At 39.3% G+C, this 63,977-nt stretch overlaps 3 protein-coding genes across 5 annotated transcripts in view; 1 reads left to right on the forward strand and 2 right to left on the reverse strand.

The window, feature by feature from the left end:
• mrps35 (mitochondrial ribosomal protein S35) overlaps positions 1-9,534 on the forward strand; it is a gene marked incomplete at its 5' end in the record, with an annotated part of 12,758 nt that extends 3,224 nt beyond the window's left edge. The window contains 5 exons of the mRNA XM_079247245.1: positions 2,142-2,202; positions 2,335-2,474; positions 4,437-4,546; positions 4,628-4,697; positions 9,071-9,534. Of these exons, the coding sequence (XP_079103371.1) occupies positions 2,142-2,202; positions 2,335-2,474; positions 4,437-4,546; positions 4,628-4,697; positions 9,071-9,337 (648 nt within the window). The 3' untranslated portion in view covers positions 9,338-9,534. The remainder of the gene's footprint in view (positions 1-2,141; positions 2,203-2,334; positions 2,475-4,436; positions 4,547-4,627; positions 4,698-9,070) is intronic.
• Positions 9,535-9,734: 200 nt separating this feature from the next.
• Positions 9,735-12,851, reverse strand: mansc4 (MANSC domain containing 4; the record flags this gene model as incomplete). The annotated part of the gene is made up of 3 exons (XM_079247235.1): positions 9,735-10,958; positions 12,398-12,532; positions 12,632-12,851. The coding sequence occupies 3 exons, from the start codon at positions 12,849-12,851 to the stop codon at positions 10,171-10,173; spliced, it is 1,143 nt and encodes a 380-aa protein (XP_079103361.1). The 3' UTR covers positions 9,735-10,170.
• A 2,124-nt stretch (positions 12,852-14,975) lies between these two features.
• Positions 14,976-57,726, reverse strand: tead4 (TEA domain transcription factor 4). 3 transcript variants are annotated; one of them, XM_079251338.1, is made up of 11 exons: positions 57,591-57,720; positions 39,875-39,939; positions 36,973-37,035; positions 33,749-33,883; positions 26,039-26,082; positions 25,693-25,754; positions 25,369-25,499; positions 23,794-23,967; positions 20,268-20,408; positions 19,190-19,342; positions 14,976-17,367 (listed from the first exon to the last, which is right to left on the reverse strand). In XM_079251338.1, the coding sequence occupies exons 1-11, from the start codon at positions 57,595-57,597 to the stop codon at positions 17,254-17,256; spliced, it is 1,089 nt and encodes a 362-aa protein (XP_079107464.1). In that variant the 5' UTR covers positions 57,598-57,720; the 3' UTR covers positions 14,976-17,253. The 3 variants fall into 3 exon arrangements, with proteins under 3 accessions (XP_079107464.1, XP_079107463.1, XP_079107465.1); XM_079251337.1 differs by having other exon boundaries at positions 36,964-37,035; XM_079251339.1 differs by having other exon boundaries at positions 14,977-17,367; positions 36,964-37,035; positions 57,596-57,726.
• Between the last annotated feature and the right edge of the window lie 6,251 nt (positions 57,727-63,977).

Consider the following 63,977-nt stretch of genomic DNA (forward strand, 5'->3'; position numbering starts at 1 on the left):
ACTTTTAAAGTCAAAACTCATAGATGTGCCAGTCTCATGTCACTAAAAAGACCTATAACAAGTTTATTTTGCTCTCAGAAATAGGATGTTTTATATAATTATGTGTCTTATATAATATTCCTTACTCAAAGGATCAAGGGATTTTATATTCACACTTTGTTCACCATGCCCTTTCAAACCAGACTATTCTGCATTCAAACAGTGCATATTTCTTTTATTTTGATCATTATAATTGATTGTGATTTGTGAGGCCTGCTCACCATGTATGTTTATTGACTCAGTTTCTAGTTTCCCATCCATTACACGGCATAATACACTGCCTGTCCAAAGAAAAAAACAAGAAAAGGGTGACACACTCTTAAAATTTTGTTGAAACATCTTTAGCTTTGAATACGATAGCATTTGCTGTGGCTTCTGTCAGGTCACAAGATTTATTTGGATCTCTGGATCTGGTAAATTTGGACTATAACCTTCTTCCATTGATCCAAACTCCAATCTTTCTGCTCCGTAGCAAATGAAAGCTTGGTTTTCTTATGGCTACACATCTGTTCAATCACAGTCCTTTTTAATGTTCTCAGGTTAGTTATGAGGGTTAAAATGTTCTTTCTTCTTCTTTTAAACATCACCAATCGCCATCATTCAGGACTTTTTTCTGACCTTATTTTATCCCAGTACATAATGAATCTCCACTATCTATCCTTCATATTTAATAATGTGTTGGATAGTTCTTAACCCAGTTTTAGTAGTTTCTGCAATCTCCTTGTTGATGTTTTCTCATCATGATCCCTGCCAATGATTTGACCCATCTTAACATCCTTTTCATGACCATGGCATGTATGTTTCTACAGGATTGTAGATTACTTGTTTAAGTAATGAGCAGTGTATGTCTGTGTCCCTGTATCTGTTAAGTGTGTGAAAGGGCAAGAAGAGGTTTTAAAAAATGGGAGTTGCAAAACGGACTATGCGAGATGAGAGGCCAATACATGATTTCACTTTTTTTTTTTTTTTTTTTTAAAAAAAGAAGAAAATTTTGTCATGCACAGCTTTAACACGTGTCATTTGTTCTATCCTGCTGTTCACTTTTTTATTTATTTATTTATACTTTATTGCTGTTCCCAGTTTATTAGTGTGAATATATTTTCACGCATTCACACTTACTGTGATCTTGTTACAAACCTTAAAAACTCCTTAACTGTTTGTGTCACTGCTCTCCTGCAAGAAATCTAATAGTAGTTTTCAAAACCCACCGGATTCTAAGGTTCTGTCTTTTTTTTAAAAGCAGTCTTATCAAAATAATTTGTGCTTTCATACAAATGTTTGCAAAATCCAGCAAAAGGATTTAGCAAGTAGAGATGGATTAGTTGAATTACTCGTACGATTTTTTTATTTAGGTGAAATATTGAGCCTTTTGAAAGACCTGGTTGTTGCACTGGAAAACCAGCATCTCCGACCAAAGCTTTACACACATCAACATCACATTTACATAGACTATGCATCAAGTCAATTAAAAAAAAAAACTATATTTAACCATAGCATTATTTACAGACTCCATATAAGGAAAAACAATGATGTTATTTAGCAAATGAAAATGAACATGTTTCTGATGCTGGCGCAGCAAGGCTATATAAAACTTGGGAGTTTTGGCACTGGACAAAATTGTAAAAGTACCAATGGGAAATGATTGGATCTCCAGGACCTCAGAGGGTGAAACAATATGTGAATGTAGTTGTACATATTCTGAAGCATTTGCTGCTACTGAGTGAGCTGAACTGAGAGCACATACTGGTAAAAGTTGTCATCTTTTCTGCTGACCTGTATGCAGCTCTCCACTCCCTTTTTAGCACTGTCTATATTTACACATCAGCATTGATATAAATGCAAACAGCTCTATGCGCGGTTGTCAAACTATCGTAAAGAAAGCACTGCTTTCCACAGTTTATGTTTTGGCACTACCCTTTGCTTCCCTTTTCATTCATGTCAATCAATTAATCATTGCTATTATTGTTACATTCCACATTTCCTGATATGAATGCATGTCGGCAGCATAATTCCTCTTACCCTATGAAGTATTTATTACATTTGATTTAAGCTCTGAAATATTGAGGTTTGTCAACATTTACCTACCACTGGTTATATTACAGATACCAAACTTTCTGCATTTGACACCAGCAGCCATCAAGAAGCACTGTGAAGCTCTGAAACGTAAGCTCCTGGTTTGGTTGTTGAGACAGAAGTGATTTTGTTTCTTCTGATTATATGTTTATAGTGTTATTAATATTGTTTACTTTGCCAAAACTGCTTTGAGTTTATGCAAACATCTTTTTCTGCTTTTAGCTTTCTGCACAGAGTGGCCCTCTGCCTTGGACAGTGATGCCAAATGTGATGAGCACTTTCCTGTTAAAGTTGAAAGCACTGATTATGTGTCTGCTGGTCCCTCCATCAGAAACCCCTCAGCTCGTATTGTTCACCTCAGAGTGAGTCCCCCAGTTATCCTGTTTGTTTTCTGCTCCTTTTATGGAAGAGTCTTAAACTGGTTTTTAACTGGGTTATGTGAATGTATAGAACAACGAATGAGGAGAAACCTGACAGTCATTGAGATTAGAGATTTACAGGGATGCACGGCGACCAGATGACGTCATGTCTGTGCAATTTATCTAAAAAGACGTTTATTCTGAATCCTATGAAAAAAGTCTACAGAGAATAGTCTTCTACAAGTATGTTTTAAATTTACATGTAGCCTAGTTTTGTTGCAATTCTTAGGTCACTTTACTGTCTTTGGGCTTTTTTGACAGAAAAAATGTTTTGATTTCATTTATATTTTTAACATAAAAAGACCCAACTCCAAAACACTTTTAGCATTGGCATATTTGCTGAGACATTTTAATATTCCTCTTAATCCTCTCCTCCACCACTAATCCATCAATATGCAACCCCCCCCCACACACACACACACACACTCTGGAGTCATACATGGAAATACATACAGAACACATGACAGCAAAAACCCATTAAAAAAGAGGCATTATTGTGTTATATGAAAAAAAAAAAAAAAAAAAAAACTAGGAAAGCACTCAGAGAGCGCAGACCTCTGCCAAGCAGCTCATTTCCACACATATTCCAAACAATCCTTTTAAAAATTCCTGTGTCCACAATTCCTTCCACATCACTCCCAAAATTGAATGGAATCTAAGTTGGACCACAACCCAGGCTTGGAGGACAAAATACAAAGTCCCCCAGTAGTTTTTTCATTAGGTTACCAACAAGGACAGACAGATCAATGCAGACATAAACTGAACTTTTTCTATATTTAATTAGTCATAAAGAATAACAGATTCATCCACTGGTAACCAGACTCATGAAACTGATGCTACAGAGGTTAGATCAAGCAAAACATAATTTCTGCAGACACTGAGAAGTCCCTTAGATGGTTCTGTTCTTTAACTTAATGTGAAAAGTCTCTTCATACAAATGAAAATAAATCTTATTTCCCAGTACAGATACAGAGTAAACTGTACTTGAAAAATTTGCTGTTTTTCCCGGCGGAAGTGTGTCATTTTTGCCGTTAATCACCCGCCATCTGCTCATGACACATTGCCTTAGATTATATCAGCAAGGTAGGAATTAGAAATTAATCCAGGTGGATTAGGCTGGAAGATAGATTGGAGAGCAAATCTCACACAGTGAAATACCAAATCCACTACAAGTGGACTAAGCCCATACTTTTATATTAAGAGAAATTGAATGTCATGAAAATGAATTAAACGGTTTCCTTTGTTTTTCTTGCTTTTTAAAACCAGTGGATGCTAAAAGAAGTTGGCAGTGTTGATGGATGCTGAGGAAATACTTGAACACATTCTGTAGCAGAAGCTGATTTAAGTTCCAGATGCTGCACACTAAACCACTTTACCATCTCTGGTACATATATATGCCCACTCCCTTGTGACCTCAGAGCAGGATGCATATAGACTGCATTACACACAAATGTATTTGACGTATAAACTGATAAGTCAAAGCCATGAAAAACAATGTAATCACTGTATAATCTTTTTTCTGTCATCTCTGCCAAGAGTTTAGTTGTGATTCTGGGCCACAGTGTAAATAACAACTGGTTTAACCTTTTTTTTTTTTTTTTAAACACTTATTATATTCTTTTATTTCATGATAGTATAACAATGGAGCTTCGGTTTCTCTGAGGGAACTTCCCAAAGGGATAAATAAAGTCTGAAGTCTGGGGAGGGGGCGGACTATAAAATGACAACTCAGCAAAATCAAAGCTTTATGAAGATTAGAAAACAAGAACGGTTTCTTGTGTAGTTGTCATTCTTATTCCTAATCCTAGGTGATGGCTTTTTCTCCTTACACCACGGAGCTTATTGTGAAAGTATTGTGTGTTTAAACTGTTAAGATAATTGAACTTTACGTCATTGTCCTCCAAGGTAAAGCTGTCCAGTTTGAACTTGGATGACCACGCACGGAAGAAAATGCTGAAACTAGTTGGGGAAAGATACTGTAAAGATACAGATATCCTCACAATCACAACTGACAGGTAAACATTGCCTCCTGAAAACAGGGTAGAAAGACAATTTAGCAAATGCTCTAAATTACTTTTTTCCCTCCTTCCTACCAGCTGCCCACTGAGGCAGCAGAACTACAACTACGCCATGTACCTGCTAACTGTTCTCTACCATGAGTCTTGGGTGAGTAGGCTTTTTTTTTCTCCAGCTTGATGTACTTAACCATTGTTAGTGCCAATCTGAAGCGTGAGCAGGTTTTCTGTCCTGGATGATCGTTTGTTTACAACTGGGATCAAAATGCGCCTCAAACTGAGCGATTGCCTGAAATCTGATCCAAGTTATGCACGATGTAAATAGAGCTGTTCTTTACTTCATACAGTCACCTAACTGAATAATCTTTGGGGGTTTTTTGTATTTTAAACCTCTTCTAGTTTCCAGTCTTATTTGATGAAGGACTTGTTTCCATTGTGTAAATGCTGGCTGCGATTTATGACAACATGGGTAATTATAAAACCTTTCCAGACTGACCTTAAGGGTCTGACTAATTTAGCTGTCTGGCATTCTTATCAAAATACTTATAGATCTTGTTTATAAAGCACTTTTCATGACACACAAAAATGTTTTACAAGCTAAAGAAAACACAAAGAATAGAAAATGCAATTAAAAAAATACATAAACGTTCCTTAAAGTGGAACTATTATGTGCATTTCAGGCTAATTTATTTTTATTTCTGAGCCCAGAAGGGCTGGGATTGATCAAGTTATTGTCACAAATCCCTTTATTTACTTCAGACCGACCCTCTCTGTAGGCTGTCAGATCAGCCTGCGGGCAAAACGAGTGGATTGAGACTCTTCCGCATTAAGCCCCGCCTCCCGCCACTGCACTACATCGGGAGCGCGCACCGCACCTGCTTTCGCCGTCATTGTAACTGTAACAGAAGGATTAGACTAATATGAACTAAAAAAAATAAATAAATAAATAAAAATATAATGTCAACACATAGCATACAGCCCTACATGTTGGAACCTGAATTAGACCCTGAAAACGAAGTGGAAAACAGCAACCCACAGCAATGAATGCAGCAGGATGTCTCTCTTTGGTAAACTCACCAGCCATCGTTGGAAATAACTTTATCCGACGTTTTCCACCCACCTGATGTATTTGTACATGCCCTTGTTAACCAGTAGAAGGTAACCAATCACCGAACATAATCCACCGGGACGTCACAAGGATTTCGAAGTAGAAAAAACTCTCTAAAACGACACGTTTTTCGTCACCATGGAAACCGAACGGAGAGAGTGCCGTTCACATACCTGATGAGGATTCAACACTGTAACACTGTAGAAAGCTCATAAAACTTGAAATACCATAATAGCACCCCTTTAAGGTAGTGGTACCCACTCAAACATGAAAAAGAACATTTATGATTAAAAGCAAAAGCAGTTCTGAGACAGTGGGTTTTGACGAGGTTTTAAACAATGTCGGGTCAGAACAGTCGCCGATAGTTTTTAGGAAGCGAGTTCCGGGGAGAATGGGCAGCTTATAGGCCAGAGTAGGATGTTTTTGTTTTTTAATAAAGAAAGTAGCATTGAAAGTTGATAGGGCAGACATTCGAATGATACGTCGCCGCCATGGGGGGCCTGCAATAGTTTTTTTGTTTTTTGGTTTTTTTTTTGTTAAATAAACCTTACCCTTTTTATGCTAGTATGGTGTAAATTCAACAATTTAGTCTAAATTATATACCCTGACATAATTTGGGATGTCTGTCTTCTGAATGTATTTGAGTGTGTCCTTCATCAGTGGACTGTATGGACACCTGGACATGCCAGTGCCAGGTCTAAACAGGACTTTACTAAATGACTGTTTGAAGAACTGACATACTCTGTAGTACTAATCATCTCTTTTAGGTATTTGCTTGGATAAATGTGACCTTTTTTTTGTATCCACTGAAGTTTTTGTTTGTTTTTTTGACCTTTTTGTCTTCTTTCAACAAGCATCCATTTATTTAAAGGCCAGCTGCTCGCTGGCATTACTTGTTACCACCATGCTCCACCGTCACTTTTGGTTTTCACGCTTTGCTTTTAAGATCAAATACACCATGACACCTTATCTAATGCACTGCACTCTGCTGTGAGGGGAAAAACGGAAAGGGAAAAAAGTAATGGCCTCACATAACCTGCTGGGCTCTTACAAGATTTAATCAACTTTAGTTACTTTGCTGTTACAATATTCAAGTTTATGGTTTTGCAGTTATCTGATTTTTTTTCCTTTCATTTTCTACTCCGAATTTATCTGCCTTTTTTCCTATTGAGCTATGTTTTTTTTTTCCTCTTAAAAAATAATTCTTCAGATAGTTCAGAAAGTATTATAATCCTCCAGAAACTTGTTAATCAAAGAAATGCAATGATATAAACTATTAAGGGGAAAAATGTTGACTTTAGTCTGACACTTTCTTCTCGCTTCCTCTTATGGACTTATGCACGTCTTTGCTGAATCAGCCAAATCAGTGTGTTGGTATGTGATACCAAATATCGGATGAGTCTTCAGACCATGCACATAAGAACCACCAAACCTTTAACTGATTTTGATATCCTGAGTTTAAATTAAAGTTGTAAGACAGATGTGTGTAGAAAGCTTTCTGCTCAGTGCAGCACTGAGTTGTAAAAAAAAATCGACCACTTTGAATCCCATTGTGGCCGTGTTCTTAGCTACGTGATGTATGTTTTGTGTCATTATTGCTAACTAAAGTGGTATTCTTGTTTCGTGGCCCCGACTTCGCACAGTGGTGCTCATCAAAATTTTGGAAAGCGATTACCTCATGTCTTATGTCCCATATGCTTTAGTGTTGGAACTCCGAGCACCTGTTTTCTTAGCACATTGTGTTTGTGTATCGTATTCCTTCTTGTTTTGTCTGAACTTTGTTAAATTGGGTGTTACATCTCACTGACTGCGAAGCAAATCTACCTGTGGGTACATATAATTTTACCTGAACGTGGACCTTATGTAAGAAAAGTGGTGACATTTTCCAGGGGAATTCTTGTCCATTTTGCTGTGTGATCTGAGTCGAAATGCGTTTGTGCAGGGATTCACAACTTTAGTCCTCAAGGCCCACTGTCCTGTAGACTTGCAAGCTTTTTCTCCTCCAACACACCTGACTAAAATCAATGTCTTAATTGCAGACTTGTGCAGAGCTTTTCAGAGATGCATTAGTTTGAATTAGGCGTGTTGCAGCAGGTAAATATCTAATACCATCAGGATAATAGGCCTTGTGGACCAGGGTTGGGGATCACTGCATTAGAGAGTATTTTAGAGTTGAATGGGCAGAAGGTTGGCAAACAGTAGCGTTGTCCAGCTGACATTTCACCACAAGAGGACTTGAAAACAGACTCTCTTATCAGGTGGTGACCCTGATAGTCATTCACATCAAGCCAGTCATGCCACATCAGAAAGGTCTGTCATCGGGTCATTTAGCCTCCCAACGCTGTCTGAATGGATTTACACCCAGCCAGATAAAAGAAAACGGCTCCTCTTGTTGTGCAACCTCTGCCATTAGCGATTCTTCCCGTCACGACTTAGCCGCATTAAAGAAAACTCTGAGAAAATGTGTATAAGCCAGGAAGCACAACAGTGTCCGCTGCCCTTTTGGACACACAATGGAAGGCACAGTGCTTGTCCAGCAGGCTGTTAGACGATGCGAGAGTAGTGTAGTGATCAAGTTGTAAAGCTAGCCCACAAAGACGCCAGTTGTTGAGAGGCACTGAGGTGATAACATCTCCCCACTGTGAGAGGTGGACCTTGCCTTCTAATTCCAATTTGTGTTAATCCAGGCCAGCGCCGGGGCTCACCACTCAAACCTTTCTTCAAAATGGAGGGGGTGTTTACCCTCATGCCCAACACCTGTTCTAAGGAAAAAAATGTTTAGAGGGTTCGTAAGCTCATTTAAAAAACACGTGTGGCCTTTTGTCAAAAATGTTATACCAGTAAGGCCAATGGAATAAAAGTATCCTGTTTTTTTACTCACTGGGACTTGCATTAAGATGTTATAAGGATCAGATATGTGGAGAATAATGGTCATTAACCTCAAATACCTGCAGAACTGAGGTACAGTCGCTGCTTGGCTTCAGGCTGCGGTATAATGGATCACATTGTTGTCCTGGGAATGTGAGGATAGCTTTGCAGGCAGCAGATGGACAGAGCTACATGTGGAGAAATACCATGAGCGAGAAACATCAGAAGGGCTGAAACAAGTTAAACTGTGTTTTTGTTTTTACCCAACACAACCAAAGTTGGACTTTTTATTACTACTGGGAAACAATTAGTGTTTTAATTGCATAAAACCTTTGTGATTAATCACATACAAAAATCCCCCTCCCGACAAATTGTGTTAAATAATAATTAACTGCATTGATGTGCCCAGCCCTAGTTTTTTTTTTTTTTTTTTTTTTTTTTTAAATCTTGACCAGCAAAAGCTTTTTCTTTAGCAATTTTAAGTAAAACTGGCAAATTTTCTATTCATATGTTGAAAGACTAAATAATCTGCTTTTGTCGTTCTTCAGAAAATCGAGGCGTGGGAGTCTGAGAAGACCGTGGCAGACATGGAGGAGTATAGCTGGGAGAACAGCCCATCCCAAAAGAATATCTTGGACGTGCTCCTTCGCATGAAAGTGGCCGGAGAGGAAGACAGCGAGGAAGTTCAAGAACAGCTGTTGGGAAGACAAGACGTGCAGGAATACAAGAATTCTGTGACGAGACTAAAAAATGAAGAGAATGAAAGCAGCATGCTGCAGTACAAGGAGGCCGTCAAGAAATTGCTCAGCTTGTAAAATAAATGTACAAGTAAACCTATTTACATCAAGATGGTGAGCAACAAGGATGTGTAGAAGTTGCAAACATTTTATATTCATGTGAATTATGTGAATGTCATTTGGGACTCAACAAGCAATTACTGTAGATAATGGCAGCTTGATGACATCTGATGTGACCTTTAATGACTAAATAAAGTATGTTGTAAGCTGCTTTTAATGAGTGCTATACAAAGTTGGCATCAACTTAAAGCATTTAAGTACTGAAAGCCTCATTCAGAGTTTCCAACCCATCTTTCCTCATCCCCCTCTTGTCTTCATCAGGTCTCAGAGCAGCTCCTCAGTGAAAGGATGCTTTGAGCTGCAGGCTGTTTAACAGTACTTCACTTTTCAGAGTGTTTGTGTTTTTTCCGCTTTTAGGTCAGGGGCAATCCAACACAGTGAGGAGATGTGCAGGACAGTTTAACACCGGATGATGTGTTCCACACTCGTGTTGCAGCCATTAAGTGCTCTTAAGAGCAATATAGACTAGCCAATGTTTTCAAGGTCTGGCATGAACAATCAAGTACAGAAAAATGTAGTTCGAGCAGAAGGGCAGTCACTTCCATGAAGATGTAGTCTGCTTGTGTCTAAAGTTGAATTGAAACCTAAGCTGTGGTTGCTAATCAACCCCCCCGTTCCAGCCTTCTAATTCTTAATCCTTATCCAATCACAGCAAAGCAGTACAAAGCATACATTACTAAAAGAAAATTTTCATGAGGTTACTGTCAATCTAATGCACTTCATTAAAAGAAAAAAAGATTAAAGACAAGCAAAATGTCTGTTCTATTATCATTCTCCCCTTCTCCTCCTGTTCAGGAGTTCTCTCTGACCAGAACGTACTTAATCAGGCGCATGGAGGCCTTTTTCCCTCTCCATGACGTACGGTAGCGTCCCATCCTCTTCTTCTGACCCCTCCAGCTTACCACCAGAAGAACAGAGCAGCAGCAGCTAAGCAGGACTGTGACACATATGGCAACTGCAACCAATAAGGTGTGGGCAGCCACATGCCAGCCAGGTCCCAACTCCACTATGGTGTCCTCTCCACCGACTCCCTGGCCTCCCTCGCTGCCTGCAGTGTGGTTCCTCCCTAAGCTGATGTTGGTGGCATTGGCCTGTTTGCTGCTTTCTGTGTTGCTCAGAGTTGTGGCAGTTGAAAGGCTGTTGACCAACTGAGGGAGGATGGTAGTGGATGAGGAGGGCTCTGTATTTGTGCTGAAATAGGCAGGAGTCATGTCAGGGTTATGGGGGCAAGGAGTAGTAACAAAGGTGGAGGAATGAAGGGAAGTAAAGCTGGATGTAGATGTCTGGGTTGCTGATTGTGTGTGCCTTCCTGAGACTGGTGGAGTTTTTCCAGGTGTTGCAGAAACGGTTTTAGGATGAGAGGTGCTCTGTTGCATTGTGGTCATATGCGCTCTTCTTGCTGAAGTTGAGGGTTTGACTGTGGGTACAGTGGTCAGGGGCAGCAGTGCAGGTGGATGAATGAACTGTCGCTTGTCTGAAGGCAGTAGATCTGAGATGTTAACTCGGCCGTAGTGGTGGGGTAACACGCGGACGTTGGATGTGAAGTATTTTCCGAACACCAACAGATCAGGATCCACGCCTGGAACATGAAGATGTTGGTCAATCTAAAGAATGTTTTGTTCTGCATGTAGTGAAACATGTGACCATTTCTTTATGCCTTGAAAGTGCTGAACGATTGTATACAAACTAAGCACAAGTAGAAAAATCTGTGTTTGGTCAGTTTTTTTTTTTTTTTGCTGTAACAATGCATGTCTGCAGTGGAATAAACAGGTATAGACAACAGCTGACAATGGACAAACTCATATGGAAGAACCATGCACGGCCACAACAGCTGGGCACGTCCTCTTCAAGGTCACCAGCTGCTATGGTAAGGCATCCTATTTTTCGACCAGCATTTGTCAGAAGTCAGTCAGTACAGGGATCCCCAATCCAAGTGCTCGAGGACCAGTGTCCTGCAGGTTTTCCCAAATGTCCCAGCTGCAACACACCTGATTCAAATCAATGTGTATATAGCAGACATATGCAGAGCTGGTCTGAGTCTGGTGTGTTCCAGGAGGGACACTAGGAAATCCTGCAGGACACTGGGCTTGGAGGACCAGGATTGAGGATCCCAGAGCTAGTATATAGTTATGTTCTACACAAGTAAAAACATTGTGGATGGGGGCCGCAGGCAGGTAAATGAGTCAGATTGGCAGAGACAATTTAGCAAGTTTTTCATGGGTACTGCCAAAATATTAAACTCTGCGTATTCATTACAAATTTGGAACCATTTACAGGGGAAATAAATACATTTTCCATCTGTATAAGATGTATTGCATAGAAATAGTTTAAAACTATCAAAATAATAATTGATCAAACCCAAATGTTCCTACTTTCTGTGCTAGGTCATGGATGATATAGATTATATAAACCATTAATATACAAAGCTTTAAATAGGGATGAATAGGTTACCTGGCAACAGGTCAGTACATAAAAATGGGATCATCTTTCTCAAATATAATACAATAAAATCAAAGACGATCTTGGAATTCTGAATCTCTACATTAGATTTTAAATAAGAATAAATATAGAGACTTTGTAGAGTACATAAACTTTGTTTGAATAAATTCTAGCTTTTTGTAAGGGATGCAAGTTTTGAATGGAAATCTTTAAACCACCAGACAGAAGATGCATTTAAAGGACAGAAATGTGATGAAGACTCACATGGGAACAATCTAATTCATTTTGACAAGATGTAAAAACCCTTCTGCTTTTGTCAGAGCATTAGGTACAAGATTCAGACGTGTGATGTGCACCATCAAACCTAAACGAAAGCCTGTTGACAGGTTTTTGGAGCAACATGCTCGTATTCAGGTGACGTATTTTTCAAGGTTTCTAAACTGGATGTAAAAATATTACAACTCTGAATTCATAGTGAAGGAGATTCTGATTCTACACTCTGCTGAATGATAGAATAAATCAACAGAAACAGACTATTAATGACCATCGGCTAGGCTATAAGAAACTTATGTGATTTACCCTTTGTGACATTGTAGAGGACAACGTTGCCTTTGAGACTCAGGATGCAGCTCTCCAGTGTCGGACAATGCATGTGGAAACAGTTCGCGTTTTCTTGAGCAGTATCATAATGGAATATAGCCAGATTACAGGAAACTACATAAAACAGGGGAGACAATCTGTTAGATCATGATTAGTAGAGACATATGCACCGTTTCGCAAATAACAAAACGACCTGACAGAAAAACAACTCACAATTTCTGGTAAGGCAGCAGGTGCGGCTGCATTTCAGCGCGGTCTCCTCTTGGTAAAACTTCAGCAGCTGCGCGCCTCTTCTTTGTGACTCCTCGATGTCGATGAAAACACCCGGGAACCGTCTAATCCAGCAGTTTTTGTAATAGCTGGTCGGTGAGCACCTCGACTCAGTGTGGCACACCAGACTCAAAGCCGTCAGTAAACCCCATGGGACATTCATTGCGCGTTATCTAAGTCATACCATGTCAGATCATAACACGGATAAAGCGCCCGCATATTTGCAAGGCTGATTACTTGGAGCTGACAGGCAGAATTGGAGGCAGAGGTCTGACTTTATTTTTTCTTTTTCTTTTTTTTTTTTTTTTTTTTTTTTTTTTTTTTTTTTAACAGGTGCAGTACGTCTCCAGGTGCGTCTCAGTTACGCACCTGGAGTAGGTGGAGACAGTAAGCTCGCCTGTGGATCTGCGCAATTTCACGGACACCGAATTACACAATAACTAATAACTGCCATACAAATTAATCTTCAAAAGTTGATCACAACAGTTATTGTGTTATTATGTGAGGCTGAATGTGATTTACCGGCGCGAGCGTGCATATTGCTCTACAACAGGGGAGCCCAACTTCCTCCAGAGCTGCAGTCCTGCAGTGGTGGTTTTCCCTGGTGCAACACACCTGACTCAAATCAGCGGGTAATTAGCAGGCTTTTGCAGTTTGATGTCAGGCTCTGTCAGGTGTGTTGCAGCAGGGAAACTCCGAACACTGCGGCTCTAGAGGACCAGAGTTAATGCAGTCCAACCACCCCAGTCTAAAATATTCCAAAACTTAAAATGAAAAGAAAAACAAGATTTTATCATAGTTGATTTTCCACAAGTGGAACAATTTGTATGAATTTTTCATACTGGATTATGGAAATAAAGCTTTTGGGGCTTGTGCAGGATTTACTGCACCTCTTTTTCCCCTTTTGTGAGCTTGTCCCTCCATCACCCTGCCATGTTCTCAGTTTACAGCTGTGAGCTGAAAGCTCCTTTCTTTTTAGATAAAGAGCTTACAGAGTGACGAGAAAGAAGTCTTAAGAGAAACAATCATGTAGAAATTATTATTATTTGAAAAGTACATTTCAGATTGCTTGGATTACATGACCTATTTAAAACAGATATACAGATATACAAACAATTGTATTCGAGTGCATTGGCACCCTGTTAACATATATATATATATATATATATATATATATATATATATATATATATATATATATATATATATATATATATATATACATATATATAGATAGATATAGATACATATATATAGATAGATATAGATATAGATATGTAGATATAGATATATAGATATAGATATAGATAGATAGATAGATAGATAGATAGATGGATATTGCTTTTGAATTGTGGTTCAACAGAAATATTGAAAAGAAGAAAAACTAATCATGATGGGACCTGAAAACGAATATTCTGTTGAAAAACCCTCATAGTCGATCAGATGTTTTCTGTAACTCTTAGTCAGACCTCTGCACCTGTTGGCAGGTATTCTGACCCACTCCTCACAGGACAGTTTTTATTTATTTATTTATTCACTATTTTTCAATCACAGTTTAAAAACAGTCTTTTTTCACTTTTTAATCTAGTTCATTTTAATTTATATTTTCAGCTTTTTGAGTGACTTCTAAATTTAGCTTTTTCTTAAATGGGAGGGGGCCAATACACTTGAGCATGACTTACATGTATTGATACATGTATTACATGTATTATTGTATTGATCTAAGCTACACAACATGCCAGTACGTATGTTTTGTTATATGTTCTTTTTCCGAGGTTATTTAGCCAGAGCAATGAAAACTCAACTTTAAAGTATACTGTAGCTACTAAATGCATTGCTTCTAAAGGTACACAGTGTAGTTTTCATAGATGTTTATAAATCCAAATAACCAATCATTTTGGAGACATTTTAATGTCTTCATGGACACTGCTTATTTAACCCTATAATAAAGGGGGAATTGCTGGACAGTTAAGGATTTAGAGAGGGGCTACTCAATTCAGCCCTGTGAGAGCTACGGTTCATCAGGTTTTCAATGTGTCCTTGCTCCAAAAAACATATAATAAATATACAGATTAGACCTAAAAGAGACATATCTCTACAAGCATTACTATCTTAAAATTAGTTATGTAAAAGAGCAAACTGAATGAAAAGCATATACATTTGTTACACTTGTTGGCCTCTAATATAAAGGATATCTGCTTCTCATCACATGCATCAAACAGTTGAGATTGGCTCTTTTAGCTGGATTAAATTTATTTGCCCTATATTTTTGTTTCAGATTTGTTATCATGAAACCTATTTTTAAAACAACCTTTCCAACACTTTGTGTTTTTCAGCAACAAAGAATGTTCCTTTATTCACATATTTTGAGAAAAAAGGATGTAAGCAATAAACAATGTAATATGCATAACAAAATCTATTTTAATGAAACTAATGCCATAATTATGACTTAATATCATATAAATATCTTATTAGTATATGTCAATTTGCGTTTAAAAATGCAGACTGTATTTTGAAACATTAAATTGTCACTAAACTTTCTGAATTTATGATGTGACTTAGTCTTATTTCAGTTATGCAAGGAAACTACCAAGATCTGTGAATGTGTCAATGTATTTGCATGCTATGCTGTGACATGTACGTGTATTACAGTGTTAACTTAGCACAAAATGTAAGGTCTCTTAATAATCTCCTCTTAATAATACAAATGGATATTATAAGTAGCTGGAAAGCCTGATTAATAAAAATACCTTTACAGGGATAACTAATAAGTTTCATGCTTCTGAGGAATAAGCAACACAGCTGAACATGTGGCCCCAAAAATCAGCCGAAACCCCTGCAGTATTTTCCTGTTTGCATTTACTCCTGTTTTGAGTTGCTTGGTGGATTGAATGATTCCACTCACACAGTAATAAGACAAAAAAAAAAAAAAAAAAAAAAAAAAAACCAGCACAATTTTTACACAAAATTCATTATATACTGCCAGACACCTCAGTAGGAAGTGAAAGATCCACATAGAGCTACAACAGCACAACACCTTATGCTGGTAACATTTTGCTGTGGGATGGTATCCCACTCCACAGCAGTTGTGTCGGTCACTTTAGCACAAACAGCATAGCTAAACTAAAAGCACAAGTGTTCAGGTGAGTTGAGATCTGGACTAACAGCAGACCAATATATCTTCTCCACTCCCAAATTCTAGAGATGATCTGTGACGATGATGAAGATGACTCTGAGGGGGAAAGCGTTGTCATCTGGAGAATGGAGTTAGGTCCCAGATTTTGGGATATGGGATTGCCTCTGTCTCCAGAATCTCATGCATGTCTGTCAGTCTGGTGCCTGTCAGTCAGCTGTGACTGTCAAACACCCAGCAACACTTACATTTCAACACAGGAGTGAAGAGTTGGAGGATATTGCAGAGGACATCTGCACATTTTCTGGGGCGTCATCCTCATGTTTAGCGGTGTTGCTCATTCCATTAGTAGCATGATCCTAACAAGGTATACTGCATTGTAAAGGCAATTGATCGGGTTTTCCAACAATGTAAAATAAAACATAAATAGGTGACATTAGAGAAGAGAAAAGTTCAAAACCAATCCAAAGAAAATGTCCTTATTATTTGGATGAATGAACATCTGACGATATGCTATTGGATCTGCACCCTTTACAAAACTCAACAACAAGAATGTACGTAAGAAACTTGTATTTTCATCTGACACTTCAGGGCAAGTTACATATACAGAGAACTTCTGTAATCAGCTTAAAGATTCCAGTCTGGTTCAAGTTAGCAGTGTTATTTATGTGCCTTACATTGTAGTCAGATAGATGTCAATCAGAGACAATAAGACAATACAAGAAACATTCAACAATAAACATCAAACAAAGTGAATACAACAGCTCTTTTAAATCATTTTAGCCACTTATCATAACTCTATCAAGAAGAGATGGATGTGGTACTGTACATAATTTCTTAAAATGCTAAAAAAAACAAAAAAAAAAAACACATAACAGAGGCTCCAAAAGTGATATTTAATAGATGTGCAAAAGAGGAATCCTCCATCTGCTTTTGTATTTTTTTTCGCCCTCATTGTTATATTTTTTTAAGTCACTAGATGGCACCGTGAGAGAACCAAACTCTTCTGTCACAAACACGCCCTGCACATGCATGTGCATAAAATAATCTAAATTAAAAACAAGCTCTAATAAAATGAAGATGAAGAACACCACCAATGACACTTCTCATGCAGGCTTTGTTGGCCATGTTTAGTTTGTTTGGCATAGAGACCACAGTGTTTTATGGTTCTCCTCTTTTCTTTTCTTCTTGCCACTTTTCACACACAACCTGTTGCAGCTTCCACAGTCCCAAATCCATCTCCTCTTCTTCAGCAGTAGTAGAGTTTCTGCACATGCTGACACAGCCAGTGTTTCTCTGGGCTTCTGACCGACCTGACAGATTTCAGCTTTAAGCTCGTGGCGGCGGTAGTCTTTTTTTTTTGTTTGGTATCGTTGCTCACTGATGCGCTACAAAGGGTATAAAGTTGGTAAGTTCCAACTGTGCGACTGTGTCAGTCCTTGACTAGCCTGTAAATATGATGCTGTGCGCCGTGCTCACTAGTGGACACCTCAAAGACGTAAGCTATGCACAGCAGGGTTTCCAGTGTGTCCCTGTTTGTCACCACCTGATGACAAAAAAAGAAAGTGCATTTTAGTTTGGACAGATCTCAATTGTAACCTTGTTAAATAAATGCATTTTTTTCTCTTGTATTCTTGTGGTTTTGGCCGAGCTTTGGCTTCCTGCAGGATTCAAGAGGAATATCAGATCCATATTACACACTTGTGCTCTGTTTGTAGAATACATGTGACAGTACAACAAGCATAACGCAAGCAAACAACTTCAGCAACTCTTTCTGTTGGGTTAAAGTGAATGTCACAAGAGGCACATAGATGCATTGTGCTAAGCCTTGGAACAGGAGATATGCCCTTCTATGTGTCTGCTGTCTGAAAGTATTTATGAGCTGTTCACAGTTAATACGAGTAAAATCAGCCCATTGAGACACCTAATGACATGCTGCCATGTGGTCGTTAGAGTGGGCTCAATATGGTCATTGTCTGCTTGCTTGTTCTGCAGGAATGTAGTCGTCGATAGAAGAAACACATTTCTTTGAACTGTTGTTGAGGACCACTTGGTTACTATGGTGACACACTCCACTCGATTCACTTTCCTCTCAGTGTCTGTTGTCTGATGAGCACAGCAGTTCATTCAGCAAAGTTCAGTCCACAGCTGATTGGACAAATGATTTGTGAGAAACTGTAGTAACTTAGCAGCCTGTCAAAGCAGTTTAAAGTTCGATACCATCCATCATTAATTCATTTTGACCTATGAGTGTCCCTCTAAACTCAAAGCTTCAAATGTTTTGTCACAAAAGAGGTGCTACAATGGCTTGGGGTGACTGTTCACCTTTCTGTTTTGTTAGTGAATGGAGAACTACAGACACGTTCATCAGTCCCAGCCACATCTCCACCAGCCAGCAGCTGACACCAGTCTTCCCCATTTACACTCATATTTCTGAAAACTAGTAAAGATGGCCCAAATGCAGGAGATGGGAGACAGGTGGTTAAAATTAACTGAGATTTTATTTTCACAATTAATAAAATGGTGCTGCAAAGGCGGGATTATCTAAAAACTAAACCTAAGAACAAACAACTAAGAACAAACAAAATTCAGATGCATGGATGGATGGATGGATGAATGGATGGATGGATTATCTACTATCTGGCTGTTGTTGGCTGTTGTGTTTGAACAGTGCGGTGCACTGCGGTGCAATTTTTTTAACAGTGCCCAGATAAATGCATATTTCTTCATTAGATTGTATCGAAAGAAGCAATCGATACCAGCTGTATGCCAACTAGTGTAACTGGAGTGTATAGCAGTTGGATGTATTAGAATATGAGGGGAAAAAAACTCAACACAAAAGAGTTTTTTTCTTTTTGAGGGGTTTTCTAGTGTGAGCTCTAAACATATAGTCTCACATAATAAACTTCAAGGGTATTGAGTTTAAATTGTGCTAAAATGGACCTTCATGTAGAGCTGCAAACTGTCCAACCAAGCTGAAAAGAGGGCCTCTCTATGTTGGAGCGGTGAGCGGCTCACTCCAACAGCTAAGTTGGTTGCTACTAAGTATTGTAAAGATGGGGCTGAAAGGGGGGCTGTGGTACTGAACTTCTGCCATATTTTACTCCAAGTATTTTACAGAGCTTTTATTAAAACCACAGGAAATTGTGTCAGTTCTTGAAAAAGTGGACATTATATTTAATTTATTGTAATTGTCAGTTAAATAAAACCAAGAATGCAAAGCAGAAAAAAATATTAATCTTTAACATATAGCCACTGTTTTTACCCGCTGCATCTAATACAAATGTAGTAACAAGGATAGACACTGAAATCATAAAATTCCAGCCTTTATACACACACATAAAAAAATCACCAATTCCAAGGTGTACCTGTAGGATAGTGAAGTTCTCCAGTACGCTGTTCATCATGTATTTCTCAGGCAGGTGTTTCAGCTTGTGGATAAAATTGATCATGTATTCACATAAGGGGGATCGGTGAATCCGAAACACGTAGCGTCCATTCTCAAAGCGCGCATACTCTGTCTGGGGGGGGAAGCAACACACAAGTTTGCATTCCAGTCAGTAAGAATATATATCAGGTTGAATGAGAATTTAAAACACTTATTAATTAAATGTGACATCTTTTGCAAAATAAGGTAAAACAACAACAACAACAAAAAAAGAGTTAAAAAAGAAACACAAACACGTTTTACTGAAAGTCAAATGGATTCATTCAATCTATGTGATAAGCTGTAATGTGAGTAATGCAATATACCTAATGCAGCATATGGCATGCCAGATTTTACAATAAACATATTTCTCGTGACAACTATAATCAAATGATGAAGCCATTAAATATCATCATGTCGTCTAGTGAAGCAGATGGCTTGGGCAAATAATATGTGTGTGTGTGTGTTTATATTGTACCATCCATCAGCAGAGGGTGGGGGCAGGGCAATGACAGTGTATAGTTAACAGGAAATATAGGAGTTAGTCAGGCTGGGGAGATTTGTGAATCAGTTTTCTGACCACAGACCAGTGGTAATTGACTGGAATCCATCTCCGCCAGTGGCGGTTATTCACTCATAGAGATAATAGCATTTTTTTTTAAGTGGTCGTGACCTGTTAATGTTGAAATATCACTTCTCTATCACAGAATCAGTGAAGCAACTAACTGTATATCATTCCCAGCTTATGACTAGAAGTGCTCTACAATTCCAAGCAGAATGTGACAGCTCCCTACTATTTTGTTGTCCCATGAGTGTACCATGTGTCCTCCACTTCAACAGCATATATTACGTGATGTTTACTGAACCAAAAACATTCATATATGCTCAAATAAATTTACAAATTATAAATGTAAGTTATTGTTATTCTTTCCAACTTTTCTGGAAATCATGTTTATTACATGCTTTAGGAAAACCAATTATGTAAATACATTTGTAATACTCAAGTGTCTTTGCTTTACCTCCACTTTCTCCACCACTTGTTTGCCAAAAGAGCAGACTTTAGTGGATGAGGTGATAATCATGTTCTCGGAGCTCTCATACTGGCTGGACACACCATAAAAGAAGCTGCTGTCATCCTGCAGGTTTATACTCAGGTCCGCCTTGAAGGGAGACACAAATAGCATGTCAGGATCAACTAAACGTCGACTTGAAACTAGAAAACCTGATGCTGGATAAGACTTGGTTAATTTACAGTGTAAACATTAACCTCATTGAACAGAAATGTGCTGAGTACACACTGAACCCCCGCACAGCCCTGTTAACATGTGGTGTCTGCTCATTCATATTTGGCAGCAAGGTCCTACTTTTTTTTTTTGGGCTCACAGATCTCATTAAAGATGTTCTGCCTCAACAAAACATGAGAGTGATTCTTGTTAGAGCTGTCAAATCCAGGCTGAAGATTCCCAAGAAGCTATGAATCAACTTGTGTTTATGAGAGTGTGGCCTTATGTAAAGACTATATACATGATGTAGTCATTCTTCAATGCATTGAAGAGGAATTCTGTTAATTCTGTTGAGCTGGGTGCATATGGAAAAATCCAAAACTGAAAACTTTGTTTCAGTAATTTTTTTTCTTTCATTGCTAAACATAACATTGAAAAAAATTACTAAATATATACTTTTTCGCTAATAACAAAAAAAGCTGCAAGTCATACCTTTAAAAATGAAATACATCTCAGATTTGTGTGATGCCACACATTAGTATACTTTCTTGGACAAAAATATGCCCCCACAAGTTCAATCTAAAGGCAGCCAAGATCCCCGTTCTTTATATTCAGGTAGAAGCAGATTTACTCATTTCTTATCCTCCTGCTGGTTCGACTTTGAATTGAGGCGAGCATAATCACATTTTGGATCAGACTGGGGTGCCGTCTCCTCTGTCAGACAGCTGAGCTGTTTTACCTTTTCCCCTGCTGGGTTCTTGTCTTCTAATGGGCCATTGAGACACCGCTCAGCCTCCTTTCATCTCTTCATCTTCCCGTTTGTCTTCATCCCTTGCTCATGTAATTCCTCTATTTGTCTTCATCCCTGGGGCCTAGTGACCCTCCCCAAACCACCATTCTCTGCTTCCCTAACAGCCTGCGAGGGAATTCATCCAATTACAATCAGCAGCGTGCAATTGGCTGATTAGATCATGGTGGGCAGGCTGGCTGTGTAACAATTTAGCAGAGCCGGTTTAAATCGGATTCCCCCTGCACTTCAAAGGCGTGAGACAATCCGTTAGGATAGGGCCACGGGCGCTGAAGGGGAAGAGGATGGTGGGGAGAGGAGAAGGGCAGCCAGTGGCCGACACGGGGTTTTGCTGGAAATTCAATCTAGAATACCATAGCTTTGGAGGCGGGTCAGCCGCCTGTCACCGTCACCATGCCAACCTGCACCTCAGCACACCCCCAAGTCACGACCTGCCTTGTGGCGGTGTCACAGCATCAACATCAAGCAGGCCCTTCACATCTTTTACAATGGCATAAATGAGGTTACTGTATTTTCAGATGTCAAGGATTTCATTTTACTCATTTTCACGGCCAGGAGCATCTTTGCTGTTGTTTTTTCCCCACTGTGGATGCTGAAATGCCCAGCCATTTTGTAGCATTTCTATGTTTTGTAATGGGTGCCTTGAGTAGTGGACGACCCCCTTGGGATGTGATAAGATGAACAAACCGAGGGAGGCCACTGTTATGAGCTTGCTTTCCTCTCTATAGAGCCACATGTTTCATAACTGTTGACTCTACCAGGCTCTGATATGAGTCAAGAGAGTAATATTTCACTGATGAATGACTTGTTGGTTACGTGCCACCCAGCATTTCTCCTGCTATCCCTATCTCCTGTTCACACTGTCTATGTCCCTATTTGTATGTCCTGTTCTTTATTGCTGTCTTGCTCTCCTTTTCTTTTTGATAAATGGTGGAGTTACTCTTCCCCTCCTTCCCCAGCCCCTGAATCAAATGCCATGGCTCAACCAGCTGCTCTTCCCGAGGACTAGAGAAGACCAGTTCCAACAAGGTGCCACTCACCAATGTCTTTTATCTCTCTACAATAAATAATGTGGAAGTCAAGCATGTGAGAGGAGTAATGCCACACATAAAAAGCCATTTGGTGGCATGTGATGCAAGGCAGCTCTTTGAACTTGACCTTTACAGTCTTTGGTGCCCCAGACCACAGTAGCTGAAGTTATATTTTACTGTTCATCTGCTTTGCACATCACCTACACTTTTGTAGGAAGTAAGCCTGTTACATTTGAGCACTTTCCATTGATGTTTTCCCACTAGTCTTTAATCTGTAAACATTTCATGGTGACAATGTCTTATAGCAGTACAGTGATAGATGACATAATTCTTTACAGGGATAGGCTCATACCCCTCATACATGCACCATCAGCATGCAAGAACCATTTCCAGGTAATGAAAAGATCGTTTCCACTTTTTTCTGCTGGACTTTGATACATTTCATACCTGAAAGTAACAGCTAGATTTCTTTATCTGGTAATGTTGTGCAGATCCAGGACAACACCATTGTAGTTTTCTAAGAAAGCAGTGCCACGTGCCTTTGAGTTGATGTTTTTGAGACAGAGGACATGATAAGCATTTTGTGTAGCCTGACACAACCTCTTAAGACTATCATGAATCTGAGATAATGCAAACAAAAGGCTAAAAACATGAGGAGTTTATCTCTGTAAAGTCAACATGCCTGCAAAACAAATAGTAGCTTCTTTATTTGAATAATATGTAATAGTTTCTTGATAACAGTGTGCCTTTGAGTTTTGCTACATGCAAGTTGATGGAGGTGGTGTGTAAATATCAAACGTGTCATCCTGCAGTAATATGCTCTGCTTGGGTTTTCCTGCCTTTTAAAGAATGCCCCACACATTTCTTATGTTGACTTTGTCATTATGATTTACTCTCTTATCACTGTCGCAGTGTGTAATGTTGAGTTGTCTGTGCATGCACATGAAGGAGGGTGGGGGGAGGTTCTTAACTATAAATAAAAAGACTGCGGTGGTGGTGGTGGTGGTGTGAGGGTCTCAGTCTAATAGTGCAGAGACAGGTGTCTGGGATCACATTACTCCTAGTGAAAGATCAGGCCTGCCACTCTCCCCCAAGGCTGCTGTCACAAACTCACATCACAGACATATACAAATACAGTCATGTCAAAGGCACACAGCGCAGCACTGCCCAAGGTTTGCTGGCATATAAACCACTGGTAAGGTCAAAGACTTTCCATCCATTCTGGACCCAAATCGCACTTAAGTTCCTTTAACTCCGACACTTAAGCTATCTCAACACAGCTAACACTGTTAGACCATTAACAGCCAACAGGTGCTACAAAACATTAACAAGAGTATTCAGTATGCACTCACTTCACCCTCATGGCTTGGAAAGGATTATATGATGTATTCAATGTGTCACATGCAGAATATCAGATTAGGTTATTTCATGTAGCTTCAAAATAGAAAAGTAACATATGCAAAAAAAAAAAAAAAAGTTTTACCCAGAACTTGACGAGAAAGAAAGCATTGTGTGGCCCTTTGTCAAAAAGCTCTTTTAGGCCACCTTTCTTTTCTGGGAACTTGTCGTAGATCTGCCTGATGTCCACAGACTCCAGATAGGGGTCACTGTAGCTCGGGTTGGACTGGGCGATATGCACAAATAGGTGCTTGTTGAACTGAAGAGAGAAAAGTGCATATCAGGGGACAAACCAGAGAAAACGGCACAGGTCTAGACTGATGGTTAGCAGTTCTCAGTGTTTGTTGCATTAATCCATCTTCAGTCCAATTTCAGGCTTCCCGGTTTCCTTACTGCTTTCAGCAATTAGTCAAACCACAAAAAACACTTGCTCTAATTATTGACAACATTTCAGTATTTCCATATGAAAACCAATCCCATGGTATGTGCAAGAGCTGCACATTACATTTTCAATCAGATCATGACGTATTGCAGCCTAAAGCCAGCAGCTGTGGAGCCAATAGAACAACATGCTAAAAATGACATCTGCTGTTGAATTTTGGGGTTTTAGAAATGATTAGTATAATAATAAAAAGCATTTTTAGCTTTTTTAAGTGGATATGGAGACAGAGTTGTTGATGGACAAAGACATTGTTCAGTGTTCGGGAAACAGATGTCAGTCACAACAAGCTTTCAAGCAAAAACAGGCAAACTTGCACTGTTCTTTACTTGAATGTTTTACATATCCTTCTGGCATGTGTTTATGCAACACAGCAAATATCCAGTGCAGAATGATTAAATGTCACTACATTAAAGACGTTTCAAAAATGCATCAGCAGCTTTCTGCTCTTATCTCCTACTGAGTTCACTTTACACTGAACTCTACAAAGTGGATGCATGAACAAAACAAACAAGCACATGTCTGTGCCACAGTAATTTCACTGAAAAAATATGCTGCCAGAAAAGTGAAGGCTTTTCTAGAATAACACCAAAAATGACACACTGGAAAGCTGCTAAGTTTTGTTTAACAGCACAGTTGTAATCTCATTAAAGCAAATTTAATAAAGGTCAAGTTAAATCTACTCAGCCAAGGTCTGAGATATGAAATACTAAAAATACAGCATTTACTAGGGGTGGGGAATTGAATCGAAAAAATTGAATATTCACAATTTTTAAAAATAATTTTTTGGTTAAAAAAATCTATTTAAAAAAAAAACAAAAAAAAACAATCCATTATAAAAAAATTTTTGTCATTTTTATTGTTTTTATTGATCTTTTAACTTGTCCTCTTGGGCATTATAGCAGCAAAACGATGGTCTGGCTACTGTGTTGTTTTTTTTTACTGTTTAAAATGAAGAAAAATGAAGAGCAAAAAGAGTTTTGTACAGTTTTTTTTTTGTTTAGTCTACAAAAATCAGCAAAATCGAAGAATCATGAAAACCGCAATTTAAATGGAATCGGCACCAAAAAAATCCAAATAAATCGAATCGGGACGAAAGCATTTCATCACAGCCCTAGAATTTACATCTATGATGTGTTTTTCATTAACCTTTTATTTGTCTTAAAAAAACAACATTATATTTTATTGATGAATGAACAGAGTTATCCACAGTGCACTCACAGTCTCTGGGTCCTGAGGTTGCTCCAGGAAGGCAGAGAACTCCAGCATTCGTAGCTTGGAGCTGGCAATACATCTGCCCTGCCAAGGGGGGGCACCAGGAGACATGGACAGCCCTGCTGTGCTTTCATAACCTGCAGAAGAGAGCGTGGTGAACGTGTTGATATGCTGCTTGACTGTGACCAAGTAAAAACTTGAAAATGCTTCAAAACTTCAGCTATTTCTCTGAATTTTGCATAAGCTTTTCATTATCAGATGAGTTTCCTCCTCACTTTGCTGATATGCCAGCCGTCTGTCAACACATCAGAGGGGGGAAAAGACACCCACCTGTTATGGGGGCCGGGCCGGACGCTTGCATGGCATAACTCTGCTGGGAGAATGGCTTAATGCTGGGAAGAAAAGACAGGCAAGAGACGGAGAGGCATGTTATGTCTCAGCTTCATGACCCCACCTCACGTACTAATTAGGACCGGCTGACCTCAGAAGATGCAGGGGGCAGAGTGGCTATGCCGGATGTCAGACAGCTGAAGATTTTCCTTTCTAACTGCACTGATGTGTTTTCATTAAGTCTGAGATTCATTCCATGGCTGAAATCTATCTGATGGATATTAATCTGATCACATGAGAATCTACTGATGGACAGCACTGGAAAGTAGAAAGAGTGGATACTTACTCTTCATGACCTCCTGGCTGTCCTGGAAGTGCCCCATGCCAAAACTAGAGGAAAAAAAACACAAAAGTTCACTAAGTAAGCTTCAGCTAAGGAGAAGAATATGTGTAATAATAATAAATAATTAAAGCCGCAAGCGGCATCCATCGGGTCCTCGCCTCATGCCGAACCCTCCACCCGAGTCCTGGTTCTCCTAATGCTACATGTGAAGGACCCGCAGAGACAGTTCATTTTAATAGAGAAATACAATTCACATATTGAGAAAAGAATGTGTGTAAACGCCAAGATGGCGGACAGCCCGTTACCATGGCAACATGTGTTTCATTGACTTTTCAGCTCGTTTTGGGATGTTAGACATGTGTGCCGAATTTCGTAGCCCTACATCAAAGTAGACGATCGGGCCCCTAGGGGCCCCCCCCAAAATGTGCCACCCCCACAATACATATTAAAATATGTTAAGGACCTACCAAATATGAATGTTTTCCACTTTGGTGCAGATCAGATGCATTTCTACCAAGATATGAGTGAACCGTGTTTCATGGCGAGGAGTATTTTTTTCAAGATGGCGGACACTCCAGTGCCATGGTAACAGGTGCTTAATTGAGTTTTATGCTTGTGTAGGGTTGGTACACATGTGTGCCGAATTTCGTAGCCCTAGGTCAAAGTAGACAATCGGGCCCCTAGGGCCCCCCCCCCCCCCCCCCACAATACATATTACAATGCGTGAAGGACCTACCAAATATGAATTATTGGAATTTTGGTTCCGATCGCATGCATTTCTGCAGAGATATAAGCAAACCGTGTTTCATGGCGAGAACGCTGTTTTCCATGGGTTGCCACGGTAACACGCTTTCTCCTATCAGAAAGATTTGAATAACTTTTGGTCCCCATCTTGTCACGAAGCTCCATGGCGAATGTGGAGCCAATAGCCTGAATCCCCTCAGACTAGTTCGTTCAAATACGATGCGCTTAAAGTGATAAAAAGGGCATAAACGCCAAGATGGCGGACACCCCGTTGCCATGGTAACAGGTTCTCAATAGAGTTTTTTGCTCGTCTTGGTTACTTATACATGTGTACCGAATTTCGTAGCCCTAGGTCAAAGTAGACTATCGGGCCCCTAGGGGCCCCCCCCAAAATGCGCCCCCCCCACAATACATATTACAATGCGTGAAGGACCTACCAAACATGAATTATTTTAATTTTGGTTCCGATCGGATGTATTTCTGCAGAGATATAAGCAAACCGTGTTTCATGGCGAGAACGCAGTTTTACATGGGTTGCCACGGTAACACGCTTTCTCCTATCAAAAAGATTTGAATAACTTTTTGTCCCCATCTTGTCACGAAGCTCCATGGCGAATGTGGAGCCAATAGCATGAATCCCCTCAGACTAGTTCGTTCAAATACGATGCGCCCAAATTGACAAAAACGGGCCAAAAAATGGCCGCAAACGCCAAGATGGCGGACAGCCCGTTGCCATGACAACAGGCGTTTCAATGAGTTTTTTACTTGTCTTGAGGTGGTAGACATGTGTACCGAATTTCGTCGTCCTACGTCAAACAAAAAATTTTTTCCCCCATTCTAGAGGCCATTTTTGGCGTTTCTAGGGGGCGCCGTCGAGGCATTTTCACATTGGCGTGCACGCGGACCCCAGAATATCGCTATTTTCGCCGGGACTGAGGTGTGTGCCAAGTTTCGCAACTTTTCACGGGGTCTAAGGGGGTCAAAATTGAGTGAGTTGTGCTGAGAAGAATAAACATTACAATAACAATAGGGCCTTGCCATACTTCGTATGGCTCGGACCCTAACTATCGGGCCCCTCGGGGCCCCCCCCCAAAATGCGCCCCCCCCCACAATACATATTACAAAGCGTGAAGGACCTACCAAACATGAATTATTTTAATTTTGGTTCCGATCGGGCGTATTTCTGCGAAGATATGAGTGAACCGTGTTTCATGGCGAGAACGCTTTTTTCCATGGGTTGCCACGGTAACACGCTTTCTCCTATCAGAAAGATTTGAATAACTTTTTGTCCCCATCTTGTCACGAAGCTCCATGGCGAATGTGGAGCCAATAGCCTGAATACCCTCAGACTAGTTCGTTCAAATACGATGCGCTTAAAGTGATAAAAAGGGCATAAACGCCAAGATGGCGGACACCCCGTTGCCATGGTAACAGGTTCTCAATAGAGTTTTTTGCTCGTCTTGGTTACTTATACATGTGTACCGAATTTCATAGCCCTAGCTCAAAGTAGACTATCGGGCCCCTAGGGGCCCCCCCAAAATGCGCCCCCCCCACAATACATATTACAATGCGTGAAGGACCTACCAAATATGAATTATTTTAATTTTGGTTCCGATCGGATGTATTTCTGCGAAGATATGAGTGAACCGTGTTTCATGGCGAGATCGCTTTTTTCCATGGGTTGCCACGGTAACACGCTTTCGCCTATCAAAAAGATTTGAATAACTTTTGGTCCCCATCTCGTCACGAAGCTCCATGGCGAATGTGGAGCCAATAGCATGAATCGCCTCAGACTAGTTCGTTCAAATGCGATGCGCCCAAATTGACAAAAACGGGCAAAAAAATGGCCGCAAACGCCAAGATGGCGGAAAGCCCGTTGCCATGACAACAGGCGTTTCAATGACTTTTTTACTTGTCTTGATGTGATAGACATGTGTACCGAATTTCGTCGTCCTACGTCAAACTAAAATTTTTTTTCCCCATTCTAGAGGCCATTTTTGGCGTTTCTAGGGGGCGCTGTCGAGGCATTTTTGCATTGGCGTGCATACAAACGCCAAATTATCGAAATTTTCAGCGGACGTGAGGTGTGTGCCAAGTTTCGCAACTTTTCACGGGGTCTAAGGGGGTCAAAATTGAGTGAGTTGTGCTTAGAACGAGAACGAGGAGAATAATAAACATTACAATAACAATAGGGCCCTGCCATACTTCGTATGGCTCGGACCCTAATTAAAGCCGCAAGCGGCATCCATCGGGTCCTCGCCTCATGCCGAACCCTCCACCCGAGTCCTGGTTCTCCTAATGCTACATGTGAAGGACCCGCACAGGCAGTTCATTTTAATAGAGAAATACAATTCACATATTGAGAAAAGAATGTGTGTAAACGCCAAGATGGCGGACACCCCGTTACCATGGCAACATGTGTTTCATTGACTTTTTAGCTTGTCTTGGGATGATACACATGTATGCCGAATTTCGTAGCCCGAGATGAAAGTAGACGATTGGGCCCCTTGGGGCCCCCCCAAAAAGTGTCCCCCCCACAATACATTCTATAATGTGTTAAGGACCTACCAAATATGAATAGTTACAGTTTTGGTGCACATCGTATGAATTTGTGCAAAGATATAAGCAAACCGTGTTTCATGGCGAGAAGGTTTTTTTCCAAGATGGCGGACACCCTGTTGCCATGGTAACGGCTGCACAATGAAGTTTTTTGCTTGTCTTGGGTTGATACACATGTGTGCCGAATTTCGTAGCCCTAGCTCAAAGTAGACGATCGGGCCCCTAGGGGCCCCCCCCACAATACATATTACAATGCGTTAAGGACCTACCAAATATGAATTATCTGAATTTTGCTTCCGATCGGATGCATTTCTGCAGAGATATAAGCAAACCGTGTTTCATGGCGAGAACGCTTTTTTCCATGGGTTGCCACGGTAACACGCTTTCTCCTATCAGAAAGATTTGAATAGCTTTTGGTCCCCATCTTGTCACGAAGCTCCATGGCGAATGTGGAGCCAATAGCCTGAATACCCTCAGACTAGTTCGTTCAAATACGATGCGCTTAAAGTGATAAAAAGGGCATAAACGCCAAGATGGCGGACACCCCGTTGCCATGGTAACAGGTTCTCAATAGAGTTTTTTGCTCGTCTTGGTTACTTATACATGTGTACCGAATTTCGTAGCCCTAGGTCAAAGTAGACTATCGGGCCCCTAGGGGCCCCCCCAAAATGCGCCCCCCCCCCCCCACAATACATATTACAATGCGTGAAGGACCTACCAAACATGAATTATTGTAATTTTGGTTCCGATCGGATGTATTTCTGCGAAGATATGAGTGAACCGTGTTTCATGGCGAGATCGCTTTTTTCCATGGGTTGCCACGGTAACACGCTTTCGCCTATCAAAAAGATTTGAATAACTTTTGGTCCCCATCTTGTCACGAAGCTCCATGGCGAATGTGGAGCCAATAGCATGATTCGCCTCAGACTAGTTCGTTCAAATGCGATGCGCCCAAATTGACAAAAACGGGCCAAAAAATGGCCGCAAACGCCAAGATGGCGGAAAGCCCGTTGCCATGACAACAGACGTTTCAATGACTTTTTTACTTGTCTGGATGTGATAGACATGTGTACCGAATTTCGTCGTCCTACGTCAAACTAAAATTTTTTTCCCCCATTCTAGAGGCCATTTTTGGCATTTCTAGGGGGCGCCGTCGAGGCATTTTCACATTGGCGTGCACGCGGACCCCAGAATATCGCTATTTTCGCCGGGACTGAGGTGTGTGCCAAGTTTCGCAACTTTTCACGGGGTCTAAGGGGGTCAAAATTGAGTGAGTTGTGCTGAGAAGAATAAACATTACAATAACAATAGGGCCTTGCCATACTTCGTATGGCTCGGACCCTAATTAAAGCCGCAAGCGGCATCCATCGGGTCCTCGCCTCATGCCGAACCCTCCGCCCGAGTCCTGGTTCTCCTAATGCTACATGTGAAGGACCCGCACAGCCAGTTCATTTTAATAGAGAAATACAATTCACATATTGAGAAAAGAATGTGTGTAAACGCCAAGATGGCGGACACCCCGTTACCATGGCAACATGTGTTTCATTGCCTTTTTAGCTTGTCTTGTAATGATACACGTGTGCCGAATTTCGTAGCTCGAGATGAAAGTAGACGATCGGGCCCCTTGGGGCCCCCCCAAAAAGTGTCCCCCCCACAATACATTCTATAATGTGTTAAGGACCTACCAAATATGAATAGTTACAGTTTTGGTGCACATCGTATGAATTTGTGCAAAGATATAAGCAAACCGTGTTTCATGGCGAGAAGGTTTTTTTCCAAGATGGCGGACACCCCGTTGCCATGGTAACGGCTGCACAATGAAGTTTTTTGCTTGTCTTGGGTTGATACACATGTGTGCCGAATTTCGTAGCCCTAGCTCAAAGTAGACGATCGGGCCCCTAGGGGCCGCCCCCAAAATGTGCCCCCCCCACAATACATATTACAACGCGTTAAGGACCTACCAAATATGAATTATTGGAATTTTGGTTCCGATCGGATGCATTTCTGCAGAGATATAAGCAAACCGTGTTTCATGGCGAGAACGCTTTTTTCCATGGGTTGCCACGGTAACACGCTTTCTCCTATCAGAAAGATTTGAATAACTTTTGGTCCCCATCTTGTCACGAAGCTCCATGGCGAATGTGGAGCCAATAGCATGAATCGCCTCAGACTAGTTCGTTCAAATACGATGCGCTTAAAGTGATAAAAAGGGCATAAACGCCAAGATGGCAGACACCCTGTTGCCACGGTAACAGGTTCTCAATAGAGTTTTTTGCTCGTCTTGGTTACTTATACATGTGTACCGAATTTCGTAGCCATAGGTCAAAGTAGACCATCGGGCCCCTAGGGGCCCCCCCCAAAATGCGCCCCCCCCCCCCACAATACATATTACAAAGCGTGAAGGACCTACCAAACATGAATTATTTTAATTTTGGTTCCGATCGGATGTATTTCTGCGAAGATATGAGTGAACCGTGTTTCATGGCGAGAACGCTTTTTTCCATGGGTTGCCACGGTAACACGCTTTCTCCTATCAGAAAGATTTGAATAACTTTTGGTCCCCATCTTGTCACGAAGCTCCATGGCGAATGTGGAGCCAATAGCCTGAATCCCCTCAGACTAGTTCGTTGAAATACGTTGTGCTTAAAGTGATAAAAAGGGCATAAACGCCAAGATGGCGGACACCCCGTTGCCATGGTAACAGGTTCTCAATGGAGTTTTTTGCTCGTCTTGGTTACTTATACATGTGTACCAAATTTCGTAGCCCTAGGTCAAAGTAGACTATCGGGCCCCTAGGGGCCCCCCCAAAATGCGCCCCCCCCACAATACATATTACAATGCGTGAAGGACCTACCAAACATGAATTATTGTAATTTTGGTTCCGATCGGATGTATTTCTGCGAAGATATGAGTGAACCGTGTTTCATGGCGAGATCGCTTTTTTCCATGGGTTGCCACGGTAACAAGCTTTCGCCTATCAAAAAGATTTGAATAACTTTTGGTCCCCATCTTGTCACGAAGCTCCATGGCGAATGTGGAGCCAATAGCATGAATCGCCTCAGACTAGTTCGTTCAAATGCGATGCGCCCAAATTGACAAAAACGGGCAAAAAAATGGCCGCAAACGCCAAGATGGCGGAAAGCCCGTTGCCATGACAACAGGCGTTTCAATGACTTTTTTACTTGTCTGGATGTGATAGACATGTGTACCGAATTTCGTCGTCCTACGTCAAACTAAAATTTTTTTCCCCCATTCTAGAGGCCATTTTTGGCGTTTCTAGGGGGCGCCGTCGAGGCATTTTCACATTAGCGTGCACGCGGACCCCAGAATATCGCTATTTTCGCCGGGACTGAGGTGTGTGCCAAGTTTCGCAACTTTTCACGGGGTCTAAGGGGGTCAAAATTGAGTGAGTTGTGCTGAGAAGAATAAACATTACAATAACAATAGGGCCTTGCCATACTTCGTATGGCTCGGACCCTAATTAAGATAATATTATAATACATAATAACACATTTTATTTATATAGTGCTTTAATAAGCTAAAAGACACTTTCTGAGATAAAAGATGAGAGCAAAAGAAGTAACTAACACAAATGTAAACTAAAAATTTGATTTGATCCATTGATAACAAGGTAAAGATATAAGTAAACAACAGACATAAAGTTTAAATAAAAAGCGGTTTATTTGATAAAAGCAAAGCAAAACACGTGTTTTTTTTGTTGGGATTTTAAGGTGGCAGGGTCTATGGCATCCCAGATATGTCATGGGGACACGTAAATTCAATTAAAAAAAAATCATTTAACCTTCTTTAAGAGAAAGTTATAGGTTATCTGTAGCCAAACTATAACATTCAAAATGTGAAATAATAGTATATTTATTAGTAATAATCATTAGTAGTAATATTTATTCATCAGTATCAGCTAACACAGACTTTAAAACTATTTTTGGTCAACAGGAAAGGATTGAAATATTCAATTGGAGCAATTCTCTGATTTTGCCCAGTGAATGTAAATATAAAAAGGACAAATAATTCATGTCTGCAACTCTGAGTCTGACATAAATCTATGGTTATTCGTGATCTCTACAATTAGGAGGAATTGTTTTGTTGAACTACAATTGTTGATGATGATGATGATGACTGTTGATGAACTACAATTGTTCAAAGTCCCAAATTCATACCGATAACAACTGATGAGAAAAACCCTCAAGAGTATGTAAAATTCAGACAAACGGAATTCCAGCAGACAAAATAAAAACTTAACCAGCATCCAGCAACACAACAAGGAAGGGACAGAGTTTAATGTTATGAAAAAAAATGATTGCATTCAAACTTCAGCATAAAAAAAAAAAAAAAAAAAAAAAAGAGTTTTAGCACACAGAAAAGGACACAGGGAACTTGTGAAACACTCACCCCACCAGTAGTGGGGTAAGCTGGTCTAGAAAGGCCCTGGAGAGCGATCTTGTTCTGGAAGGCTGTGGGTGAGATGATCTGTGCTGAGGACATGGTGGCCATACTCTGGAGGGCCTTGTCTTTGGCAACCTGATCCTATAGAGAGCGACAGATAGTGAGAGTAAGATAAACTGACAAAGGGACAGCACTCATCAGACTCCATTTAAGTCAACAACCCACTGTGCTGCTAACACAAGATGAGCCCTAAAAGGGGAAATGAGAGGCTGAGGCCATCTTGCATCACTGGTGAATCCCTGCCAGGCAGAGAGCTGAAGAGAAGGTGATATTACAGTCAAGGGCCTTTGGGTCAAGAGTTAAGTTTATTGCTTTGGCAGGGGCAAGCCAGTGATGACAACTAGCTACTGTTGGAGGTCATACTAGAAGTCAAGACAGACATCAAGGCGATATGTCAATATGCTTTTCATAATTGTAATAAAACGGCAAGAATATTAGTGTCGTCATAAAGATTTCTAATAAAGAATTGACATAGAAAGAAGCATTGATACAGTCCACCATGCTGCAAAGTGATACTGCTCTTGTTTTGAATCCACTCCTTCAGCAGTTTCCAAACCACAGAGGACTACAAGCACTCACCGCCCTGTCCAAATGGGCAAGGCCGCACAGTGCATTCTTCTTCCTAGAACTGGCTAATACAAGGGCATAGCTGGAATATGGGGGGTGCATATGGCAGGGATCTCAGTTACACCAAAGACGTATTTAAAAAGCCCTGTCACAGGGGCCAGCCCTGTGACCAGTGCAGAGCTCTGCCAGCTGAACCCCCTCATGGCTTCAGTCCAAGGTGGGGGAGAGTCCCGCTGCTTGCTGTGACTGTGAGCATGTGAGCGATTGTGAATGAGAAATGCAAACTGAGAAAGTACTGGGGGGGACAGGGATGTGTGAGCTCTCAGCTGTACCACACAGGAAAACTTATTGCAGCACTTACCAAATGTAACACCTGGAAGGAATAATGAAGGGATTCGTTTGTTTGCATTTGGTTATTCATAATCATGCACAGCAAGCCCCAGGCCTTGTGAAATATGTGCACCTTTCATCAATTTGTGTCAGCATCCCATTTAAAACTTGCGTCAATTAGACGGTGCAATTAAAACAGCCAGTCGTTTGAGTCTATGTTAATGAACCGTGAATGCACAGCAGCGCAAGAAGCGTGGACGTTGAAATACCTTGAACAAAACAGGAAGCTTCATTAAAGGAGGAAATAATGTAGGGTAATAATGTTTTCACCTTATTTCTAGTCATCTTAGCTCAAACTGATTAAAATTGAAATCTAAATAATTGCCTAATGCGGGCACCTTGAACTGATTACAGTCTAAAAACCTGAATGAATCAGTGTCAAATGAAAAAGGATGCAAGTGAAAAGTTCTTTGGAACATCTGTTCAGATAAAATTAAAAACCTGGAGTGTTTTTAGCTCAAGGTGGTGTGATTTAATGCTTTAAGCTTCAAAAACCCGCATTTCATTTAAAATCATATGGACTCTTTTGTACACATATTACATTTCTAACTAATCAGCTAAGGTTATTTTTCTTACTGAGGGAAAAAAAGGAGAAACGAGGTATGAGAGCCTACGGAGTTTTACAAACAGAAGAAATAAGAAGGACCTGATGCTCCAGATGCCCCAGGTGTTCCTGACGGCTTCTTTGCCAGGTTCAGTGCAAAAAGCTTTTTAAACAGAAACTGATGACTCAAATATTTCTGTTCACATTTATAGGTTTGAAAATATGACATTTATTGTTTAAAAAATAAATATATGATCACTAAATTGACAAATAATTCCAAAATCATTTCTTCATCGTATGTAAATGAATGAGGATACAGGCCATCAAACCAAATTGTATATTTATGTAAATATCCACATAAAATGGCAACATAAGCCTTTTTAAAAAAAAAATTGTAAAGTCTGGACAAAAAAAACAAAACAAAACAAAACACACACACACACTTTGAAGCAGCATTGATAGTCACTTTGCCTATAAAGGTAAACTGTCATAAGTTACCAAATGTATTAGTTTATTAATGAGAAAATGAGACACTGATTTGCTGATTAATTTACATATTCACACATCTTGATTTTTATTATTTATTCATGCTTGGATGCAACATCTGTGTTATTTTAGTCCTTTCACGCATGCATGAAAAACAATGCCACATTTTTTTAAAAACAGTATTTTACCTCTACTGACATATGTAATGATACTTTTTGGTGTATTAGTAATATTTTCCATTTATTTATTTATTCTAATGCACTCTGTAAAATATTCATAAAATGATATATAATCATAATTATATTATGTAAATATTTAATAAAGATAACTGTATTATTTCCTCTTCCTATTTATCACAAAGGTAAACCTACATAATTGCAATATATGCATTTATGTTCAGTTATATTGTAAATGTATATATTCTTCAGTGAGTGGTAATGTATTGGATGTTTCACTAACATCCACTGAAATGGTTTATTTAAAAATATCCCATCCGAATTCATGAATATGCAAGAAAAAAGCTTGTAAATATGATTTTACTATAATGACCATTATGCATGACAGGTTTAGTTTTTTTTTTGTTATAAAAATCTGTGTTTCCAGATCCTTGATTTGGATTGATGATCTGATAACCAAAACAGTTCTTATACATGAATAAGCAAATAACTGGAGTTGTTAAAGCCTGGTGTGGCACTACTCAGCATAATCTTAATTATTTAGTTTAGAAGGTTAGTTAGACCAGATAACTTAAAGTTATTTATGTTGAACCAGTTTCAAACTAGGACATATTCATTGTGAAAAGAAAGACAAATCTTCATTCTTGGGTTCTTAAAAATTCTTGACCCATCATTTGCAAGGTGTTGCCAGTTGCCATCATTTAAAAAGGGGAAGGGACCTCAGGCATAACCCATCACTGACACTCCCACCTCAACTCCTTCCACCAGGACCAGAATCATAACCATTAACACCTTGAGTCACATGACCAAAACACCTAAATGTTCTCCAGTAAAACAACATTAAAACTAATAAGAGTCAAAGCCTGAATTTTAAAATGCATTCAAGTACTATCATATTGACATTTCAGAACTTCATTTTACACAAATGATACATTACTTGATGTCCGATTTTCCAAAGAATTTAATGAATGTGTAAAAGCAGATAAATGTTGACTCACGTAGCGTACCTTCAGCTTCACCTGGATCTCCCTGGCTTTCCGTCGGGCTAGAACCTGGATGTGACTGGACACCTGTAAAATAACCAAATAAACAATCCCACAAAGTTAAGTACTTCATATGTGTGTTTCTATGGATAGTCATCTTCAAATTCTTTCTGCAGTTTAAACACGGGCTAACTAGGCAACTACCTGGTTAAAGCAGTTTTTCTTCCTAATCACTCAACCTCCCAACAGTTCTTCACATGATGGTTTAGAGAAAAAAAGATAAATGTACGAGAAAGCTCCAACAACTCAGACCTGTAGTAACTGTCTTTCTAGCAACTCCAGTCATTTATTTTGAGTTTTTTTTTATTTCTGTCCTTTTAGCTTTGTTTCTGGTCTCGACCAACACTGCCCTCATCAACTTAAGTCTACTTTTCAATTAGATCAGGGGGTTTGCAGAACTTTATGCAAAATCCTGTTACTTAATTTCCACTTAGATTTATCCCATGATAGCAATGACAGTGACCAAAAACAGAATATCTAGGTGCTGCATAGAAAATTTGTACTAAATCCATCTTTAAGGCTGAGGAAAGCTGAAGATTTAAGTGATAATTCCTAGCACGTGCAAGAGTGGCCTCTCTAATACTTTTACTGTAACTTGATACATTGCTAGAATGAAAATATGTAGTATAATCAGAGGTGAACCAGGGATTTGAGAGGAAGCAGAGCCTTTGCCCTGTTCCAGTGAGGTCAAACCGCAGCAAAGCGGCATTTGTTCACAAGAGAGCCTACAGCTCCAGTAAAAATTGTACACAATGTGTTTGTTGGAGGTGTGTTGTCCAGAGCAACCAAGACATTGCTGCTTCTGATTGCTCTAAATGTCATTTCCAATATTATTCCACACTCAAAATTTCATTTAAAACCATCGTTTTGGAAATTATCAGACACAAATGACAAATTAAACATAAATAAAGCATTCTCATTTATATATCATTTTTATGTGTACTTCCTCTACTTTGTGTCAGTTTGCAAAGGACAGCTTTATGAATGACTTTAAGAAGGAAAACAAGTAGCTCAATGAGCACACAAAGCCAAAAAACGAAACTCCAAAAATGGTCTTTGCTTACTTGAATAACTCATTTGCATTAGATTCCTGAAGGAGGGAGTGTTGCCAGCTAAACGCCCACAACACTGAACAGAAAAACTCAGATTATGATGCACACAGAAGGGGAGTGGCTTCTTTCTCTGATAAGAGCTCCAGTACAATGTGATGTAGCATCATTATACTTAGCAACTCTTGGCTTCTGTATTAAAGATGAAATGCTTCCATAAAAGTTATGCAACTACTGCTAAAACTGAAATTCACTTGATACAACAAAGTTAAAGATTTTCCAATTTCAAGAGGGCACCAAATTTTGACTTTTGGTAAATATAAATTATATTGGTGGGATTGAGCTAATACTTTATTTGCAGTAAATTAATTTCAGAATCAGCCAGTTGATTAGATTGCAACTCGACCTTCCACCAATTTGGACACAGGATAAATCTAACTACTGTTTTATAAAGTTGAACAAATTAATACTTCTCATCATGTTTGAAAACATAAAAAACATGCAATGATGCAAAACTGCAATACTAGGAGAAAGAAGAATTGGTTTGTCGGACTCTGATTTGATTGATACCATGCCATGCCATGCCATACCATACCATACCATACCATACCATACCATACCATACCATACCATTTTTATTTATTAAGCACTTTAAAAACAACAACTTGCTTGACCAAGTGCTGTACAATAAAAAAATAAAGTTTTAAAAGTGTGAGTATGACAGAATTTATGTAAAACAAACACCCAAACTGTGCCAGAATGGCCTTTTTGGAGACCTCTCTTCGACTGTCTGAACTAAATTTCTCTCATTTTGTTCAGCTTCACTTTAACAGAGTTAGTTTTGCTGATATTGTTTATATATTGTACTATGATCTGATAGAGGTTTAGAGCTTCAGCTACATCACTGCAAAATGATATTCATATTAATCGTTAGTGTGTTTAAAACATGCCAAGTGCAATCTGTATTTATTCTCCACCAGTAACACATACACTGATATTCTTAGATCTTAACAAATTTCCATTTACTACCACAATGAAAATATTAACTCTGTGGCTGCAGAGATATAATCATGTCATAGTGAGTAGGCAGTTTTTGAGGGCTAAATATTGGCACAGGGCTAAAAGGATTCAATGGAATTTTATTACATCACTACAGCCATCCAGAAAAAAAAGAAAAAAGAAGTTATGCTTTTACTGCATAATCACTTTAGCCCAGTGTTTCCACATTTCTTTAACTGACACAGAAAAGAGGACATTCGATGCAAAGGCATAGTTTCAGTCTCTGCACTACATAGATTTAGTAAATACTAAGGTCATTTTACAGTTGATGAACCAGCATATGTCTCTCTGTAGCTCTAATGTGTCTCACAACCCAACTATAATCTGCCTCTGCCACTCCTTCTCTCCTAATCTCTTTTCATTCCCATTCTGACTGCCAGATGACTTAGCAGAAACCATTTCTCTCCACATCCATCACATCACCATACATCAGTTCTTCCATATTAGATACTGTGGTGAGGATAAGGTTCCAAATCCCTCAGTCTCCCATTGAGATTGCTGTATTCCCGCCCCCCCCCCCCCCCCGTCCTTTCTAACAAGCACCAGACCCATGAAGTGCTAAAGAAACAACACAGACACATGATCCTATAGCATCTGTGCAGTGGGCCTCGTCCCTAATTCAGTCGTCATCTCCAGCTCTCTGAACGGAGTCTGGTGCTGGTTGACGGAGTCCATAGGCTGTTGGGGCATCACTCAACAGGAATTTCTGGAAAAGTTAAAAAAATAGGAGGGTGCAGCTAATGGAGCAAAGAGTTCACCTGCTTCCTGGTCCGTGTCTTTCCCGTACGAAGTTTGATGTACCGTGCGATCAGCTCATTTCGTCCTGCATGGGGCCAGAAAAAAAAGAAAGTTACTTTACTCTGAAAAAAGAACAGTTGTTTGATGGATTCATCCCTTCAAAAAAAATCTTAAAATTCAGTACAATAAATATGGTTAAAATATATATTTTCAAATTAAATGAAAAAATATACAAACATCAAAGTTTAAAATTTTGAAAGCAAATAAAACTGCACAAAACTATTGGTGCTATCTATGCACACTTAAATAACAAACCAAGTAAAAAGTATTGAGAGTTGACAGCAAACAAGGCAATTTGTTCCTGAAGTTTCCTGAGGACCAAGCAGGCAGGTGATGCAAGACCCATATTTAACTCATCTTCAGCAAGTCTACTTGGACTGCTTGGTCAAAGCAGACAGTATGACAGAGACAACTGAGGAAACGTTTATTTCTGTGCAAATCTTTTTAAAAATAGTAACGCCTAATTGGCTACATTAATGGCTAAACATATGCATGCACTCAAGTGTGCAGCTATTTGCAAGCGCTCGCATGTATACATGCAGATTAGTGTGAAGACAGACGCGGAAAGCAAGCATCAAGGCTGTCAAATGTGTCATCACTGAAAACTCCAAGTGTAAGTTTATCACTAAGTATACACTCCCATCTGTGTGAGAGTTCGCAGAGCTTGCATCAGTCTCAGACTGACCCCCCTTGAGTGTTCACTGAGCTCATATCTCTGCAGTCAGTGAGCGTCTGTGCACTGCTGACAGACAGGTCACACTGGAAGAGCAGGTGGGAGGGCCGCAGCCATGCGATCCCCAAAACTGGGTTTAGCACAGACACAGTGCAGGCTGGTGCTGGAGGGATCGGTCCAGTGAGGCCACAAGGCAGCTGGTGTGTGTGTCAATGTTTGTGGAATATTCCTTTACGCTCACATTAAATTTGGAGCTTGCCCCCCGCAACCCTCATTCTAATTCTGCTGTTGCTGTGGGGGGGAGTCTTGTGGTTTCTCTCAGTCTTACTAAATTTAAGTGCAGAAACAAATGTTTTGAGCATCCCTGCTACTTTAACAGAAAAATCTACATATGATAATACCACAACAATATAAATAACATACTGCTGCTCAGTTACAAGGCGTTGGGTTACAAACAGCAGGACTTAATCAATTATGGTTAAAAATTTCTTACAAGTCACTACTTTTTCATTTTAAATGTGATATTTTTACATATTTTTGGACTATTGGTGAGGCGAAAACAACCAGATTATCACCTTGTTCTTTGGACTTAAACTTTATAATTTTCAGTCCTTAAAGAGACTAAACATGAAACAGAATGATCCTGAAATTTGGCAAGAGATTTAATTTAAGAGAAAAAGCAGTCAATAATAAGAGTCTTAAACTCCATTTAGTAAATCTAAAAACGCACACATTAGTTCAGAGTGAATCACAATTCCCCCTGTCCAATGTCGGCTCAGGCCACCACACGCAAAGTCACGCAGGAGGTTGCTCAGCTTTGCACCACCTCTTAAACACGGTCATTTTTCCCCTGGTGCCACATCCCCATGTGAATTAACACACGGGTCAGTCACGACGCACATCTTGGTACAAACCCGTCAGATTTTCCCTCACATAGTGATGCTTCGGTCAGACCCCACAACACTCCACAAATCTGCCAATCAGTTGACCCCCGACCAGCAAGGTGAGGAAACCCAATACCTGCCCAAAATCCCATCAAGTATTTTGTCAGCCAATAAAAGTGATCAGATTTTGGGTGGAATGCAAAGCTGTGTTTGTACTCAGTGCACATGTGAAACGGAGAGTCTAGATTTCATAGGCTACACAGGCATGAGTTTCCACTTAGTGCCTCCTGAAAGCCTTTATGGTTTGTTGCCAAAACAACTGACACCTGCCTTTGTAAAGAGCTGAGCACAGAATAAATGAATCTAATTCTACAACACCACTGTCATTTACACAGATTTGACTTAATATTAAGTAACAGTCCATTAAAAGCTTCATTTTATCACACCCTGGAGTTGCTCCAAGTACTTGCCAAGGCTTTTCCTAAGATCTGAAAACACAGCATTAATATTCAAGGTGAGTAGGACAAGCAGTCAGACGATCAGGTTATAAACAGTTCAGGTTGTTTATCTAAAATTACTTCAAACTAAATCTTTTTTTGTAATTATTGCAAATATAAAAACTGCAATCCCAAAGCTGGACTAAAAGTTTTCTAGTCTCATTTTTTAATCTTTGGATCTCTGTCAAGTCACAGGTTTTACATTGATACTTAAAATACACACACACAGTTCGTGTATATCTAACATTTCTGTTCGTACTGGCTTCACCATCAGCTCAAAATTTCAGCCTTTACATTTTTAAGGTAGACCTTCCCATTCCAACAAAAAAAGTGTTGCATATCTGCCTTTTATCACAACATGCAGCAATTTCTAATCAGACACTAGTCCGAAAAGGACTAAACCGATTGTCTCAGCTCTTTACAAATGTTTCATATCACTTTAGGAATATTAAAAAGGTTTCACAATGTTGCTGGTTGAGGTTTGTGTTTCAGCAGTTCAGCCTGAATAAATCAGAGTTATGTAAAGAGCAAAACAGGAAAAAGTGGTTAATGTTGAAATTCTTCTAAGCTACAAGGTGCTGAAACACACAAATAAACGAATTCATACATCAGCTCCATACGTTTTGGACTAAACTCTGTTCTGAAATTCTGCCTCCCAGTTAAGACGCACAATGGAACACACAGATGTAGCTTTTCCTAACATACGCACACACTTGATCTCCTTTTGCTGCATTCATTCCTCCCCAATCTTATTTTCTTTTCAGGACTGTGACTCGTCAACCGTTTAGTGTTTATCTGGAGGTGCACTCACAAGCTGAGTGTTTGAGCCCCTAAATGCATATTTCTTTAATTCCCCAGGGATTAAAAAAAAGTTCCACTCTTCTTTGCAATCAAATTTCTTAAAAAAGACTACAAGAGAGCGTTTGTCACAGTCCTTACAGTACTCCAGCTTAAAATGACATTAAGTTGGCTGAATGGTGTTCCTCACTTTGGAGCATACACTTCATTTCCAGGTTGAGTTTTTGAAGCAGTGGAGACAAACGCATAAGGTTCTGCACAAAAGAATGAAATTCTTTGCAGGAATTCAGACAAGCGGTTACTTTCCGGCCTATTTTTGCAGCACATTTTATTAAATGTTTTGGATTTGAGAGACTCTCCTGAACCAAAGATGTAGTCAAACGTGATTAACTTATATTATTGTTTTTCTTTTTTCTGATTCAACAGTTGTTCACATCAGTAGTAATGATTTTAGAAATGATTCTACCACCAACAGAGCAAAGGAAAAATTGCTTTCATCAATCGGACAGTATCCCTTTCAAAAAGTCAGGTTCGCATTTCAAGCATTAAACAACTCCAGGAGTCAAAGAAGTTTTGCCTTATGCACTCGTATCAGATGCCCTACCACTCCTGGTGCGAGTGCAAGTGGGGAAGGGCTCATCAAAAATACCCTTCGACACACCCATGAGATCAGAGAGGCGGCTCAGTCACACAGCGATGAGATCATGATATCCAATGGGAGTAGCACAGACACAGAACTTTTGCCAGCCAAGGCAACAGGAAAGTCAGTGGGAACATTATACCATCACCCACTGCTCCACAGTTTGATGTTGTTTATCACACTGCCTGCAGTCACGGACTTGTCTGGGGGGAATCTGATTCTGGGAACATTTCTTGAGGGCATGAAAAGTGACACAGAGAAGGCAAAGCCAGGGTTTTCCAGAGTTCAAGACACACTGCAGGGTTTTTCAACTGAACTGAATTAATGTGTTGTGAATTTCTAATAATTTCATCACAATATGATTAAGGACAAGTGCAAGCTAGAGTCATCCCAAAGGGCATCTCACTACAGGACTGCAATTATAAAGGAGACGTTCTTTCAATGTTTATAGGTCTTGTTAATGACATAAAAGGTTGATGTGTCAGTTGCACATTGCAGAAAACTTTCTTAAAAAAAAAAAACGAAAAAAGGAATACAGAAAATATGACTGTATCTGGCACCCTAAAGTAACCACTGTAACACAACAAGAGGTCTGCTGAGCCAACCTTTCTTTTGGAAGCTGGTTTATAGGATATATACATGTATATACATGTGTATATATAAATATATATATATATATATATATATATATATATATATATATATATATATATATATATATATATATATATATATATATATAAACAGCTTTTTAGGATGTTTTATATATATATATATATATATATACATATAAAACATCCAAAAAAGCTGTTTTGCATGGTCCTCTCCTCTTCTTCCTAAGGCCTGCTGTTAGAGAGGTCAGGCAGAGGTGGATGGGGTTAGGGAAGGAGTCCTACTGTGCCCATTCCAAAGTCAACCCCTGGGCCTGACTGGTCATAAATCTGCCTGTGTGATCAGGCTGCGGTCATCGCTGGCCTGATCCGATCTCTCTCTCTCTCTTCGTCTCTGTTTCTCCCTCAGCTCTGTGCATTCCTGACATTCCTGTTTACTGACTGCTCTACACCAGGTCCTGCATCTGGAGCTCCTACATGACTCCATATCCTGTTTGTGTGTGTACAACAACAACCCAGTGTTCACACACTAAATTATGGTTAAGTAAACATTCAAGTGTGGCAACAATATTGCAACAAGCATCCTTAAACCACACTGTTATGTTGTGGTTGTATTCAAATAAAGCTGATTACAAAACTACCAAACCCTCTGAGGATCCACCAACCATAATATAGGTTTTCCCTTCACAGTACATGTGATCCACCGTGTCCACTTAGGAGAACAAAGTTCACATTTAGGTAGCAAGAATGTCTTGGCAGGGTGTTATTTCCCCTCCAACAGAGTTTAGTCGCAGCTTACCAAGTTTGTCATATAAAACTTGATCAAGCATTAATTCTGGCAAGACCTCAGTAGCTGTTGGGTCAAATTATCTTGTTTTTTCTCCCCAAAGCAGATCAGCAAAAATGTATTCCATCATTTAATGAAAAGCCCAGTAATTATGCAAAGAGAATACTATGCAGCATATATAACATGAGGTAGACATGCTAGAACCTACTGTGACAGGAAACAGCACAGCAACAAAGTCAAAGAAACAGTATAATGGTAAAATTATCATTGTGTATTCTCTATTTTCTTTTTTTATATTAAAAACAAGATTTATCTGGGTTTTTTTTTGTATGTTCAAATTATCATAATTATTAATAAATGATTTTTGTTTTATAAATAATGGAAAAGACAAGCCAGCTGTCTGAGCATCAAAATCAAATACAAACTTAACCTAGATAGGCCCAAGGCGTTCACTGAAGACCTTGAAAATCCTGTGTAAATTGTCTGTAATCTTATCAAAAAATTTCACAATAAATAGCTGTTAAAATAGTTCAATAAGATAGCCTGAGAAGAAAGTCAGAAACATCTGTGTGAAGGTTATGTTTTTGAGGCAAAAAAAACCCAAAAACCAACACAATAACACATTTGCATCATTTTTGTTCAAACCAGCAGCTCCTCTATCTCTTCATGTAGATGTAGAAACCTTATTCTGTCATATGTCCCATCTAAGACTACTTTTGTTCTGAATGAATTTTGTATTTCCAATCAGAGAAGGTATGAAAAGAACAGACTAAACAACATTTAATTGTGCCAGCTTTGGCAAAGTCAGTACTGTTACACATAACTGCGTCCAACTTTAGGAATAAGCTCTAAATATAAAGTTTTGAAAACATTAAACAGGATAAACTAAACTCTTAGATGATATTGACAAGCACAGATAGAGCTACAAGACCCTTTTAAACATCCCGGGGGTAGATGTGCAAGCTACCAGACTGCACTTTATACAGCAAATAACAGTAAAAATAAATAAATTCCTTCTAAAATGTGAAAAATCTGCATCTTTGATGTTGGATGGTCATTAAGTCCAGTCCTTGAGATCTATCATCCTGCAAGTTTTAGTGTTTCAATGCTGCAACACATCTGAAATCAATGGCTCAATAACAGGCTGGCACACAAGCTGACACAAAACCGCTGCTGAAAAACTTTCACATTTGAATTGGGTGTGATGTACTAAAACATGTTCTACGATATTTCACTTTTCTCACCATGAAGATCTGTACACTTGCATATCAAGTTTGCTTTTTTGTTTTTTCCTCAAAGATAGATTTTTGTTGCATTTTTAGTCCGCTCCAGCTGATTCCTAGCATGTAGAGCCAATTAGCCAGCTTAGATTTACTAGTACTGCAAAGCTGCGCTGTAATGCAACGTGTTGATGAGTTGATGTGTGTGGATTTCATGTTAATCTGTTGTCTGGCTGAGATGAAACACAAGAAGGTAAAGAATAACCCTGATATCCTACCCTGTATAACATGGAGTAGTTTGCAGCTAATTAGCTAACCAGCTGAAAACATACCCAAAGTAAAAGAAAATGACAATAGATTAGAAATAATTATTAGATTTCCATTACCTTTTCATTCCTTCTTGATCTCAAAAAACAAAGTTACTACAACAGCACGATATGAAAATGAATATATTCTATATTCCAAATTCTGCAACCAGCTGTCATTAGAAATATTTTTATGTAAAGGAAATTACTCGTTTTAGCTTTCAAAGTGGCTTACTGTCTGGAAATCTTTACTTTTTCCAGCTGAGCCTGAGTTTTTAGACCCACAGTCTCAAATAGTGGGCACATACAGGCGATGAGTCAGTCAGGAGTAAAGCTAAAGTGAGATGGAATTGCAGTGCTTTTTATCCAGTTAGTGCCATGCTGGATATGTCACAGTCAAGACAGTCTGTACAAGGGACACTGAACTCCTGCAGTATAACACGGATGTGTGGTCATGAAAAAAAACAAAACAATCAACTGTAAGTTAAAGCAGAATTAATGATAGAGGTCTGGACAGGGCTAATGACCTGAACATGTTTTTCAGTAGGTTCAGTCAACCCCTGCCTCCTGCCCAACAGGCCACACACCATAAGCCCACATCTTTCCTGTCACAACTTAACTCCATCACCCTGCAGCTCAGTCATGGACCTTTACACAGCCTCATCACTTCGAAACACTCTGACACCTCCCCTGCCTCCACCTCTGGCCTGTCTGTCTCCTGCAGTCACGTGAAGAAGCATATAGAGAAACTGCACTGAAACAAGGCTGCGGGTCCAGATGGTGTCAGTCCCAGGGATCTGCAAACTTCCTCAGAACAGCTATTTTGGATGCTTCAGCACCTTTTTGACATCAGTCTGGGTCAGAAAAGAGTTTCTTTGCTGTGGAAGACATCCTCCCTTGTTCCAGGACCTAAAAAATCTCAACCATCTTAACCAAATGACTACAGATCGGTTCCCTTGCCCTCTCAAATCATCAAAGTCTTTTAGAGACTGTTATTCATCTGAACACCTGAACACCCTTCACAACCCATTTTAGTTTGCATATCATAATGGGCTTTGGATTGAAGACACATTCATATACTGCTTCACCTTCAAAGAGCCCACTCTCATCTGGACCAATCAGGCAGCACTTCAAAGAACATGATGCTCAAAGTGCTGCCTGACCAATCAGGTAGCACTTTGAGCATCATGTTCATTGATTTCTCAAGTGTTTGTTAATACAATTCAGTCTGCTCTATTATGCGCCACAAATTCTAGGTGGAAAACACTTGGATTTATGACAATCTAACAAATAGACCAGTTTGTGAGACTGAAAGGTTGTGCGTCTATGATGGTCAGCACCACTTGAGCGTCACAACAGACTGCACTCTCACCACTTCTCATCCCACTGTGAACCTCAGACTTCCAATACAACTGTCATCTACAGAAATACTTCCATGACTGCAGTTGTGGGGTTTATCAGTGATGGACAAGAAACTGAGTACATAACTGGGCAGTAAATTTGTGAGACAGTGCGGAAATAATCACCTCATCTTGAATTCAAACAAAACAAAGGGATGAGTGTTGACTTCAGGAGGAACAAGAGTAAACAAAACTGTTTATTTCCTGGGGGAATATGTGGATGTGGTGGAGGAATAAAAGTTCATTGGTATTAGACAACAGAATGAACTGGATATGCAACACAGAAAAGAAGGGACAGAGCAGATTTTACTTCTTAAGGAAGTGAGATCATTTGGTGTATTCACCAGGATACTTCTATAAGTCTAATGAGGAAAGTGCAATCAGCTTTGCAGCCATCTGTTGGGGTAGCAGCATCACAATTGGAGACTTAAAGAGATTGAATAAACTGATAAAAAAAAAAGGCTGGTTATGTGCTGGGGATAAGTCTGGAGCTGCTGGAGCTGATTGTCCATTAAATAATGCTCCACAAGCTGCTGAAAAATAACACAATTCTTCACAAACAACAGTGTGTTCAGCAAGAAGTTTTGTCAAGTTCAATGCAAGATAGACAAGTGCAAACAGCCATCATCTTCTGGAAAAAAGCACTTTATTGTTCTAATTATTTATTTTTATTCAATAGGGAAAAGGAGAAAAAATTCTACAAGAATATTGCAGTTAAGAAAAAATAATGGACAGTCTTGTACAAGGAGTGATTAATGATCCATTGCCTGTTTTGCTTTATTTGACATGACAATAAATCTCAAAAGTTTTGTTTGTACATGTTTAATTTGTTATTTTAATTTGTGATAAACAACTTATTTTGTAGTGTATCATCATCCCTTAAAACATTGCTTATTTTACTCTTTTAATAGCAACCCATCCCAAATGTATCCTTAATTACAAATTAGTTCTATGATTACCTAAACAGACTTTTGATTTGTTCTGGTTTAATGATCACTCATTTCTGTCCAACAGTGCTTTTAAATTTATTCAATGCGCTATTAATCACTTGTGTTAGAATTTTTATATCACTGCTATAACAAAATGAATATTTGTATCATCAAAGAATATTACTGTGTCATATATTTTAATCCTTGTATACCACTGATGTAAAGTACTGTAGAAAAAGTTTAGGACTTAACACTGACCCCTGGGGGAGGACACAGGTAATGTCTAAACCTGCTGAACAAACTATACCGTTTCACTTCCATAAATAACTTGAGATCCAATCTGAAGCCATACTGGTCTAGTTTGTTGAAGAATATATAATATTTTTATTTTATCAAAACCTTTTTGTTAGATCTCTGAATATTCCCGCTGCATACTGTTATTCATCTTCTGAATTTGCGTTATCATCAATTGAATTGATAGATGCCATTTATGTCGCTCTTTTAGATCTAAATCTATATTGACGTTCAGTAAGTAATTTAAATTTTTCTACAATTTTTTTCCAGGCAGTTATTGAAAAGTTTCTCTATCTTTAAAATATGTTCGTTTGAGCCATTTGGTCCCAGACTTGTACAGCGGTAACCACTTTGCTATTTTAGTTTGTTTGGGAATGAACTGATTTGAAATGACAAGCTTCAAATGTATGTTAATGGTTTTAAAATTCCCTCAAATCCTCCCTTCTTTAAAAATAGTCATATTAATGTCATCACAGACATTAGATGCCTTATTTGCACATTTAGCAACAGTATTTATAATTTCTCCTTTATCCATTACTATGAGGAAAACTAAGTGCAGATTACAGTCTGTTGAAAATATGCTCTGAAATCATGAATGCACAGAAGTGTATACCCACAGCCTGTCTGCATGGTTTCAGCAGGGGCTCAAGTCTTTTCATTCTCAGCCTTATTTTGAATTTCTGATGAGTATCAGCACACATAACAAGTTAAATCAACAAGTGGCTTTTTATCTTCTGTCTCCCTCTTGGTGCAGTGAGAATGTTGGATAAACACATTCATCTTCTTTTAACTGTTATAGGGGCTAATAGGGCATGGGTGAGGGTGGTTGTGGGTGGGTGAAAGGGACTATGGGTGTGTGTGTGTATGTTTTATCTATTTTGATGTAAATTGTTTTATTATGTAAAGCACTTTGTATTGTTTTCAAGCACAAAACGTGCTATACAAATAAAGTTTGATTTGATTTGATTAAAGTTAATCATTGTTGTCATTTAATAGTTTCTTTTAATATCCATTAGTTTTTTCAACAAGACAGTTTTTAATGTACTTAATTCATTATATATGCAGTGTGTGCCATTGCTATTACATATATTATCCTAGTTTTGTGCCATTTAATACATTTTTAAATTTAATTTTATTGATGATTCTGTTCTCATTCTTTTGTATGTGGTTTTATTTTTGTAGAAAAATACTGTAGCACTTCTAATATACTGTAAAAACTGTCAGATGGTTACTGATGTCACTAATGAATACTCTGCTTTTTGTACTGCTTATAATGAGAACATATTTGAATATATTGTCAAATAGTGGCACAGTGGAACATTTATTCTGCAGGGTCTGGTGATTTAGAGTACAGGTTCAGACTAAAGTATATTGTATTAATATCCCCAGTCATTGTGGGTTTTTGTATCGAGTAGATCAATATTGATCTGTCTCTATCCAGTCCTTGAAAAGTTTAATATACAAAGCAAGTGTCCTATATATACAACCAACGACTGTAGGTTTAATCTTTTCTATGTACTGTTCAAATAATATGTATTCAACCATGTTGTCATCCACTAACATACTGTCCAACATCCTGACATTAATATAAGTGTCCACATAAAATGCAATTTAATCTCCAGCTTTGTTTTGTTGATCTATATGCAAAACTCCTTCTGATAATCCTTCTGATAAAACTCAATCCCTCCATCTATATTAATCCATGTTTCACACATTGCAATAATGCTGAATGGTTGTGTAAACTGTTTGAAGTAACCCTTGATGCCCATATAGTTTGCATACAGACGCATGTTGACAATGTGTATAATTGGTAGTTTTCCATATTTATTAATAAGCTTACATTATTCATCAATGTAACAGCAGCTATTATTATTAAGGAAATTGAAGAGGTAGTAATTGGGGTCTATGTCATGTTTTGTAAATAATACATTGTGATTAGTTTATTAAAATGTTTGTGCTTCCAGATTATCAAGTTGACTGCGCTGTTAACCATTGTCTCCAGGTGTAAATAAGCTATTTCTTTCAGTGTGAGTCATGTTTGAGTAAATATTGTTACTTCACAGTCCAGCCTATGTTAATCTTTGGCATTATTCCAACTCATTGATAATTTAAACCCTCAGCTCTCTGCCGCCCCCCCACCCCCCCCCCGTGTAATGTTAAGTTTCATGAATATTTTGTAGTCCAGGTGTGTTGACTGTTAAGGTAGCACGATTGTATGGTAATATCTGCATTGCGTTCAGTGAGGTGCTCACTGCTGACGATATCTGTACGTTATAGTTTCCTCTCCCATGTCAGCAGTGCAATCTTGCTCTTTCTATTGACAAACTTCAACATGACAACTGCTTTGTCTCTGGTGTCTCCTCTGGGCAGAGGGTGGAAAGCCACAATGTTCCCACAGTCAAGGTCAGTCAAGCATCTGCTTACTGCTCCATGGAGGTGGTGGCTGCCTCGTTGTTGGCCGCCACCGTCTGAGTAGAAGACCAGAGTTGTATGTCAAATTCAGTGATGATGATGATGTTCATCCAGGTCCGCGACTCTGCTCGCCAGAAGGTTAATTCTAATCCTTTTTAGGCATCTATTCATTTGGGACGCAAAGAATTTACACCTCCTCCACAAGTGGGAATATTTCCATCTGCAGCAGCCTGACAGCAGAAACATCTTCTGAACTGTTGTTTGCCTCTTAAATTACAGGTGCCTTCTTTGGACACATAATTTGTCTGGTTTTGCTAGTTATAAATATAAAAGGGAAACATTAAAAGCTCAAGTCAGATTTTACAAGGCGTCTCCTTTAAATTTCAAGTGTGGCTTCTGTTATTTCTCACCTCATTTGTTCGAGTGAATTTTAAAAGAAATATATGAGTAGTATATGAAGAAATACTGGAACAACAATGAGGATGAATTACATTTGCATCTCCTGAGCTTTGCAAGAGAAAACAATGAGCACTAAAACCTTCCTCTGGGTGGCCATATGTTAAACAAAAAGACAACATAGAAGCTTATATGAGAACGTGAAGAAAGGCAGAAAACAGAGATTCCAGAAGTTCATTACAAGCAGGAGATTCCCTTAAAAATCCTCTACCAGGCTCCAAATCCCCCAAGTGTCTGAAGTCCCGAGTCAAGGCTGGAGAGTTGCTATTAAAAGACTGATGTGAACCTCAGGGAATTTATACGCTTAAGCCAGAAAAGGCCCTTCTATGTGGAGTTTTCATGTTGTCGGTGTGCCTGTAAAACGTTTTTCCCGCACTGCATGCAAGTTGGTTTAGTGGGATTTCTAAACAGGCTGTAGGTGAGACAGTGTGAGTTTGAGTCTGCAGGGTTTTTCCTCCATCTATGTCAGCCTTATGAAGAACTTGTTTTCTGTCCAATGTGTACCCTCCTCTTACCTAATGTCAGCTATGATAAAAGAGTGTGAATGGAATGAGAATTTGGGTTATTTTGCATTATGGAAAGTTATATAATTTAGTGAAACCACATGGTATAATCTGTGATCTGTATAAAAAAAAAAATCTTCAAATTAACCCTTTATGGTTCTGGTCTATTTGGTAGAGGTAAATTTGCAATGACTTTGATGAATTTCTTTAAAAAATTTGAGCCAAATCTACCAATTGGTTTAGGTATGTGAAACCCAAACTAAGTGTTTATTATAACACTACTGTTTTAAATTTAACCATTGTTGTGGTATTATTATTAACTTCTCATTTTGATAGAGCAATTCATGCTTTTGTCACAACACAATTAGATTGACATCGGGTTGGACCAGGGATCCCTCCAGCGCTTGCAGAATGCACAGAATGCTGCATCCCATCTTTTAACAAAAAACAAGCAATGGGAGGACATTACTCCTCTACTGGCCTCACTTTACTGGTGCCCAGTGACTTTTAGAGTCAAATGTAGGATTTTATTAATTGTTTTTAAATGTTTGCATTTTATGGCCCCGCTTTATTTAACTGAGCTTCTGTGGCCCTATGCTCTGTCAAGAGCCCAAAGGTCTGCAGATCAGCTCCTGTTGGCAGTGCCTAAAACCTGGCTCAAAACTAGAGGAGATAGAGCTTTTTCAGTGGCAGCTCCTAGACCGTGGAACAGCCTTCCGCTCTCTGTTAGGGCCTCAAACTCCCCAGAGCAGTTTAAGTCCAGTTTAAAAGCCTATTTCTTCCCCCTGGCATTTAAAACTTAGCTAACAGGATACCTTGGCTATTTTTATTTAAATGTCTACTGACTTCATTTTTTTCTCTAACTTGGATCTTATTGTTGGTTATACCTATTTTAATCTGTTTTAACTGTTGTTGTCATGGTATTTTCTTTTAAACCAAAGATAGTTTTTTATTGTTAACATTGGTATGCATACTTTTAACTTGATTTTAATTTAGCTCAGCACTTTGGTCAACAGAGGTTGTGTTTAATGTGCTATATAAATAAAATTTGAATACTTTTTGAACATCTAAGCTATTTGTTAAAAATCTTTATTCCATTCATTCTTGTCCAAAACAAATGAAAAAAACAGAAAAATGTTTTTCTGTCTTTTTTGTTAGTGTGAAAGTTAAAAGGATAAGATTTAAACTTTACCTTCCAGTAACACAACTATCTATCCTATACATAGTTTTTAGAGTGGTTTGTCAATTTCTCAGTCACAACCGGAGATTAAAACCATTAACTCCCAAAAAATAAAAAAAATAAAAATCCCTTTTTAGACTGCTGATTTATGTAGCAAAAAACATACTCAGATATCTTCTGAGAAACAGAACTGGAACAATGATTTTGAGTTTAACATATATAATAACATATTTCTGTTTTCACAACATGTGCAAACTAGTTTATATACTGTATTAATCGATACTATCTCAACGCATATGGAAACATTGCATTTTATACAACCGCACAAACAGAAAAACACACTGAGTTCTACTGTGTTATTTGGTGTTTTTAAACTTAAATAACAAAAGGGATTATTACTGAACTTTAATTCATGGTGTTATTCTCAGATTATCAAACTGACATATTCGAGCTTTAGATAAGCATCAACACAATACTGAGCCTCAGTTACAAAAGTGAACCCACTGAATTGAACACAGAACTCAGGAGCCTGCGCACAGATCAGCCTTTTAAGGTGACGGGTGAATCTCTCACTTTACTGCCAAAGTTTGACCCTGAGTGAGGAGCCACTGTTGCTTTCCGCTGACCTTTACATCACGATCTTAATGAGACTGACTTGAGACTAAAGCATATTTGCATCACCAGACTAATACAAACAACCGGCTGAAATGTTTTACAGACAAATCTCACTGGAAGCATAACACACTAAGTGTGAACTCTCTTCAGAACTTGCTGTGTTGACTATCTGATTTTTTTCTCCCAACAGGAAGATGCATCAAAATGTGAGAAAAGTGCTCCTCGTACAGATGTTAGAAGATCTAGTGTGACGAAACCAACAGCTGCACGATGTGATGCAAGAGTGCATGCAGCTAAATAAAAATAGGACTCAATGGACATGAAATAAAATAATTAAGCTCACAAAAATCATACATAAATCAAACTGGCAGATATATGGCGGCAAATAAACACAGAAGATAATCATATTTCCAGAGCCACATTCTTCTGCTCAGAGCTGTCAGCACATGGGTGCAAGTTTAGGTCTTTCCTCCATTATTGCAGCATGAGGCCCTTCCACCACAGGGCACATCTCTTGCTGAGAGCCATGCAAGGCAGGAAATGTTTTCCTTGGCAGATGCATGTCGAATTACCATTGGAGCACATAACCGCCGAATTATCCATGACACCGTCCCTAATAAGCGAGCTAATAGGTCTGTTGAGTAATGAACACGAGGGAGATGGCATTATGGAAAAAAATCTAGGGCATACAAGACGAATATGGAGCAAAAACATTCCATTTAATTAAGGGTTTACCATCCAGAAGGTGATTTGAAGACATTCCCTGTGTTTCGCTGCCCTGAGACTCAATATCAGATTGTTTAGCAAAGAATGGAATTCATTCCTCATGATGGAATTGGACCTGAAATATGTCGCTCTCAGCCGACGGACACATATTTCTGTTTGTTTTGTCTATGAAGCCATATTTAGCTGGTGTTTGCAAGAAGTCCCAATAACATTTCTAAAAACACCATGTCATCACTTCACAACTTTGAGATATTCTCAGCTGACGTTTGATTTGGCTACCTGATTTAAGACCACCCATCAGCGCTTTAACATTAACAACACTAAAGACCTTGAAAGTGGCTTCGCATTGATTGTGGTTTCTCAAATGACTTGAGTTGCTAGCCAGTGGTGACCACGGGGATGGAAATAAAAAAGGGAGCTGTAGGAGCTGTGAAAACTTTAAAGGAAAGGCCGCCATGGCTGTTTAAGGGCCAATGGGGTCAAAGCAGGCAAAGCAGGCAATAGTCCTGCCTGTTTCCCAAGTCATAAATCCAGATTTGTCACAAGGCTGTCAGGTTGAACTCAGAGAGCAGCTGGAGGCAAAATGAACCAAGTTGACAGACCCAACAAAGGGAAGAGACCGCTCAAAAAGGACAAGGAGAACTGTCTGAGACAAAGAGATTCAATGGCTGTAAATTAGATTGCACCAAGTGGTGAGGGTAACCAACTCCCAACCTCTACCGCTCACTCTAAAGCACAAGGGCAGGTGTGAGAGGGTTCTGCCATGCACCAGGCCTTGCAGATCACCACTGCCTACCTTGGTGTTTATTCGTCCACCCCTCTGCCTCCCCTCTAGGCGCTCAAAGGGTAAACGTCTATTCTGGTTTAGGGTTACAGCCAAGCTGCCTTGAACCCTCTGGCTTCCAAATGCACATGCCATTCCTAGCAAGCCAACGCGCTCCCTAGTGCACATCACCTGCCCCTGACCCCCACAGAGAGGAAGGGGTACCTCAGTGCCTTCCTTCTCCCTTGTGACAAAGAGTGGGACACCTGCCACCCCCCTTTTCCTCCTCCTCTACCTCTCCTCCAACTATTATTACAGGCTTTATAAGGGTTTAAGTGTTGATCAGGAGATGACCATGACCTCAATAGATGGCTAAGCTAAGCTAAGGAAAGCTAGCAGTTAAAGGAGCTGTCTGGCACTGTGACAAAACAAGGCAATGACAGAGGCTGTCTGAAAGCGCCACCGCCTCCATCCTCCCCATTTTCCACCAAACAGATCCACTATCAAACAGTCAAGCAGGAGGTCACACTACGGCCAAACCATCTGTCAGCACACGTCTTTCGGTAAAGCGTTGCTTGATGACATCACCCAAATAATCTTCATTTTAGGGATGAATAAAGGAAAAAATTTAATCTTATAACAATCCAACTGAAGGTTGAAAATTGTAAAGTAAATTTAAGCTAAAAGAAAATCACAAATTAAAGCATCCAAGATGGTGAATCATCAAGGGAAGTATCCTTATGTATAGTGAACTTTATTCAGATTTTAAACTTTCAGTGAAATTTCAAGTGAAATTCAGTGTTTGTGCCTGTTCCATATCATACTATCATGGTCTGCGTTGTATGACTCTGGAGCCGACAGCTGCACAGGAAATGGGAGTGATGTTAGTCATGAACATAAGAACCGTGTGGAGGAGTGTCCATGTGAAACAAACTCTCCAACCATATTACAAACAATTCATAATGAGAAGTGCTTGTGCCTACAAAATACAAAATAGTCTCTATAATTTTTCATCTTTCTAAGAATGCTACAAGAAAACGTCATTAATTCATTCAATTCCATTCACTTACTTAAAGATCACAGTGAGTGTGTGAGGTTTTCACTACCTTTCACTAAAAGTCTGTGCGAGGATGAGGAGCATGAAGAATCAGTTACATAGCAATATACACTGGTTGTCACATAAAAAGTGCCTTCAGTATTTATACAGCAAATAAATTCTTAACAGAGAAAATATACAACTCTGTAAGACAAACAAAAAGTTGATTTTTTTTTCTTTTAAATAAAATAAATTGCACATCTTGGGGCTACATTGGCTCTTTGTGATGAGACAAAAATGTGGATGCAATGATGGACTGCATGCGCCAAGTTGAGTATAGAGTTGAAGCATGTCAAAATGAAGAGCTATATATATGTCCACATATCTATGCAACAGTCCGGTGGTACTGTGCATGCATCTGTACACACCCATTTACCCAGCACAACACTGCACACTCAGCATATGAACGTGCTACAAGAGGAGATTTAATTCTTGTTTCAAAGAAAGGAATCATTAAAGAATGATGAGGGTTGAGCCTCTTTATCTCCAGCCTCAAGAAAGTGAAATACCTTGGCTGTGAAGATTAGCTCACTCTACCTTCAAGCTGATTCAATGCCAAAGAAATATTTCCAAGAAAAAACTTTGAATTAACGAAGGACATGATGTTGGGTATTTCAATCAGACTATTCAAACGGGCATATTCATGGGAAATGCGACAGCCTGACAACATTTCTACACAGATTCCCTTGTAACTGATCATTTCTGTTGCAGAGATATGCTGGTTTTAGTCTGAGCAATGTTGGATTTAAAACTGTAAAACTTGAGATGAGCACCTTTTTATCTACAGGAAATTAAGACTGATCATCAAACATAATGTGTTTGTCAGCTATCATGTATTTTCTTTGGACAGAGGTGGACAGACAGTATGACAACAGAGGTGGGCGTACCGTACATCTTGCCCTCATCAGAGAGGATGATTTTCCTGCGGCCGCAGGGTGGGTAGATGGCCAAGGCCTCCTGGAAGCTCTGTTCAATATCAGGGCTCCACACACCCTCTGCATCATTCTCCAGAGGTTTGTCAAGTCCATCCCCCAGCTCCTCACTCCCACCCCTGGGGGAGGGAGCCGGCACCCACTCTGCAGACGTGGTGGGATGACAGAAAGGAGGCAACAGAGCGTGGGGTGGAGGGTTGGGGCTTTGTGGCAGATAGCAGTGGAGGGAGGAGACTTCTGCAGGGAGCACGCCTGCCTGTACGAAATCCACAGATGTGATGAAGATGCTGAGGTTGATTCTGCGTGTGGAAGGAAATGAGAAAGAAAAAGCTTAAGAAAGTGTATCTTCATACTTAGAGAACTTTGTTAAAGACCATGTGACCACCTGGGCAGAATAATAAACCTAGCTGCGACATTTACAGGATGTGCATCATGACTGCAATGCATGATCACATCAGCTCAACATCTGCTAACACTAACTTGGAAAAAAGCTCCTTAGATCACTGGGTTATTGCCAACAGCAGCACCTGGTGTTGGAAGAGAAGTTAGGTGTACCAGAGGAGCAATGATGCATTAAAGTTGAATAGCCATCCTCAGAGACACACATGCCAATGATGTTCTTGTGAGGAAATTACAACCATAGGGCTTTTCTTGTTGTCCGTTTCCTCCCACTGCCTTATTAAAAACCTTCAGCTGAGATGTTAGTCAATGTATTTAGGCATTGTTTATAGTGTAATAATATTGTAAGGAGCGGTGGGATGGATTCTTATGAGAGACTAAACTGTCCAATCAGTGACGTGATACAAGAGGGGTGGGTTACAGGGGGCGTTTCACCCACAACAGATTCACGTCCTGTTTGCTTTACACAGCAGCTTGTTTAGGATATGCACACTTAAACATTTGGGGGGAGATAATCATCAGCTCCACCTTTTCCTATGTACAAAGTGTTGGGTAAAACTGGGAGAAAAGAAAAGGTCACAGTTGTTAGAACACAATGAAAAAATACCAGTCGGACTCATGAGTCAGACAAGTTCTCTTTGTCACAGACTGTTTTCCAAAGTGAAACTTAGGCGACATGTATATTTATGCCAAAAAAGGGGAAAGAAGTGACCATAATCCCTCTTTGAATTCCAAACATGAGTGTGTTTTCAGTCCTCTGACTAGCAAGCAGTGAGTAAGAATACAGCCAGTCCTCCCTCCTTGTCATATTTCCTTTGAGCCCCCTGATGTTCCACTGTGCTTCCTGTAAAGAACCCAGTCTGCCGGTAATTCTGCATGCGTGTGTACAGATGTAAACATGAGGATACACATGGATAAAATAGTCAACACAACACAAACAACAACAAACAGAAGCAAGTATATTTACTGTACAGCAAACTGTGCAAAAAAAACAAACATGAAACAATCTCTAAATGGAGAAATGGAGCCTTCTGTTCTGAAAAATAAACAAAAAGTGAAAGTACAGTGAACCTGCTACTTGTTTAATTGCCAGGAAGGTACAACTCATCTGGAGAGGTCTGATTGTGCAGGGTTCTTAGACTTCTTAAATTTTAATTTCCTGGAATTTAAATTTTCCTCAAATCTTTTGGCCTCAGTTGAAACTTTAGTCTTTATAAAGACAGCATCTCTTTCAATCTGTAAGATACAGTCCTATTCAGACCAAACTATGTCATTGAACTGGCTGTGACTATGAACTGCAGGTTCTACCTTTGCTTTAGATAGTCAATTAGACACTCAAATTAGCAAGGAACCAAAATGCAACAGTTCGGGGCTCGACAGTAGGCATAGAACATTTACAAATTAGAGGTAAATTAACCTGACTGGTTGTTACCCTCAGAGGGTGCCACCAGCCCAGCAGAGCTGTACATTCTGCTGGTCAACATAAGCTGGAATTGCCCCGATCCAGTTGAAAGCACTGAGGGCTCTATTCAACTCAAAATTCACACTCAAAGCCAAACTCAGGACCTATTTATTTAAAAATGACTTGGACTTTTAGTACTTCGATACTCTGTTTTTATGTATTTTGTACTTTTGGAACATTCTTGAATCCTTTTTTTGTTTTAATCTTTTGCTTTATTTGTTTGGATAATGCTTGAGCATTGTGTGAAGATGCTATAGAAATAAACTTTGATTGATAGCAGCCATATTTCAGTAAAAGTAGTAATTGTTTTTTTTTCTTTTGGTTTTTAGTTAGAACTAACAAAAACATGCACATACATAACTACAGGGGACATCCAGGTGACAGAAATGGAGTAAGCTCTTCTTAAGGAATTGCTTTCATTTCTTGGAATATTTTTTATTATTATATCATAACTGGGAAGATACCAGTCGGTCACATGAGATTATCATTTGCCAACTCAGGAGCAGCTGAGGACCCACATCAGTTTAATCTTTGCCAAGTCAAACATGACGTGCCAAATTGTTTCCATTCTCTAATACGCATCCAGACTTTAAATGGAAAGAAGGGTCAAATAATGCAAGGGAAATTTCTTTTATCGTTTTTCCCGTTTCTCACCTTTCCATATTCACACCATATAGATGCTAAAGAAACATGGCAATGCAAACTGCTTAGAAGTGGGCGGTGTCTCGTCTTGAACATTATATAAAAAAATTGATTTCTGCTGAAATTTCAACATGAGTAAAATCCACAATCGACACATGGTGTATAACTGAGGGCTGCATTCCACTTAGAGGATACTTTTGTACATATACAACTAACCAGCATGCACAGGTGCAGAAGTGGAATATGACCCTCGCTAATACACCGGAGATTAGCAACACATGCTGAAGGATTTGTTTATATATTGCAAGTTATATCATTCTGCGATGGATTGGTGACCTGTCCTGCTATTTAGGCTCCGGCTTCCCCATTACCTTAAAGTAGACTATGCAGTATAAAAAATGAATGAATGAATGAAGATATATCATTATTTTTATAATAAATAGTTATTGCAAATTTCATATCACTTTTCTCTGATCTCCCGCAGCCCTTCTGCTGTGTGAATTCAGCTTTCACATGTTCTGAAGTCCTTCAGCATGCAAAAATAATTAAAAAAAACTTTCCATAGCTTTACCTTATAATTATCTTTACAGTTTAATGGCAGTGTTTCCATTTGTATTTATGAAAAACAACATTCATCTTTTTTTACATTATCAAGTAATATTCATAAAGGCAGGGATATAATATAGTGAGTGCAAAATAAGCACACGTTAGACTAGATATGGTGCTCATTCATAGGAATTCATCCAGCAGTGTCAAGATTCCCATTTTAGAAAAAGAACATCTGAACATTTAGTAGTGATGATGCATATTCTTAAATGCAGAGTAACCGTCAAGGAAAAATGCAAAGTGATGCCAGACTCAAAGTGTCATGCTGTACATGATCCACTTTAGTGCTGGGCAATATGGCGATATATATCATTCGGACTATAGAAAATGTCTATCATTTCATATGAGGCTCTATCGTTTACGCCTCGATAAGGTGCTTTCCTGCAGTTTTTTCCGTCAAGATGCACTTTACAGCATGCACGCTGCAATATAAAAACAAACATGGAGGAAGACATTAGCAGACATGTTTCAGGGCAGGGTAATTCGCTAAAAGATGACCAGCCAACCAAAACTGATGAGCTTGTTCATAAAAGAGGGGGAATTTCTGTCACATTGATGTGGTTTAAATATAAAAATACCAACATGGAACCGACAACAGACTAGCTCACAGTCCCAACAATGGACTCCAAAACAACTACCAGTTTCTCATTTTATCCCCCGCACAAGAATTTGGATAAAGAATACAGAATAAAGAATAGAGTCAACGAGCAAAAGCAGCATCAAGTGGAGGCGAAAGCGCTCATGATAAACTCCAGGAGAAAACGCTGCAATAGGCATTTACCTATGAAACATCATACGGCCATAGTTACGGCCATAGTTACCGCAGATGGAAGGAGATCACTGCTGCTGTTGCCAAGCACATCTGACAAATAACTGATGACTGACACAAAATTACACAAACAATTTTATATGGTTGTGTATGTTGTTATGGGGATATAAAATGAGCTATATCGTGATGTGAAATTTTGGTCATGTCATCCAGCCCTTATCCACTTAACATGTCTTAACATGTCTCTTCTTATGAAGTTGAGTCTAATTACATAATTAACTCATTTGTAATAGAACCTCTTTATAAAAAATTTAAAAAAATCAGTCTGTTGACCACTTCTTTCACTTAGCTAAATAGAGATTCAACACAGATTCATAAAAAAATGTATCTAACCTGACTTTTCTGGATAAAAATCCTCCATGATACAACTTTAAAATCTTATGTAATTATTTCTTGCATTATTTCCAGTAAGTCCTAATCTTGATCACAAGTACAACAGAAACTCAGCAGTGGCTTATTTAGGCTTTTTCTACAATCAAAATAAAATGAACTTTTGCGAAATTACTAAATGCAACTCAAATGTGAGATTTCCATCGTTTGTGCAACGATTCTAATCCGACTCCAGCTCACACACACACACATGCACACACACTCACACATACCTACTCCCCTCAACATCTCCGTCTCTCACCCTTCCACTCCCTCCTCCTCCAACATGGCCCCTCTTGCCTGGATCTGCTCAACAGGATAATCGCCCAGCTGGTGCTGCGGTCAGAGGACTACATAATCCCACTGACTCCCATCACTTGCAACTGCAAACAGTCTCCAAATACGACGAATGCACAAATGCCTTCAAATCCCGAAGACGTTTAAAAACAGAACATGCATCTAGGTGGCTTCATGGTGTAGGCTGAAGGAACACACACAATCTGGATCAAAACCATCGCTCTTCTTCTGTAAATTGCTTTTATTTATGACTAAAGTAAAATGAACCCCATGTCTGAATTCAACGACTTTAACATCAGCGTATTGCTATGAAGCTGGATTTTGGCATTTCATCCAAAGCCACACTGCACAATACACATTTAAGTTAAAAAATAAATAAATGCTTAAACTATATTTGGAGTGATCCCCACTCGTAGTGTAGACTGTATGCAGGTGAGTGCAGCACGTGTGTGTACTCAAGCAGTTCAAATCTCCACTAATACCGTCGGGAATGCAATGGCAGGAAATATTTTTTGAAAATAAGGCAGCAGTATGGGATCAAGTAATGCCATGGCAAAAACGTTGCTGCGAGAAGCCGAGTCGACTGACTGGTTTGTTTTATTGGTTTTTTGCTGAGAGCATGTGTTCTCTGGCACTGAGTCTTGCTGGGCTGAGCTGGTGGGAGCCTTCAAGCCATGCACACTGCAAGTAACAATATCAATCCAAATTTTAGATTTTTAACTGTGCCTTACATTCATAAAGCAAGCTTGAACCTTTTCTAAAACACATATAAAGACCGGAAACCGCTCACTAAACTGCTACAGTGTGACTGTGGCACAACAAACAGTGATTATTTTTACAATCAATAAACCTTCTATTTATTCTATTGATTAATCCACTCTTACAGTGACAGAATTATCAACTGTAGCTCCACATGTTTCAGCTCTTTGATGAAACTTGACTGTTTTGCTCCAGTCTGACAGCCTGCTGCTGGCTGTGGTTTCCAGCTGCAGAAGACACCTGTTTTCAGTTAGATGACCAAACAGGCATTACAATATTGTCTCTAAAACCTAAGAGCTGTTTGAATAACGTCACATCGGCTCAAACATGCACAGGTGCATCTTGGACTTATGGACAATTAAAAAGAAACCAGTAACTGTACTCATGCTATGCATTAAGCCCTTAAGCAGCCAGAAGTTACAGCTGCAGTGATGTTTAAGTGAATAGGCACCAGGTGGGAATGTGTGTGAAAGTGATTCTGCAGAGACCACATATATAGACTCTGAACTTTTTCTATAAGCGAGTCAAATTTGAAATCTCCAAAGAGTTAAAGGAAAAAGTGATCAGAGGGTGTATCACATCAGCACCAGATAAAGTGTCAGCCTGGCTGTAATCAACGGGCAAACAACAGTCACACATTCTGCACAGAGCTACAAGTGCTGTGTAGAGAAGACGGGGAGGGAGGCGCAAAAGCCTTTGTTCTACAAGGCTCATATCTGAGGCATTATTCGTTTCTCTCATGCGAGTGGGGGAGGAATGATCACTATGTGGGATGAGCACAGCAAAAAGAAAACAAAAAAAAACTCCTCCGCTGTGGAGTGGAACTGTCTCAGGGCGACTCTCAACATAGAAGCAAGACAAAACACAAAATTTTTCTTTGCTGCTCACACACCTTTCCACACCTTTAAAAAGACACAAAAAAAAAAAAAAACAAAACAAAAAAAACCCCCAAACCTTCTTGCTCCACTCATACACCCAC

The sequence above is a fragment of the Telmatherina bonti genome (genome assembly GCF_933228915.1).
Source record: "Telmatherina bonti genome assembly, chromosome: 2".
Taxonomy (NCBI): domain Eukaryota; kingdom Metazoa; phylum Chordata; class Actinopteri; order Atheriniformes; family Telmatherinidae; genus Telmatherina; species Telmatherina bonti.

Excerpts from the sequence above, each read along its gene's own strand:
- tead4 (XM_079251337.1), bottom strand. Across the intron at positions 33,884-36,963 it reads TGAAGCTGAAGGTACGCTAC|GATCAGGTTGCCAAAGACAA; the intron begins GTGAGTCAACAT and ends CGCTCTCTATAG. Across the intron at positions 20,409-23,793 it reads TCTTTCTCGTCAAGTTCTGG|GCGGACCTGAGTATAAACCT; the intron begins GTAAAACTTTTT and ends TCTCCCTTCAAG.